Raw genomic sequence first — 71,107 nt, 5'->3', positions numbered from 1 at the left:
AACCCTTGTTCGAGGTATTGATTGAAGAAGTTATTGATAAAAGCTTATGCATACCTATCTTTAAATAATCCCGCCAACCATACTATTATACTAATGCATACATACATAAGTAAATCCCTGCCCTGCCATTGTTGCGATATAACACATTCCTCTGAATTGTCCTGCAGGTGACAGATGAAGCTGGAGAGGTCTAAGCATACATTGTCTCCATTTATTCTGTGCATTGCCTTTCCTTCAATCTCACCCTCTCTAGAAGAGACAGGATCTTCGGAAACTGTGTTTCAAGCTCAGATCAGAGGACAGAGAGTGGCACATTCTTTTGCTAGTCACTTTCAGCTCTTTGGCTGCCTCTAATGCCCTATTCAGAGGGTAGAGAAGGTCATCCAGATCTAGGGTAGGGGTTGCTGGTGGTGGGGCCACGGCACTGGGAGGACGGAGCTCGTTGACTGTATATCCCATCGGAACATAGACGCTGGATGAAGGGCTGTATCTAAGAAAGAACTGTATGTCACTATATAATCACAGAGACCGTTCCAACATTTATCCCATTTAATGGCTGAAGAAACTATAGAAAATATAAATTCTACAAAGTTAGTTGTAATATTTTTAGATGCATCTGTTTTGTCCTTTTGGGGGCTTTCAAAGCTATAAATGCACTCGTATAAAAAGAGGACTCAGTACTTACATCACGGGGGGGCTGTAAGGTATGAGAGGTGTCTGTACGTAGTTAACATGGGGAGGGTGATTTAACACCCAGTGCCCACAAGTGGGGAGCCTTCGGGTCCTATGGCTTCTCCTGTTTGCTTGATGGTTAGACAATCCTATCAGGACAAGAAACAGTCATAAACACAAAGAGACGGAGACACAAAGGGGTCTATTCACTAAAGGTGGGGGGCTTGATATACTTGATATAGTTAAATCAGTGATGTTTCTTCAGGATACTTTTCTTACACATTAAAGTTTGCATTACACAGGGCCAGCTCTGCCCTTTGGGCTGGTCAAACATCATAATGAATATTGAAGGGAGAAGGTGAAAACCACATCTCTCCTGCAAAGTCTCTCTTTAGTGAATAAACCCCAGAGACTCACCGGTTCTGTGGTTATCAGTAGAGTCCTTTCCCTCATTACACAAGGGGCAAGAGGATGGCACCTGGGAGCTTGAGTCCACTTCTGTTCGAGCTCTTGGATGACCTTTAAGAAACTCCAGAACATGAGGGAGCGTGGGAACGGGTAGAAGCAAAATCAGAGAGACAGAAAGACTCAAGGAGGTAGAAGCTTTATACACTGTATTAGGATGTCATCATATCTAGACACATGCCACACTGAAAGGAACTCAGGCAGCACTCTCTGGATATGATTTAGTCAGCGTGGTTAATGTATTTTCTAGAGCAGGTACATACCAGGACTCTGGTTTCTATGTTCTTGACATCTCTCACAGAAAGGGACCGTGACCTGTCTAGTCTGGTGGTTAGAAGGTGTCCCTGGGAACCGATACGAGGTGCCTAAAAGCGAAGACACACAAAGAGATAGAGCAGGGGCGCCCAACACGCGGCCCGCGGGCCAAATGCGGCCGGCGTGACCTCGAGATGCGGCCTGCGTGAGATCGGCAGCCAGGATCACATCATCACAAGCCCTGCCGCTTATTTGTGGGAGGGTCTATTCTCTGCTCCAGTCCTGCCTCCTCTGTGGGGAGAACAAGGGAGGCCGCGCCCCCTGCTGAAGTCTGTGAGCGGCATCGAGAGCTGTAGTAGGTAAGGGGGTGGGGGAGGTTGTTTGAATGAGTATGCCTGTGAGGGAATGAATGTGTGAATGAATGAGTATATGAATGAATGTGTGTGTGTGTGATAGCATGGATGTGTAAGTGCTGGAACCTAGGCATGATGGGACTGTGATTGCTGTTAGCAATCACACTCCTATCATGCTAAGTCAGCCAGTACATGCTGAAACCTGGCTAGCTGCCCCCCTTGTGTATTGATGCTGCCAGCAGTATGGGGTCTGCACTTACAGCCACCCTGTACCAGCATGTACTGGCTGACTTGGCATGATAGGAGTGTGATTGCTAACAGCAATCACAGTCCCATTATGGCTAGGTTCCAGCATTTACTGGCTGCCTGGGTATAAAAACAGTGTGTTTGCTGTTAGCAATCACACTCCTATCATGCCAAGTCAGCCAGTACATGCTGAAACCTGGCTAGCTGCCCCCCTTGTGTATTGATGCTGCCAGCAGTATGGGGTCTGCACTTACAGCCACCCTGTACCAGCATGTACTGGCTGACATGACATGATAGGAGTGTGATTGCTAACAGCAATCTGCTAACAGCAATCACAGTCCCATTATGCCTAGGTTCCAGCATTTACTGGTTGCCTGGGTATGAAAAGAGTGTGTTTGCTGTTAGCAATCACACTCCTATCATGCCAAGTCATATTGTTGATTTTTTTTGTCCAATTGTGGTGTGTTACTTTTAATAAAAGTGTGGTTACACACTAAAATTGGACAAAAATTACTGGTACAATGCCCAGCCAACCAGTACATGCTGGAATCTGGGTACGCCTGAGATTGCTGTTAACAATCATAATATATAGTTTTTTTGTACAATTTTGGTGTGCAACTTACTTTTATTAAAAGTGTGTGGGGGGGTCATTTTCAGTTTTGCCTAAGTGAACCCTGAATTTTCGGTTTTGGTCCAGAATTTTCATTTCGGTGCATCCCTAAAATAAATAGAACTATTTCATTTTAACTTATCCAGAATCCTAAATTTGTAGTCACTAAACTTTCTAGGCCCAGAAATCAGTGAGAGGAAAAGTAAAGGTTTTGTGTCATTTACTTTATTTTAATCTGCATATCTTATTAAAAGCCATATTTTCACACAGTGAAAAATGAGTGCGGCCCGCGCACGTATACAATTCTGATGAAGTGGCCCACTGCAGAAAAAACTTGGACACCCCTGAGATAGAGTGAGCCACGCACCGACGGGGATATCAGCATACTTCCACATCTCAGCAGTTTGCTGTCATTCACTCACCTGTATAATCTCCATAGATGCCTCTTCTTTGTGAGTACTGGTTGGAGCCACTCTCTGGCACCTCGGGAAGTTCTATGTGAAAGGAGAACAAGTCATTTTGATTATAGAAGCAGCTGCAACCAGGACCGAGCACGAGGCTCTTCATTGTGAAGTTACAACAAAGCAAAGAACCAACACACACCCAGCAAAGCAAAATAAATATTTGGGATTGCGTCACACTATATGGCCATATATTGCTTAGGCCTCCACCACGTCTTAACGGCTTATACCACAAAGTGGCATCTTTTCGCTATAAGTCAAAACAATATGAGGCCATAACTATTAGAACATTATTATTAACACAGAACTGTTCACAGCTTGTTTCCATTCTAAAACACCCCACTAATTGTCAATACGTCTGCCTTTTTATGTGAGGAAGACCAAAGCAAGTACATTTTGGTATCTGAACAGGATAAGGAGCATTTGTGAGTCTTACCTGCTCTTGGTTCATTCAGACCAGTTCCTGCACTGGATGAAGAAGAAACCCTGTCCTTGGGAAAATGGGGGACTTTCTCCTCTTGTGGATTCCTATAGTTAATATCAATGAGAATACGGCAAATAAGGTATGCAGAAAGATACAGTATAACTAAAACCAGGAGTGTGACAACCACTCATGAGCTTTACAGACCTGCTACTCCAAGAGGGGTATGAAACACGGGGGAAAGGGGCAGGTATAATACAGAGGGCAGAACTCCAGCTTTCCATTAGAGATTGGTGTACTCATGTTACCGTTCAGAGGCATTACCCTAAATGTGACATTCATTGTCCTGTGTCCTAATTTCGGAAATTAAAATTGTACACGCCAAAAGCTCAGTATTTTAGAAATCAGCCCGTTTGCTAACAAATATAGGGCTTGTGTTACCGTCCATTTAACCGCACAACTTTGTGCCCTTTAAAGTGACTCACAGAAAAGTAGAGGAATGTCGGGGTGCCCCAAGCCTCTCTTGTGCAGGTGGACGGTTTAGGCTGTTCTCTAGGTGCTGTCTCAATTGGATTACTTCTTTCTGCAGGTCTTGAATGGCTTGACTACGACATTGGAGAAGAGAAAGGAAGAAATGGGAGAGGGAGGTCTATTTACTAGAGTTAAAATCAAATCCTAATTTGTAGACGCACACCTTTTTTCTTAAAATGTGCTCATGGAGAACCATTTGTGATGATATGCATTACAATTTAAATATGTTATAATTTTAGGATTACACAGAAAAGGTCTCATTTGGGACTTTTCCTGAAACATTTACTTAGTATATGAAAATGTAAAAAAAAATAATTTGAAAACAATGTACAGGAATGAATATAAACAGTAAGGTAGACAATTAATGAATGAATAGAAATCAAAAAGCTAAGCAGATAGGGAGAAAGTAATAGGAGAACTCAGTGGGAACAAAAAAGATTAGTCTCATCCTAAGAATATATTCTAAAGGTAGATGCTGGGAGAATACAGAACAGAAGCAATATAATCTGAAGAATACATGGGAGAAGAATGAGAAGAAATTGTACAAAGATACTGAATGGGTGATGGAGATTATGATGGAAGGCAAAGAGATTTGGATGGGAAGAGAGTGCAAAAGAAGGGCATATGTAATAAGATACATGCTGTTCTTTACTCACGGCACAGATTTATCATAGACGCTCATGTTCCACCAGTGTTACTTCAACGCTCGAGCGTGGCCGAGCCTCTGCCTACTTATATGCTTATACGCAATCTATTTTATTTATCTAAATATCTAGTAAACCAGTATCTTTAAACCTGTTTATAAAGTAGATCCAGAGGGCTCTATAACAGTTTAAAAAGCTCCTTTCCTTCAGACATAAAGTATATTAAGACACGGCCATGGCAACACCTAGTAACCTGTATTCAAACATACACACAGAGGCAGGGGCGTACCTTGAGTATTTGGCACCCGGGGCGGATCCTGTATGTGGCACCCCCCCCCCCCACCAAAAAAAATAATGTTGGCAAGAATAAATATTTAACTGTATGTCAACTGGAAAAAATAGAAATCTGAAAAAATAAAATATTAACATAAATTCAGTATGTCCCTTATTGATCACTACTCTATTTATTGGGTAATAATAAAAACTATTATTCAGTTGCCGATTTGGTTAATTCTGAGAGCGCGCGTTAAAAAGCTCTTTGGGTCCCACTGGGAGAAAGGAACTACATAAAAACTAGGAGTTATGTTATTTATTTCCAATAAAGGTCTCTCTCTTGTGTTATATGTCAGGTCTGAAGATGGTATCTCTTCTCTAAGAGAGTTGCAAGTTGCATGCAACAATGGTTTTGCATGCAATACCTGCGACAGAATGCTCTCATACAATCTGAGCTTTGGCTCTTTACCATCACTCATAAACTAATAGTGAAATATAAATAGGAAATGTGCAAAAAAATATAGAATTTAGAGACTGATAGAAAAAAAACAGAAATAAAAATGGGTCTTTATACTCTGACTTACTCTCTTGCTGTTCGAGTCTCCAGAATATTTCTCAAATGTCGGGAAGCTTCTCCAACAGGGGAAGGGAGGACCGGGTCAGTAGAGGTGGGCTCATGAATAACGTCCCCGTACATGTCTCTTTCAGAATCTGATTCACCTATTAAGAAATGAAGGATTAGTACAATGTCACAAAGATGCACTCGTTGCCTAAGAACCTCGTTATACCTAGAACATGCACAATGTTAGAGAACTTTGATAGAATGTGTAATTACCCTGTAATTAACATGTAACGTTTGTCAAACCCCTATTGATAAATAATGGCCACTTACTGCTTTGTCCCCTGGTCTCACTCTCAGTCAAACTCTTGGGTCCCAGGGAAGGTGAGCTGGCCTCGGAGGGCCCGGCCCACTGGTTGCTCTGTTGTCTTTTTCCCAACGATGCCTTGTGTGGTCTAGATCTGGGAACAATTTCAGTTCTAGAGTTTCCAACCTCATTCCTGCGAGGAGAGGTTGTGGAGCCTAAAGCTTCTGCCGGTGCTTCCCTAGAAGATCGAGGAAGCAGAAGGAACAAACAGACAGCATTAATGAACAAGTCAAAATAGATAGAACCTGTTGTTGCATCTGGAATATTGTTTGATATATTCACAAGCACAGCTAAGGATATCAAATATTACCTGCTTGGTGGCACCCGGCCTCCTTGTTTGCGTAGTTGTGGGGATCGGCCACTCTCAGACCCCAGGAACCCGCTGTCTGTTTCTGGGGACACAATCCTGTCCTGTAACATTAGGAAAAAAAATAATTAAAACTAACAAATGAGAAGATTGAAGAAGAAGATGATATAGGACGGAGTAGGAATCAAGAAAACAGATAATCAGTATATAAACAACATGGGACCAAGGAAGATTACAAACTGAGACTATGAATAAACTTTTTTTTATATGTTCTATATTTTGTTTTAAATATCTCCTTTTTAATGTTAATTAATTGTAACTAGTAAGTTTTAATTCTATTTTAATTAGATTTTTTTCTGAAGGTGAATTGTATTAGATAAGATTACATACAAAAGGGTCAAAGCAAAAAACGGAAGTGTTGGAAGTCAGAAGGAACTTCGGAGCTTGTGAAGTCAACAGAAAAGATTTACATTGAGGATTATTCCCTGAAAATATCTAAGTGTACAACAGCTTGAAAAAAATGAAATTTATCACATAAGTGAAGTTCACCCCGTGTCTGTATTACCTGCACAGAGGTCCTCTTATTATCCTTGGGCTGTTCTTTCTGAGCTAAGGAGCTGGCACTTTTGCTGGCTAAGCTACTTCTCCGAGAATATGGGCTTCGAGTACTGTCTCCGCTAACGGATAAATCAGCTGCTGGACTCCTTGGGGACCGTTTATTCAACTGGGTCAACGAAGGAGATCTCGTAGAGACATGTGCTGCAGAATCCTTAGAACTTTCTCTTCCGGAATAGAAACAGATAGGTTATAGTTATATGGGCATCATCTATTAAAATACAAAAATACTTAAATGTAAGTGAATGTCTCACGGAACTGCAAGTTGTTTGTTAGCCCCACCATTTCCCCCCTGTTCCATTATCATTTCTCTCTCTTTAAACTTAAACGCCTTTTTTTCTGTAACAATGGGGCTAAAAAAAATAATACAGTCTCAATTTTTAACTGCAATAAGAAAAAGAATATATGTAACATGCCAAATACTTTAAGGGGTTAATCGTGTTCCTTGCTGCACTAGTACCTTTTACTCGCTTTGTCTCTGCCGGCTTCAGGAGGAGGCTGGTGTCTTTCCCGTCCATGAGTCTCTCCATGCTGCCCCCTGTTGGAGGGGACGTGTCTAGGAGTCACCTCTCTGGATGGTCTAGCAACCAGTTGATCGTCCTCAGCCCTGGCAGACTGCTTGCGATTCTTGGGTCCAGCAGACCTTGGGTGTTCTTGTCTTTCGTTGGATGGCTGGTGGACACCAGGTCTCTCAAATTGTGAATAAGCGTTGTGTCCGGCAACCTTTTGATGGCCCTGCAGTCTGACAGAGTGTGGGTGATCCTTGGATCTCATAGCTTGTGGTTGGTCCCTGACTCTTTTTGTTAGAAAACGTTCTTCAGGTTCAGCAAGCTGTGGATGACTCTCGGCATTAGCCGTTTGAGGATAGTGGTTTGGCATGGTGTCCTCCTGACGGTCTTGCGGCCATTCATCCTGTTCTAATCCCAGAGCATCAGGTAGAGTCTTAAAGTTATTGTACCTGCAGAACAAAAAAGGTTACACGACGGAATATTAAAACGCCTATAGATTGATGTACATTCATTCATTGACACACACACACCACAAACACACAACATGCGATGAGGGGAATTATGTGTAAGTTGCACACATTTTTATTTAACTATATGGAGATATAAAAGAATTTTACATCTGAGTTTAATAACCACGGATGGTATTATTTTTTATATCGCACCAAGAATTCTACGCAGGGCTTCTTACAGTCCATATATTCGAGGGGTCTGACAAAACTAGAGCTGACTAAGACAAACTGATACATTAGGTAAAGAGAGCCCGGCTCGCAATCTTACAATCTCAAGGGAATGGGGTTCATTTGCTGGATTGTTGCGACAGGATGTATATTCTATAGACCATATAATATTTATTATAATATGTATTGATAGAAAAGGTGTATCAACATACACAAAATACATACAGGAAACCCAGAACAGATACAAATTTGAATCACACACACTCCAAACGGAATACACAAATACATTATATGACAGATTCTGCTCCACCAAAACATGTTATAACTCACGTGGACAGCAGTGTGTCATACTCCGTCTCCACCCGCATGTGTTTGTGACGCAATGGCTGGGGCAGATCTTCATCCCTTTCTGCCACCACCTTGGTGACGGAGGCCATGTCTGCTCCAGCCTGCCTGGAGTCCTCTGCGGATGGTAAAACCTGTGGAGGGCGGACATGTAATAGTGTGAACGTTACATGGAACACAAAATGGATATTGCCATATTTTTACTGGGAAAGATAAGTCTCAAGAAGCTTGTGTCAGAGTTTTGTGCTCCAAAGTTCACAGAATAAGATGTCACATGAGCTATCAAGACCTAACAAATAATGTTAGAACACTGGACGGAACATTAAATACTGTGGAACTTTATGTATAATAATGCATGAAGGCTTCTGAAAGAGAGTATAGACACGGTGTATAAGTACCCAGAGAATACTACACAAGGAGTACTATAAGAGTGTTGAATGAGGGAAACATTGTATGGATGCACTAAATGTTGCAAAGAATAATATAAACTGGTCTTAGCTTACATCACAGGAGCCCCTGGACGCAAAGACTAAAAAGAAGATCATAGGGCATATGTGGAGGAAGAAAATCATAGGGCATATGCGGAAGAAGAAAATCATAGGGCATATGCGGAAGAAGAAAATCATAGGGCATATGCGGAATGTGGTTAGGGCTTCATAAAATAGGTAACTTTAGTCAAAATAGACAGCACAACGACCGTTATTGAGCAGAATTGCATTGCACTTTGATGGTGCTGTAGGCATAAGACGTATCTGCCTTATGGGGAATCAAAGTTTCAGAAGGAAGCTGTGTCTATGCACACACTGTGTGTATTGGGAACTCATAGTGTTGGAGTAAAGGTGCAAATTGGGGAGGTCCATCACTCACCTCTGGATAAGGTGTGAGAAGTACAGGAATGGGGGCCACAGCTGATGGCAGTGGGGCTGCTTGAAGAGGATCGTTGATAGCTATGTCCTCTTGATCCACATCTAGTTCCGTGGGATGAGCGGGCAGAGTTGAGTGTTGTACTTTGTCTTGTAGCTCATCTAGACGCACTCCCAGTTGGAAAATGGCTCCTTCTAGTACCCTGGTTGCGAAGAATACTTTGATACAATTTGGAAGAGCAGACGTATAGCTTGAACCATGCAAACTACATTAGAGATGGGTAACCTAGCTAGGAATTTAGGAACTGATTGTTTATTAAAATCGTCCCTGGCGCTTTAACGCATGTGGCCACCTCCTGGGTACACATGGGCTACATTCTTGTGCTTTTGCAGCATGGGACAGTAGTACACCGAGCATACGTATACTTATGGGTGCCCTCTACCTGTGGGGATCAAGCTCCTCTGGAAGATGTCCGGCTCCACTGTGCTGCTTCCCCTGACGATACTCCTCTCGTGCTTTTAAATACTGTCTTTCCAATGCGTCAAGAGACCCACGGAGCTCCCACAGAGCCTGAAGCAACAAGGGCAAAAGCCTCATTAGACTAGTGATGTTTGGAACCCATAGGGATTTAAAGAGCCAGACAGTACGTGGAAACACAATGTATTAAGTAGATGGTCTTTGACATATTTATTGCATATTTTGGGGATTTATTGGATCAATAGTTAGGAGTAAATATATAGCTTATACCTGCTGTTGTTCTCCTGGAGTCAATTTTCCATCATGCCACAGCTTCTCAAATTGATCTACCTGCAAAAACAGGAATCCACAGTGAAACATTGGAAAAAGCGCTCTGTCCTATACCATTTGAGTGGGCAGTGAGACCCAAATCCAAATGCACCCCCAGCCACTGGACCGCGTGTATGGCTTTTATACCGATATCAGCTTTGAGAAAGCTAACGAAACAAGAGGGTTTTACAAAATAATTACTCTTAGTTGGGTCCTCTGTACAAAGTACATTTTATTCATGCATTAATACGATACACAGAAAAAAATTAAGAAAAGAATAGTTTGGAAAAAGACAAGCGTCGCCATGACGGCTGCAGTTGTGTAGAGCGGAATTATTTAAAGCTTCTATGCGCTCCCTGGCCCTCCTTAAATGCCGCTGATGTTTTCCTTGGCCTTACACTAGCATGAAACATTCCTTCACCTTAGTGCTAATAATATGTGTGGATAATATCGGGCTGGCAACGCTCCCCGGTGGAATAACATGACATCATTGCTAGTGATCAAGTATAGGGCTTTGGCTGGGACCTACATCGGCTTAATAACAAAAAGGGGTCTTGAATTTTGTTTAACATTATGTGTCACATTTCATAAATGGGCATAAATAACATATAAGGTAACCAAGGCGGATTCACCAATAAATAATAGTGAGTAATTTAACCCATTAATGCCGCTATATGGGGTTAATGTATGCACTGATTTGCGATAGATGTCTCTGGGAAATGTGACAGCTCCATGTTGTAACTGTGACTACGCAATACTCACCTCTTGCTGAAATAAATCTATGTACGAAGTCAGGGTGAAGGTGATGTCCTCGGGTGAGTCAAGACGGGAGGTAGGAGATGTGACGGGTGACGTTAGATCTCGGGGTAATACAGCAGGATTGGAAGGTGCTGGAGATCCTGAAACCCAACCCCGAAGAGTTACTTTATGACAAAATAACTCAACTAATATAACAACGTTTTGGCATTTAAAGGGAAACACACCATATTTGGTATTATTTCAATATATATATACAGTTTTTACATACTACAATATTTGTATTCAATCCTTATCTGATATTCAGGATAGCCTTTTGTCTATCTTGCTGAATGTGATGCTGTCTTTCATGGCATTCTCTTAATAAGCCTTTTAGGGTTATGAGATAATCTAATTATGATGCTTTTTACGTCCTCCCATGTGGATGATAACAGTCCTACCAAAGTTAACTATTTGTTGCTGTAGGTTTTCTATAGTTGGCGGTTTTTAATGTGCCTTCCGGTGTTCTGAAAATCATTACAACCAAAAAGTTTTTTTTTCCAGATCAAATTTTGCAATTGAATTTCAAGTTTAGTAATGTAATGTTTAATTCATCAGTAAAAGATTTAAATTCCACATCGGTGCCTTGCCACGCAATTAGGATGTCATCGATGTACCTAAGCCATGACTTAATGTGATAATGAATGTGTTAATACAATCCTCTCTTCCCAACAGCCCAAGAACAAATTAGCAAAAGACGGGGCATGGCAGGTCGCGTTAGGTTGTAAATAGATTTTTAGTGTTGAACAAGAAGTATTTGTTGAACAGCAGTATAAGCAGCTCTGTATGGGCTTCATTTTTTTAGGAACACTTGCATGCTGCCGACCCTAAATCATGGGGGATGCAGCTATACAGGGATTAAACATTCTACATAGGAGCGTGCGACGGGAACTGCCCTGGGCTTACGGTTGGACATATAGGGGTAGGTTTGTGTTTGGGACGGGGGTCATGAGAGATTCATGGCCACACTCCTTTCTCAGCTTCCCAATCCCCTCTTATGTCTCGTATTGGGGGCACAGGGTGACCGGGAAACCCAGTCTGGCCTTCCCAATCCAGACTTCTACAGACTAAGCGGCTATGAGGGCTCCAAACCAAGTAACTCTGTGGAACTTTAAAGAGGTGTCGCTCGGAGCTCCATGCCCAATTAGGGCAATATTGGGGAGACAGTGGGACCCCGAACTATCCATCAGTACCCAGGGATTGCCGCCACCCCCCCCAAAATCAGTGACTATGTGTTGTGCGGGTATTGCTGGCCATGGTGACCGGTCTGTGGCTGGACAGGGTATTCTTCTTTGGATATCAAATTATACTATAAAACTCTTATAAGGATGTTAATTGATGTCCCCAAAAATGTCTCAATCGGATCAGAGTCTAAGGTGTCATAGTGTTAGAGAGACGACTGTCCCTGAACGAGAAAAGTAATAAACTCGGGAGAAATAAACTGGATTTGCAGAAGATTTGGTACAAACATTCTTATATTTCCCACACTGCCTGGTCATCTGCTTACCTGAGCCCCCTTCATGTTGTTCACTAACTGTGCTGAACGTCGCTGTCTGAGCTTTGGGGATGGTGATCTCCATGGGCTTTGACCCTTGCAGGACTGTCCCCCTCTCCACACTGTGGCTTGGGTTTGGGGGGTCAGAGTACAAGTTTACCTAGGAAAGAAAGAGGATGAGCTATAGGGGCAACGGAGAAAAGTGTCCAAACTTATTAGAGTATTCACGTGCATATATCCTGATGGATTTAAACATCATCCGGGTGTTTTATCTCTTACTTTGGCACCCAGTCTCAGACGGTCAATGGTATTTTCAGCCTCAGCGTACTTAGTGAGGAGCTTGTGGTAATCCTCCTTTAGGACAGAGACGAGGAAAGGCAGATTAATTCATTATCAGAATGAGAAGTAAGAAAAGAAAAAAAGAGCTGTGGATTTATAAAACAGAGGCAAATGTTCTATAACTTGACTAATAAAAAGCCACTCCATTCTAGAATTCACAACTTCGCCATCTTTATGCATACCTGTAGTCTATGGACCAGTTCAGTGGCTTGTTGAGGGGTCTTGAATTCTTGGGGAATGGTACGTGGAACTGCTGCTTCCTTGTTAGATGTCTCTGTGCTGCTCAGCAGGACCTCCCGTACTATCTCTGCAGGAGATTTAAAGACGACGGGAGCAGCTTGTTTCGGATTCTCTAACCGACGCGGCTGAGGAGGGCGATATATCTGATCTTCACGGGGAAGTTTAACTCTGGGTCCAACTTTGGATAAGTCGGGCAGGGGATAATTAAGTTGCCCTCGGCCATACACTGGGGTAGTAGAAGCTTTACTGGTCTTCGTGTTGGTATCATCCGCTTGCCAAGTCCTGGAAGGGGTAGAGGTAGACTCATACTTTGTGCGTTTGGAGGCTATCCTCTTACGGCCTTCCAGAGGAGTGGTGGCGGTCCCTTCCCCACTGTCCGTGTACAAAGATTCTGGGAGAGTTTCATCTTCTATACCAGGGGAAATGGTCAACCCCTCAAGGTGACTTATAAGTTCAGAACCCCACGGTCTTGGCATGGGTTGGGGAGATGGTGAACTAGAAAATGTGTTGGGTTCCTCTTCCTGTAATCCTGAATTTTGTGAGTAGCTTTCTTCCCATTGCTCTTCCCCACCAGATGTTTCGCCATTTCCTTCAAACCTCACTGGGCTTGCATCATAGGGCTGGTCAGAAGGTCCTTGACTCCAGTCTACCTCTTCTTCCTCTTCCCATATTCCCTCGGAGCTGCCTCGATCCTGTTCATCCTCTGTCATGTCCAGTTGTTGGTCTCTGCTAGGAGGACGCCAGTCTAACGGAGGTGGCAAGGACAGCGAAACCCCCGGGTGATCCTCGGAACCTTGACCATCTGATAAATAATACATTAAAATACAACAGTTTACAAAACTAGTGTGAGAAACTGAATCTGGTATAAAGATTGAACTTGATGTTAACAAGGTTATCGGTAACAGTGACTAGGTTCAATATCATATTCATTAAAGAAAGGTTGATTTACCTGTTTCATGTTGCTCAGTGATGATGTCACTATTTCTTGAGTTTTCCATTTCTAGTAAATCATGATTTCTTTCTTCAGACAACTGAGAAAAGCTAAAGTGCTCTTCCCAGCTATGGGTGTCTTCATCTGAATGGGGCTGTGGATAGGAAATGCCTTGCTGGTCTAGTTCCAAAAACAAGTCCTCGTCCAGTCTTGGAAACCTTTGCTCCTGCAGTCCAAAGGGTCCTTGTTCTTCCAGTGCCAGAATCCCTTGTTCATCAAGTCTCAAATCCCCTTGTTCCTCTGTTCTGATGATGCCATTCTCATCCATGTATTTATCAAACTTATCACTCCCGTCCTCACTACCGTCGCTCTGCTTCTGTGTCTTCTGGGTGTCCATGATTAGGGTTCCCCAGACCACCACTCTCTGACATGTCACCTACAGACACGATAGAGTAAAGTAAAAGATCACCTCTTGATAACATACATATTTCCTGCTACCCTGTGGTCTTATCCACCAACTCATCTTCACGGCCTGTCACATTTCCTGCTGGCTTCTTATTCTCTGTCTCTCTCTGTGGGTTAGAAACCTAGCACTTCTCCGAACCTCTCATTCGTGTCGAGCTCACTCACACGTTTTATATTTTATCATCTATTTAACATGGAATTGTAACCATTTCTCTCTCTTGTATAGTTGTCTATAGATTACCTCCCTGCTCCACTGCTCTCTTATGTCCTTTCTCTCTGGGGTTTATACACCACAGCCATGTATAATGTATAGGTAAGTCAATGAGACTTCTTTAAAGCCACCTCGCTGATTGTTCTATGAATGATGGAGGTCCAGCTTAGCCATCCCTGCAAGGAACGCTTTCCAGGGAAAACCCTTAACAATGTATAACGGAGTGAGCGAATAAAGCCCTCTCTCATACTTATATTTGCCCCCTCCATGCACACTCTCTTGCCCATCGCGCCTCTCATACTGTTTTTTCTCCCCTCACTGGCTCAAACATCATTCACCACGTACAGCACATCGCTCTGTCCGCTGTCTCGCAAACATCTGCCCTGTGCGGCTTTTTCAGCTGTCTCTCTGCTTCAAACATCTGTCTCACTCTTCCTCCTGCTCTGTTTCACTTCTCCAAGCACTCTCACAACGCTGTCTCTCCTACCACAGCGTTACTGTGCTGGGTCCTCTCTCTCGGTATCTGTCATACCCCTTTCTTCACCCTCTCTGCGCTCTCGTCTTGCTATGTGATCTCTCATACCTCTGACTTTCTTCCGTACGCACTCTCTTGTTCACTGCCATGTCTGTTAAGGTTCCTGGTTGTCAGCTGACCAAAATAAAAGCTTCTTCTTCTTCTTCCGAGCAACCCCCTCTTCCCCTACTCCACTTCCCCAGCTCACCCCCCAGCCCCCTCCTCACTTCCCTTTAACAAACCATCTTAACCACAAAACTGCGACCAGCGATACAGAAATTATCAACCCAGATCTCAACTTCTAACGTTTCCCAAAAACTTTTCTCCCTCCCCAAAATACGTAATTTATCATTTATAGCAGTTCTTGGCTGCCCCCCCCCCATCATGATGTATATTTAATGAGAGCAACAAATCAAGGCGACTAATGCACAAGTCGCTGGCTAATGAATTTACTCTAATGATGTTAATGGGTTAATTCTTTGCTCGCTCCTTGGGTACTCACAAGGCTAAAGTTTCTGTTCCACTGGGGCTTATGGGGTTAAAAAGTGTGCTTAAAGGAAATGTACACAATAACAGTGATGCACACAAGATAACGAGTCCGTCCTTAATGATGACTCTGTGACCATCAGACAGAGCTGGCTAATTGATATAGGAAGGGGCAGAATACAATGTAACCATTTTTAAAGGGCTAGTAATGGGGGGGCAAATAACACCCCCTTTAAGGTTGTCCCATTAATCACGTTATATTAAGCATGGCAGCCCTTTTGAGAAATGGTAGCCAGGGATATTGAAGTATTGCCAAGCGACATTTTGGTGACCTCCTAAAGTAAAGCACAGAGTACATTATTCTATACGTTATATTCTTTATGGAGGGCATCAACAAGTTGGGGGGCTTTACAGTCATCCTGATTTTTGTGGAAATCCATTTCCTTTAATAAAATGGAATTTTATTAAAGAAGTAACCCAAACCCCTCATATCCATTGTTTAATTATTATTACTTATTTATATAGTGCCAACAGTTTACTCAGCGCTTCTTACAGTCCATACATTCAAAGAATCTGACAAAACTAGAACTGGCCGACCAAGATACATTACATAAAGAGGGTCCGGCTCGTGAATGTACAGACCACCAGTTTAGGGGGGTCTGCACGCTAACATTGCCTGTTAATATATAGTTTATTAGAAGAAGCGAGCACCTGGCTGGCATTTCAGAGAAAGCCCATAAAATCATTAAAGAACTTATTAAAGAATAAACTTAGTTTTTTCCCCAGTCACCTATATGTCACCTGCATGTCACCTATATGTCACCTATATGTCACACCAATCCTCATATCCATCTAGTCCAATTCTTTCATACGAAAAGTCCCCAAATTACACTTTCAAGTCCCAGAAATGATTTAAATGAGTCCCATGCCTGCAATACAGCGCAATAGTATCTGTGCCACGTCAGCATTTTCACAAAAGCTACAGCTAATTGTTATTAAATCATTAATATTATTATTATTAGTCTAACCCTTTCAGCTCCTAAGTGTAATGAGCAAATCATAACGGGGTGTTTAAGGGGTTAAACCGGCAATGGGCGGGGAAAATAAACGGCACGCCCCATTAGAAGATAACTGTTATGTTTTTAAATGTTTTGAAATGTTTCATAACAATGCCGAGCTCTGGAGAAACAAACATTCCGTCCTAATAGTAACAGGCGAGTCTCGTGGGAGCGCGGCGGCGGCGGCAGGGAAAGGGTTAACAGTCCGCGCCGGGTGGACCGGGTTGGGAAACGAGAGAGAAAAAGAGGAAGATCTACAAGGAGCTGGGAGTGCAAGTGGGGCAAAGAACATGGGGGGGGGGGGCAATGGAGGGATGGGGTGAATGGGGGAGGAGGGATTAAGAGGGGCAGCTGGGATAAAGCAACTGAAAGAGAAGTGAGGGGAATGAAAAGCAGGGGAGGAATAAAAGATAGAGGCTGGGGAGGAATAAGAGATAGAGGCTGAGGGAGGAATAAGAGATATAGGCTGGGGAGGAATAAAAGATAGATGCTGGGGAGGAATAAGATATAGAGGATGGGGAGAGGACAGACTGCAGGCGGAAAGTACTGGAGTCGGTGCTGGAGGTGACTACATAGAAAAGGTTTAAGTTGTTTAAACAGAATAAATCGCTGTTACCCCAGAAGTGACAGAAGTGTGCTCCTCTCTGCTCCCAGACCCACAGCTAAGTCTCGGTTGCCAGGAGAGGCTTTATACAAGCCAGAGCTCAGGAGGATTTGTGTGAGTGTCACCATAGCAACCAAGCTACAGCGTGACAGCGCCGAGCACACCAACAGCCACACGGTGAAGCAATACTCCGTGCATACTAACGGACACTCTAAATAGAACACAGCGCCGTGCACACTGTACCAGCCACACAGTGACACTTAACGCCGGGCACACTGTACCAGCCACACAGCACCATGCACACTAACAGCCTTTGTTACACACAGTGCCCCACACAGCACCATGCACACTAACAGCCTTTGTCACACACAGTGCCCCACACAGCACCATGCACACTAACAGCCACTGTCACACACAGTACCCCACACAGCACCATGCACACTAACAGCCACTGTCACAGACACAGTGCCCCACACAGCACCATGTGGGAAATGATGCAATTTATTTAATATGCCATGTAGGAGTGGCCCCCTAGAGGTTTTGACAGTATACCCTAGACTAGTTTAGACCTGACATAAAATCCAGAGCAGTAAGTATGAGTGGGTAGGGTGGGCAGCTGATCCGAGTACAGGGAGGGCCGGGTAGGAGAGGACCTTGGAGTGCATTATATTCCTGCATGCATGCAGCGGAGCCTTAACGGATCCTGACTGAGGACTGAGCCTTACATCATGAAACACAGGCAGACTAATTTGTTTATTATCTGCCATCAAGGCCCGGGGCATCTTTCACCCGGGGGAAAGTGGCGGCTGCTCTGGACCCAGTCATTCCTGGGGGCCCATAGCAGCTGCCCTTTGAGTCTGCAAAAACAACCAGGGTTCTGCATGGGGCCCACACATTACCTCTGTGTTGCTTGCATACTGTGTGAGCAGCCTCTCTTGTACCGCCCCAAGGAAGCAGGAACGTGTTTCGTTATGTGACCCTGGTGCGTCCCTGCTTCTCCTGGGCTGTAAAAGATAAGTGATTTGTGCAGTGTGCGAGCGCCACAGTGAAAGCTCCAGGTAAGGTAAAGCGGTGCAGTTGGGTATCTGAATGAGTGAATGAAGGGGTGAAGGAATGTATAAGTGTGTGATCCCAGAAAACTGGCTGTGGATGGAGGGGAAGGGACGAGGACTGGGGTGCACATGTCCATCACCCAGAGTGGTGACCAAGAGACTTGACTGCAGTCCGGATTAACCCCTTCTCTGCCCTCTGCTCATCCACCCCTAGCATATCTGAGGGGCAGAATGGCTAAGCTACTCCAAATTCTACACGTCAGCATTCCTTTAATATATGCCAGTAATAGTATTCATATATAACAATTTGAAATCCATTCTATAGTCCACCTCTTTAAAAAGCTCTGTTGGATACGAGTTTAGGACCGGCAGACAGATTATAAAGTAGGTTTTGCCCCCTCTTATCACATAACTCACCTCTGCTGTGGGGAAATAATCACAAAAACAATTATAATGATGGGGAAAAAAAACCATAAACTGCGGGTACTTCCGATACCTTTATTTAAGTTCAAAATACTTTGGTTAAAATCTGTATTGGTAAGAAGTTCAATTTCTGGCGGACAGACAATCCATTTGGCAAAGTATGCTTTTGGGTGACAAACCTCTAGTAGCCATGTGTTTTTACCGTTAGGATAAGTAACCCATTCACACCATGTAATAAAATATCCTAATAGGTTGAGAGAAGTCATTTCTAGTGGTGGGCATCCCACTTAATTATTTCCATCCGATGGGTCTGTAGATAAAAATCATGTGTTGGCAGATCTGTTAGATAAGAACTGTTTGCGTCACCGGCCCCCATCAGAGCAGGGATAGTAAAGAACGTGTCCTTTGTATGTGAAGGTGAATTATGGGCGTCCGGTCCCCCTTTCCATGCTAGTTTGGGCAATCAAGGTATGGAACAAGCGAATACCCCCTGTGTGTATGGTGGGCACCCCAAATCCTCATATGGAAGGGTAATCTAGCCCCATGTTCAGAAACATGAGTTAAGCAGCAAGACCCTGCTCCTATACTCTGATCAGAGGCTCGTCTGCATTTGCCTAGAAAAGATGTCCCCAAACTCCATTGCGCAACGCAGGTCCCCTTTGAAGGTAGCTTTTAGCATCCAAATGTATGAATTTGAAACCACTTTTATTTCTGTATAAAACATATATCAAAAAGGACACAATTCCTCTAAAAATACCCAGAGGCAGGCAATACAACATGTATAAGTGGCATAGAATAAAGGCAGACATGGCCACACAGACTGTATATTTCACATGTAAAGTGCTGCTCCCTGCAGTATGTGTGAAGTATAAGCAGATGGGAGTCACTCAGTTACACAGCTCATATACTGCACACACCTTATATGCGCTGGTTAGCAACATGTCAAATGTATGTGTCATGTATGTGGTACAGGTGGGCAATAAAGTGTTAATGCCCCGGGATGTGGCCTCATGACAGGACGTGGTCCCAAGAGCTTAAACCCCGATCGGGTTGTGAACGCGCACACCACACGCTGCCACTTTAAGAAAGCATCACGCGCGAGGTTAGGAGAGTTCACTTCCGGGTTGTAGCTGTCAGATTCCGGAAGTTGTTTCGGCTGCGTTTTAAGCTGCTGTGGGATTTCGGCCGTTTTCTTTTCGCTCCGCAGAGATGAAGAAGTTTTTCCAGGGTATTAAAAGCGATATTAAATTCAAGACTGCGGGACCCGGGCACAAGCTGAGCGAGGACAGGAGGGAGGACCCAACGCAAAGACCCAATGAGCCTCCCAAGCCTCGAAAACCACCGACTGGGGAGGCCCAGATAGCGGCAGCCACCGCCGCAATGGCAAGAATCGAGTCTCAGCAGGTGAAGAGCAAAGTCCTGGCCAAAGACCCCATTAAGGCTCAGGTTAAGAAGGAGCTGGAAGCTGCTCTAGAGAAGGAGGAGGCGAAAAGCCTTAACGGTAGCACTGAGTCAAGAGTAAAGGAACCCACTACTGTATGTAATATTTTGTTCCGGTGCCCGCTGACCGGTGCCCTGCTGAAGAAAGAAGAAAGGGAGAGACATATCGCCGAAGTCCTACAGACCCTCTCAGCCACTGATCCTACCTCTGGGTCCATCATGAAGATTCACACGTTTAACAAAGATCGAGAAAAGGTAAAAGTGGGAGTAGAAACAATAGGGAAATATCTCGATAACATCATTAATCACCCAGAGGAAAAGAAGTATTCCTCGATCAGACTGTCCAATAAGGTGTTCCAGGACAGGATAAGTTGTCTGGAGGGAGCTCTTGAATTCTTTGAGGCGATTGGATTTGAGAGGGAGACACAAGCTGTCCCGGGACAAGAAGCACAGGAAGAGTTCCTGGTACTGAGCAGTACAGCGCTGGAAAGGCTGGATACTCTGCAGAACTATAAAGATGCTCTTCTAACTGCGGAACCGGTAAGGGCAACCCTGGAACGCCAAGCACGGATCTTCACTCCTTCCATCCAGGCTGCGCGTTTCGACCTCCCCGATGACTTCTACAACCTGACGGCCGAGGAGATCAAACGGGAACAAAGGCAGAGGGCCGAGGCGGTGGAGAGAAATGCAGTGTTAAGAACCAAAGCAATGAGAGAGAGAGAGGAACAACGGGAAATGAAGAAATATAATTACACGGTGATAAGAATTCGATTGCCAGATGGATACATCCTGCAGGGCATGTTCTATGCTCGTGAACGTGTGTCTGAGCTGCTTGAGTTTGTTCGCGAACGGCTTCAGAACGACTGGCTCCCATTTGAATTGTTAGTCCCCTGTGGCCAGAAACTAGACACAGAGGAGGCTGCTCTCAATGAGTGTGGATTGGTCCCATCTGCACTGTTGACCTTCCGTTGGGATGTAGCTGTCATGACCGATATCAAGGCTGCGGTGGGGACCGGAGCAGATAATGTGCTGAAGCCAGAGCTGTTAACAACTGCAGAGACCCTCTTCTAGGTATCAAAACCCACCCTCCTCCTTCATGCACAGATCCTGTAACGAAAAGAAGGCGATCCCTACCCTATAGAGAAGAGCGAGCTGTGACATAGACCGAATCTCCAATTCCAGTTCAGAGATCGTTGGATTTTGTACACTACATTATTGATAGTTATCTGTTCTCAGGCCAATGAGGAAACAGAAAAAAGTATCTTTTTTTTTAACATTGTAAGGCTTTGAACACAGAGTGTTTATTCTCAATATACAACTGAAATGGCAAAGTGCTTATTGCCAATTTCCAATGAAAGCTTTTTATAAGCCCCTTTGGAGTGAAGAACCAGGAATCCAAAATTAAAATATTTTGCGACTATTAAACAAACAAAAAAAAAAAACAACCCACTGCTGCTCATGGCCCAAATATATACATATATTTATTTCTATAGAGAATGCTGCCTATCTGACCAATTTGAGACCGTAGTCTTGGCCCACAGAGCTTTGTTGGTTATACAGTTGTTTTATTTTTTTTACATTTTATTTAGCTACATTTATCAGTTCAGAAATTCCTGCGGCAGATGAGTTCAGTACCAATGCCTATTACTTCTTAAATGTGCTGTTCCACCTACTCTGCTGAAGTAACACTAATGTTTCTAAAATCAGCCCTAGAAACATTCTAGTAATGCCCAGACCATTTCCAAGAATAGTTATTTATGTAAAATTCTACATCATGTGTTTTTTTTGCCAGGCACTCTCGATTACCATGTGATACATAAACAGGCAATAAGAACTGTCGTGTTGTCAACATCTGACAATAACAGAGTGCTTTGTCTGAGATTCCTGGCGGCTTTTATGCCTCAGCTGGGACGGGCAGCATCCTCTAAACATACAATCGCTATAAAGAAAGAGATTTTTATTTTTGAACATTATTATCTCTTGACACTGCGGGAATATGTAGATAGATGATCTCCCGCTTGGAGGCATGGCAGCTTCCCCTGAAATACCTCCGTGGAGCCCAAGTAAATATAGTCTGGAAGAATATTTTATTATTAAACATGCTACTGTCACTTTATAATATATATTTAAATAGATAACCTAAATATTATTCAGAAAAATCTCATCTCTCTTGTAGAAGTCACCATGAAGTATGTGATGTGCGTGTTGGAGGCTCTACAAAGTAGTCTGTTAATTACAACACAGATAGCACAATAGCAACTCGGATTTCAGAGGTCGTGTTAGCGGTTGGATCTGTTATTATAGTTGGATAGCGGTAATGGGTTAAATGAAGTTCTGCGTCAGCTCTGTTAAGCAGAATACTTTTTTATCTAAACCTGATTTACAACTTAAAAGTACAAATCAAAATTGGCTGTAGACAAGTTGCTATTCGAGTTGATGATTTTTTACGCAGCACAGCTTTTTATATAAACCCCCCTGGTGATATCAATCTATGACGTGTTTTCCCCAAACCAGGAGTTTGCATGAAAATTTCAGCCCCCCCATATCCTTATACACTGCCATTTAAACACCGGGGGACGCCTGCAGCTTGATGTTCCCTGAAGGATGTTTGTGTTCTGCATGTTTATTTGAACTATTGACCAACTAATGGTTTTCAGAAAGTACAGCTCACATCCATTGATAATCATACAACGTTGAATGCGTCGAATATCACATTATTATTTATTGATAGGCCAAGTGATTGGCTCTATGTTTATTAATAACAGCCAAAGTGATTGGCTAGGGCCGCTCTGGTTAATTTCATTAGCGGCCTGGACGAAAACTGAAGTTGAAGAATACTGGAGTCGATTACTACGGTTAATACTAGATTTGTTAAGGGTTATTTGCCATTTGAACCGACTCCACAGAATTTAAACTACTGGCGGCGAAAGGGATTTTTCCACTTCAGTGAAACCGAGCAGGCGATAAACGTCTCTCTTACCAGTGACGTTTCCGTCATCTTCAGTATATACTGATAATATATACATAACTTGATTGTGTGCGCTGTATATATCTCTTAAATTCCAAGTGATGGTTATAGACGCTTTAAGCTTCGTACAACCAATGAGAGATGGAATTCCCTGTTTCTTGTCTCCTATTGGCTGTGCAGTGCTCACATTCAGCGAATTGGCATCAACCTACTGATACACATTTGCCAAAAACAAACACAGAACCATTCTTTACAGACCCTGATTGTGAAGACCCCCCTATTTTTTTAAAGGCAGCTTTATGTGGCTAGTAACATTTTCCACATTTGTATTCATGCCACGGTGTTTCATAGCAACAAGGTGTATGTTTTGTTTTACTGCTTTTACGTTTAATATACAATTTATAATGTATGAAGCTATTAGTTTCATATATATCCTTATACAGTATATATATATATAATTTATAATGTTATGATCCTGTTAGTTTCAAATAAACACTGACTTCTACATTTGAAGAACTTGATATTTACCCTGTCTTTTTTTTCCAATCCATATCTTTCAGCATTTTGCTCTAACATCCTGATCCATAAGGGAGGAGGTATGAAAATAACAATAAGTAAGATGGTTTGTAGTTAGGCTTTGGTTGGGTGTCAGTCCCAAGAGGGCCAGGATTGTTAAGGAAAGACATGATAGCCTGCCTTTGTGCCCAGCATTGCTCAAGATGGAATCGGGGAGAGGGGGCTGTTCTTCTAAAGTATGCTCACTATCCTTTGTGACTGAATATAAAATTATTAGGTTATCAACGAGCGAAACAAAGTATCTGTTACATATAAAAAGATGTCTGCTAGATAAATCTGCTTCATGGAGCCTATGAATCCACAATGTATAAAATGGAATGGGCCAATAACTGTATTTTAAAGCATACATAAAGGTATGTAAAAAACAGTGCATGTTGGTGAAAGTGACGGGTTCAGCAAGAAGGATCTCCCAGCAGGAGCAACAATTTTGGGAGGGCATTGATGGGCCAAATGAACTGACTGACTACGGAGTCAACCCGTTTGGGGTTTCCTCCTGTGTCAGTCCAATTTGGAGGGGGGAGAATTGTGACGGAACCCTCCATCACTGGGACCACTGGAGAGGCCTAACTGCCAGCCTCCTCCCTATTGAATATGGGCCCTGGGTTTGTAAAGGCTTCTGTGGCTACCCCAGCTGTATCATCTCCTCACTGGCTGAGGGGATTATCTCCAGCAGACAGCCAGGATCTGCCACCAGGGAGTGACCACCATTCTGTCAGTGTAATGTTGTATAAATCAGTCTCCCCCCCCCCCCCCCCCCCCCATTGTATTGTTAATCCCGTTACTGCCCCTGTTGTCTCTGGGAGGCAGATTAAGGCACCGGTTTGTGTCCCAATATCTTGTTTTATGTTAATGTGTGTTTTGCTGGCAGAGCCGGCCCAAGGCAAAATGCCGCCTTGGGCGAATTTTAAAATGCCGCCCCCCCCTTATCTACCCTTCCTCTCCCTGCGTCCCTGCTGCCCCACCCCCCATTATCTACCCTTCCTCGCCCCCCCCTTGTACTTACCTTTCAGCAGTCCTGCGGCGAGTCTCCCTGTTCGGTCTCGGTGCCAGCTTGTAATGCTGAGCGCCGGAAATCTTCCGGCACTCAGCATTACAAGCCGGCACCGAGACTGAACAGGAAGACTCGCCGCAGAGGAGAGAGAGAGGGGCGCCGAGCGGGTACTGACAGCTTGGTAAGCGAAAACCACTCGGCGCCCCTTTCTCTCTCTTTCGCTTTAAAAAAAAAAAAAAGGGCTTGGGGCGGCAAAGTGCCGCCCCTTCAAAAGTGCCGCCTGGAGCGGTTGCCCCACTCGGCTCCATTGTCGGGCCGGCCCTGTTTGCTGGATATATCCAGCTCTGTGTGTGAGAAATAAATCAGTCTTCGTTTGGTTTTACCCTACACTGAGTCTCGGCTAGTGACTGGGGAACCGGGGGAAAGTGTGGTGTCCCAGGCTAAGGGAGCACAAGACAGCGGAGGTAGTCGGTCGGACTAGCCAGCTCCGTGACACCTAGCCTTCTGTTTGTGATGTGTTTTATTTCCCGGAAATCTAGGGCAGTATATTATGAGCATATTGAATGAGAAGAAAGGGATGATGATGTGGCTTCCAGGTATTTTAAACCATTGTCGACAAAGATATAGTTTCATATCGTCTTTGTAGCAGACAGGGCTGACAATATACCACCTCTGGCATATGTAAACACGTACGGCTTACCGGGATATGACCGAGCGGCAGACATCTGTATACTGTACCAACGTGTCGTATTCCAGCGGAGGTGACGTATGGAGCAGCAGACCCCAGATACAGATATACGCTCTCCAGCAAATATACAAGATCCACCTTTGATTTATATGAGGTTTATTGAAAAATTAAAGTGACAAGCTCTGTAATTACATAGATTTTACACAAATGTTCCCAGCGTGGGCTGCACATCACGCACACACTGTAGCCGGATGGATGGGGTGGGGGGAAAGGACACTTTACTCCCTGCAAAGAATCGGACAGACACAGAGCAGTAGTACGGTGACGGGACCAGCAGCTCTCTCCGTCCTCCTATATCGTATCTTATGTCTGAGCAGCTTTTCCTCTGCTCTCATGTCTAGTGTCTATCTACTCTGATTTATCACTTGGGACTCCTCTCGTTGATGGTGTTATCTCTGTCTAGTCTGTACTGTTAATGGCCTGTAGTTTCTTCCTGTGGATAGCTTTTACCACTTTTGGTTTGAATCTCTTGCTACCTATTCTCCGCGATGTCCCTTATCACTTATTGATGCTAGCCTCTCTAACCCCCCAGCTCTGCGTTGATATCACACTCTCTGTGGATGCGAAAGCCATACGCTGTAATGGCAGGACCACTTACGCAGCAAGAGCACACAGATGGCAGCTACGCAGTATGCACAGTAGCATATAGTACATGTTTCTCGTGGCACGGAGCCCTGGTTGGGTCATACTCTGATCAGAACATCCCAAGGGCCTACTATAGAGACACGTTAAACTCTGTGACCAGAAAGTCCATGTGGTCCTTCTCTTTGGTCTTGAAGGCTTCGGCGATGATCCTGGCTGCTTCTCGGTGTTCCTTACCCTGCAGGGAGATCCCGTTCACTTCTAGAATAACTTGGCCCACCTTAAGCTTGTTGCAGTTGTGTGCAGAGCCTCCTCGCTGCGTGGGGCACACCAACAGGACAGGGATCCACGACAAAGACAAAACAGATTCAATAGATTACATATTATCAAGGAAAATATATTCCATAATAAAATTAGGCTTTAATATTTTAAAAAAAAAATCCTGGCAAAGCCATCAATGGCTATACGGGTGGACAGGCTCAGAATTACTGGGGCCAAATGTTCCAAGTACTGTGAAGAAACCTAACCATGACTGTGTGTCATACCTGTATAATCACAATACGTAGGTCATACCTGTATAGTCACAATACGTGGCAGTGGTTGGCGTGTCTTGGCTCCCCCTTCAATGGCTATGCCCAGGGTAGGTGCAGTTTTCATGACACGTATTAGGGTTGCAGTTGGCTCCAGCAAACCTGGCTGCAAGAGGTAAAATGTATTAGCTCCCATCAGTTCCATGGCTGTTAGGCACGCTGGACAACGTCTCCAACATTGCTGGATACGTGTGCCACATAGTCCTGACAAAATCGGGAAGCATGTCCGGCACCTGTATCCAACACATGGTGGCTGGTCCTGGTTCCCATTATCCACCTGGGAACCATAACTTCACAATATCTGTCCACCAGAACCCCCTGACAGTGCGCACCTTGGAATACATCTCCTGTAGGTCGCTGATGGATCTTTGTGACAGTGCTCATGGGAGAACTTCCCTCAAAATGGACTGCTGAGGTACTTGATGACATTGAACATGAAGTCTATATAAAAATAACATAGGAAATTCTGATTCTACCCCTGGAGTGATGACTCCCTTACTAACCACATCCCACCCACTGAGTCAGTTAAGCCTCCGTGGGATCAAACGATGGATGGAAAGACCTCTGGTCGGAAGCGTATTTAGCTTTTGTGATGACTTGGCCCAGCAAAGTGCAATCACCTCCTTTACTTTACTGTCCATTCACAACTGACACTGGACAAGTAGGCTGTTAGGAGAAATTGTCCCGAATAGGTCTCCCTCTGCTTACCGGTTTAGCCATCGCCTCCGAGCCTTTGGATTTCTGGGGCTGAGGGCTGCTGTCTTTGCTGCCCCCTCCAACTTCTCCTGCGTCCACTCCGCTGTCCTCACTGAGTGTCTGCCCACTGTCTGAGAGCTGAGAGAGGGAGGCTGGGGGGGAGAGTGGCAGGACGGCTGAACACAGGAGAGACATGTCACAGAAGGGATGCACACACAAAGAAGTACACACAAGGGAACCAATAATGGCACAAGCAATGCACACACCAGCACCAAAAACAGCATGTTTAAAGGGAAAGTTCGCGGAAAAGTGTTTGCTTTGGCCATAAGATACAGCACTGTATAAATTAAGGTCCTTTATCTACAGACCTGGAGGCTTTCATGATATTTTGGAAGACCGAACTGATTCTTTATGGCAATGCTAATAAAGTCCTCTATAGACTCTCAACAGTGGGATTCCCCAGCATGGTGATTAAGACCGAGCCATTCTGTTGTTTTCCACAGTCAATAAAATACACATGCCTATGGCTGTTATACTGCTGTCGGAAAACAAATTATACAAAACCAAGAACTGTTTTCATAGCAAAACAGCACAATATCGTTTGGAAAACTTCTATTTAATCTGATACTAGTAATAAAAAAAATGGTGGGAATTCCCCTTTAAACTGCGCTCCGACAGAGGTGTACTGCAGGTCTGGGTCTGCTCTAAAGAAAAAAGCTCTTTACTGGATAGCATCACCCCATTTCACCCTTAGGGAGGGTGCCTGAACCAATCAACAATAATCAGCATGGGAGAGATAACAATGGGGAGGAATAATCACACAGATCCTGAAATCAGTCAATTTAGATACCTTTCCAGATAGTATTCATATACTTTTTTTGGGGGGGGGGTTAATAGGTGTATTGCTTTTTTAAACTTTAAACTGAGTATTAATATTTTAGTCTATGACAATTTAAAAAGATGGTTCCTTTTGCCATGATCTGCATTCAATAGCTTTGCCACAAGAGGGAGCTATTTCCCAAGAGTACATCTTCAGTATAGCATAGCGTGCCGCAGGATTAATATTCCATTTAAATGAAATCCCATAAAATCAGTGTTCCATGAACTCAATAATAATATTCTAGTTCTGTAATGGCATTATTATTCAAGTCAGATATGCGATGTATCAAGGGCAGTTAAGATTTGGCGTCACGGTATTCTTCTACAGACCAGACCCTTCTTTTTGTGGTAGACTAAAAAAAACAGTGTTTGACTGCAATTCACCCCAAACCTATTCACAGACGGAGGTAAATGATGTATATTATGCATATGTATATTATACATGTATATTATACAGATTGATTGAACTTGTGAGCTGGACAGGATCATAGGCCCCCCTGCCCCTGTGTGGTACTCAAACACGAAATCTAAATGATGACACCATCATTTGGCATGGGGTGCCCGAGTTTTCATCAGCATGGAATAAAAAAATTGCTTGTGGCTTCTCTCTTTAGCACCCCCTCATCAGGGGCAGTTGTGTTGTGACCACTTTTGAGAAGTCTACTGAAAATAAAGAACCTCTTTTTTTGAATGATGTGTGAATTGTGTCTCAATTCACTAACATACCAGATGATTTCTCCCTAACATACCAGATGAGGTTACTCACCTCGTGTTTGGGGTACAGCTCGGATTTCATTCACATCGGGTTCACTATTGGGGCGATGAACCTCAACCATCACGAAATGTTGACTGTTCTGCGTGTCTGCGGCAGTACCGTGAGATGGCATGGGAGGCTGAGTGGGGCTCTCGGGTGTCACTTTTAGCTGCGAAGGGGACTGCACCCTAGGGAACGGTGTGAGCGGCACCTGCGTGACCAGAGCCAGCTGTGGAGCAGGTGTTTTAGGAGTTTTGGGGGAGATGGAGGCATAAATTGTTTTGTTTGAGTTTTGGGTTTGAGGGGAAGCGGAAGGTGTAGTAACAGATGGCATAGGTGGGCTGGGATTGGAGGGCACAGTGAAGAAAAGCCCTGAATGAGATGACCCAGAGGAGGGACGCTCTGCTCGCTCTCCACCTTGCTTCCGCATTGAAGGTGGCTGACGTTCAGTGGTTGGAGGTGGAACTGGTTGGAATGTTGGTGGTTCTTCTAGAAGTGAACCAACATCATCCTGTAAACAAAAATGCTTATGATTAACACCCAAGGCAGCACCACGGCAGTCTTTGCCATTGAAGATGAGCACCTAGCTCATAAGGTCCTCCAAAGCAGTATTGCGGTTGTGATGCCACTCAAATATACAGTTTGAAAATATGCATATGAAACATTATATTCTACTAATATTGTCAGGTCATATGTCAAAGTAGTAAAATAGTTGAGTATATGTGGCTAAAAGTGTTTTAGTCAGTAACAGCAGTCCACCATGAAACATGTCAGCTACAGTATATTGACAGACAGATGTCAGTCTGGACAAGGAGAGACCGACACCAGGGCTGGACTTGCCAGTGGGGCAAACCACCTTTTTGGATGGTGGTCATTGAAGGAAGGAGCCTAAATCATTGCTTCCCTTGGCCACAAAGAGCCTTGGGACCAGAGTCACAAGTCTTCCCTTGTGCCGCACATTCAGACACAACTCTTCTTTGTATAAAATTGTCATGCCATAAAATTACTCTATAGGTCGAGGGCCGATCTCCTTACGGGAAGAATTATTCATAATTAGCATGTAGACCTATTTGGACTACTCACCAGGGAGATATCAGGCAGAGTCGTCTGAGTGAGGCTCCCAGAGTCTACACTCCCTTCAGGGTCCTTTCCATTCTACGTGAAGCACAAGGGAATGAGAATCATACAGATATTTAACCAAATATCAGAACATAACACTCTGAGACTTCGCCCAAACTCTCCGCCATGCTCTGCACTGCAAGGAAATTAATTTTCCACAACACAGGCTGAGTTAAGTAAAGTTATAGAGTCAAAGATATTCAAATGGGATTTTTCACCGTCTACAAGATGAGAAAGCTGTCATTTCCAATATGAGGCATCTTTATCCACTTGGGGAAATATATGACACCAAAGGATATGTATTATTGAGCTCTTGTATTTCTATCAGGGGTTGTTCCACCTCAGTGCACTTAATCAGAGCTGATTCGACTTTACTGATCCTGTAAATTTGGAGCTGTGCGAAGAATAAACTGCCTAGGTTATCGCCCAACATTGCCGAAGGGATCGACAAGTACAGTGGTAGGTGTTAGCCCCACATTAGTAGAACATTACGATCACCATGAATATCTTCTGGTGGAACATGTGCTGCTGAAAATACTAAGTAGTGGCAGCCAGGGGACCTGGGATAGGAACACCTCAGGTTCTTCATGATGTAAATTAGACTTTAAGCAGTTTGGTTCGCAGCAATGAACCAAATTTATAGTTGTAAAGCTGGAGATCTCCACTCAACCCAACAACTCATTGATCTCTTACTACAGTCTAAGGTGCTGAAGGACCAACTGATATTACTTGTGGATATTAGTTGAAGATTGTGCAGACTAAAATAAATAACATATATGGTATATATATATCAAAGCTTTTATATGTAAAGGTGCGATAAGGGAAAGATAAAGGACTTAGGTACAAGAATTTGGGGTTTTTTTAACACCTGGCCAAGTTTGGATACTAAACTCATTTGATAAGATAATTATTATTAAAAGAAACAACTGAAAGATAATTACACTGATTGAAACCCAAAAAGCCCAAGCTAATGGTGGGCAACACAAGACATTTAACTTGACAAACAATATAGAGGGTGGGCTAAACAGAGCTAAGGGTATGGCAGATTCTATCATATAAGAATGCAACTCTATGTCAAGGCCAACCAGTATGGACCATACCACTTCTACATGTCTTTACAAGTCATTAACTACTAAGCCATGTGCACACCTCAACATAGGAAGAGAGGTAAACCGTTGAGAGATCTTTCCAGTTCTTATCGTATTGTGTCTGAACCATGTAATAAATAAACAGCGACATTACACAGTGCAGTATATCAAGTATCTTGGGAAATGAGACGCCTCTCTACCACCTGTAATCTCCACACCATGAATACACTGATTCTGATTCAGATGATTTATTACATACAAGCACGCAGAGTAAATATCTTAAAACAGTTTAATGAATGCAAAGACATTTTGCCAGAATTATGGTAATATATGTGGGCAGTTGTTTGTCTTACATAGAAATGTCATTGTAATGCCAGAAGCTTAGAGAAAACAAGATGGAGGGGGGGGTAGTGACAATAAAATAGAGAGGGTATTGAAGGCACTGTGTGAAGGGGGATCCCTAAAACAAAGGCCTTGAATACGTGATGGTGTCAATAAAAATGGCGTGAGGGGAAATGTCAGAAAACATATCGAGAGAATTATGGGCTGGCCCAATGATGAGATGGTTAATGGGCAAGAGGACCAGCGAGGTGGTGGAGAAGTGACATAGTAAATAGCTGGATGACCAGAAGAGAAACTTAATGGATCAGAAACAGACATGGGTTTATAGAGTGGCCCAAAGGTGAGAAAAAATTTTTTTGGTTATTGACTAAGTATTAAAAAGGGTCAACTCAACCATAGGAGACCCCGGTACATGGACATCCGCAGAAGTAAGCAAAAGGAGGCACTTACACTGCCTGTTGCTCCCCTGCCTCACCCCCATGATAGGGCTAATATTTTTCCACCCCTGGAGACTCATGAATCACGTGTTTGCCTGAATCTGACCCCTGCCACGTTCAATCAGGACAGAACTAGTAAAAATCAAGGGAGCTCTAGAGAGTTTCTTGGAGAATAGTGAATGATAATGCGGCTTTGCCTATGGCCATGGTGAAATGGGGAAAGATTAATGAGAGCAGTAAAAAGGAGAACAGAGACAGGAGACGCAAAAGCCTGTGCGAGAGAGGGGGTGTCAGGAACAGGGGGCAGAAAGGGAAAATGTAAGAAAGCAAAAGAAAGCAAATTCAGCAGAAAACAAAAATATCAGGTGGGGGTTCAGACTGGAGCACAAACTGTACTGACCTCCATAACATCCAGCAGCCAGAGGAGACGTTCCTGAAACACAGAGACAGGGGGACACACAGAGATAGCTCGATTAATACAGGTATACACACTGACTGGCATACAGAGACAGCTCGATTAATACAGGTATACACACTGACTGACATACAGAGACAGCTCGATTAAAACAGGTATACACACTGACTGGCATACAGAGACAGCTCGATTAATACAGACATACCCACTTACTCATAAAACAGTGATTCTCAATGACTGACATAGACAGGCATAATAATACCAGTATATTCACTTACTCACACACAGAGACAGCTTGATTAACCCAGGCATACCCATAGACTGAAACACAAAGTCAGCCAAATCTAGAAATACTAAAAGTGTTACACACAGATAAATGGATTGGCACATACAGACATGCACGGTGTCAAAAAAGGTAGCTTAATTGATAGTGCCACCCATAGGGTTTTGCACACAACAGCCCGCTTAATAGATCCACTCAAAGGTTTGGAGACAGAATACATAGTTAGAAACTAGACTTGTGCGTTTTCGTTGTTTAGCCCGAATACCGGACATACGAACATGACGCCGGCAAAACGTATATGAAGACGAAGACACACAACAATTGGTTGATGTTAGAGGAGGCCCCTGCTGGAGACCAATAAAGTCGTTCTCATGGCCCTTTAACTCCTGACAGCGAACCTATGGATTTCCGCTCCCGTTAACCCCTGCGATGCTGCATAGATAACATGAGCGGAAATCCGTAGGTTCGCTGTCAGGAGTTAAAGGCCTTTAAGTCTTGGAGCAGGGAGACATGCCAAGTTCCCTATCAGGAGTCAAAGGGTTGTGCAAGCGACTATATTGGTCGGCTGCAGGGGCCTCCTCTGGCATCAACCAATTGGTTGATGCCAGAGGAGGCCTCTGCAAGTGACCAATAGACTCACTCGAATGGCACTCTATTGGTCGTTCGTATGGACCTTTAACTCCTGGAGCAGGAAGACCAATGGTCTCCCCAGGCCAAGTTCCGCATCAGGAGTTTGTGGGTACAATAATTGACATATTTTCAAACAGTGTACACTATGATATTATGTTTTCTTTCTTACGTGTTGTTGATCAAACAACACCATAAGAAGACTTCCATTTGAATTTTAACCAGTTCAATATTTTTTAACTGGTACCTATTGCACTTTAAGCAGTAAGAGTACATTGATATTTTGTATTGTATTTAGCTTTTCCACGTGTGTGTTTTGGGGAATTACACACCAATCTTTGCTGGACTTTACACTATTTCTATAAATGTTTGACTATATACCTATTATAGTAACAGGCAGGGCTGGACAAATCACTGAAGTCAGGTAGCCATGGCTTCTGAACCTGTTCTTGTCCTTACAGTAAATTGTCCACCTGGCCCCTAATCTGTACTTGATTGTGACAGTTCGGGTTACACGCTGGGATCATTTTATAAGTAATCAGTAATTTACCTGAATCACTGTGAAATACTATGAGTAAATGAATGGGACATTAAAATAGACATGATGTATTTTAATTATAGTTAATTTAAAGTATAGATTTTAAAGCATCCTGGAGGTAGCGTGAATGCTGAAGCAATCACGTGTCGAGACAGATTCTGTATGTTATATGTAATACCCTTACCCTGGCAGTTTGTTGGCTTTCTGTGGATGAAATGCTTGGACTCTGAGATAGGACAGAGATTGCGTCTGCCGAAAGCTGTCTGGATTTCATTGACTCAATCTCCTTCTTCAACGCCATATTGTCAAACAGAGCCAGATCCTGCGGGGAGATCTGGGGTCGGATCTCAGACAAGAGGGAGAACTACGGGAGATGAACGTTGGAGTAAGCACAAATATACGTGCAAACAAAGCTGGCTCCTGACATGGACAACATAAGCAGGAAAACAAGCAAAGCGTGACTGGTGCCATTATAGCTTCCAAAAAAAAATATACCTCTATGTTCGATCTACAACTCCTGTAATGCTCGTACCCACAAAACATTCCGAGCTCATAGAAAAGAGGGACATAAGTGAGGGAAAGAGGAACAGAGAATCCAGAAGATGTACTGTGTCTTCTGGAGGAGGACACTTGGGGGGTATGCGGTAAAGCTACTTATGTGATTACTGCATTACATTTTACAGGTAAATATTATCAGGATCATTCAATTGAACAGCACCCTGTCCTGCTCTTGTATCCACGTGATATAAGCCATCCGGGATAAGATTTAATCTAAACCTACTAAGCATATGGCTAGGGTGCCATGTCTTTTGGAGCACTGCAGGAATAAGAAATGGTGGATCCAAATGCTCTCCCAGACCAACCTCACTCCATAGTCATTTCTATTACTCTCATGTTTTTTTGTTACTGTCCAACTCGTTTTACGCCTGTCTTTTCATGCTCCTACAATGTGTTTTGATTGACTGATTGAGTTACGTGGCCTTCACACGTAGAAGATCCCGGGGCGTTTGTACTTCTTCGTAAAACAATTACCCTGAACGTGTCTAAAAACCTTAATTCCATCCACTAACTAAGTTCTCCCCCCCACCACTTATATCATTTTCTCTTTGTTTGGTCTCCAGCTGTTCAAACGTTAGAAGATTATCGGAAAATGCCTGTACCTCATTTAAAAGGTCACCTCAGCATTTTGGAGGAAGAAAAAGGTCTCTCCAGCTTGAAACCATGGCAGATAATTTCGAGATAAGTAAGAATTCATAAGCACGCCTTTAATTTTAACTTTGATAAAATATTAACATACTCTGAAAACAGTCAGAGCTAATAAATTATTAGTGGATGACTATGGAATGAGACTGATTAGAGAACCAGACAGTTCTGGGGACATCCCTTTCTATATAACTTTTTTGATTACAAAGAACCATCTATAATCTTAAAATATTGTGGTTGGCACTGATGGGCTATATTCATTGACTGTGTTCTTTTGGTGGTGGGTGCCGTGCAGAAGTCTTGGTGCGATAAGTCAAGATGTGGCCATCATCTGCTATTAAGGCAATGCATAAGATCACTTAATGATCTCAATATGTATAGACAAGGTGGCAGTCCTAGAGTGCCAGAAAAGTATGGATAATAGATAAAGAGATTAAAAAGACATAATAAAATTATTAATATCAGATATGCTGCTTACAAACCACGGGGGCCCAGACGGGCAACCACTGTTACGGGTAAAGTTGTTCTTCATGTTATCCTGTCTTTCTTTCTCTAAGGCCAATGGAAAAGTAGTCTACCTATCCAACACCTCATTCTATACAATCCCACCTAAAGCCTTTTCTTTGATTTATTCCATACCTGCCCCCTCTGAAATTACCTTGGCTTGAGTGTTGAGCAGCTCAAACATAGCCATGATCAGGGCTTGCACCGGGATATGTCTCTCTTTGTACTGCTGGAGGTAGTAGTACATGGTGCTTCTCTCTGGCTCGGTCAAGAGCATCCGTGCCCTCTCCTCCAAAACAACCAAGTTCTGGTTTCCCAGACTGCTCAGAGTAACCTGTGATCCAGTCAGGCCACGATAAAACACTGGCTGTAGGAGATACAAACAAGAATAGAGTTTCCAAAACTGCATTCCCTGCTGCCATAGACACAGATCTTTTAGCAAGCCTTGTCACCCATCATAAACCCAAGTCAGCAAAGCACTCCACTGGATGGCACTTCTCTTGTAATCAACCTTACCTTTGCCTGGGTCTCAGAGTGGTTCCACGGAGCCCTGTGCAGAGACAACAAACATAACACGTTAAACTAAAGCGGTGCATCATTTAGTGGACAGCCGAATGTGAAGAACTTGGACAATTCAAATACATTGTCACTATGAAGCATCGCTCCCACAATCGATACTTGTGTCTATACTAAGGGACACAGTGCTGTACTAAAAAAAATCTATAACCAGTACAAAGGTTATATGCTACTTTCCTTTGTCCTTGCATTAACCCTAAAACTAACCACTTGATTGCCTGTGCTGCTGTCCACACTCCATTTTTCACTACTTGTAAGTGTGATCACCAGTCATTGTATGCTTAAGGAAATCTGGAATGGAAACCCAGCTCTGTCTATGCTTGTAGAACAGCTATGTAATTATTGTGGCTGCATCTGTGAGAACAGACAGACACCTATAACTATAATTTCTGTACAGTCTAAATGCTAGCCAGAAGCTAACACAATACTCTGTTAACCGAGCAATTCATTAGAAGCACCAGAAAATGTATACGAGTTACCCGGTTGTAGAAGGTGGGTCTCCATTTCCAGTGTAGGAACTGGTGAGCCACTGAGTCTCATCCACAATAGTCCGCGCATGGGGGACACGACCAACATCCTTGACGGTCATCATAAGGTGTCGTGCAGAACGAAGAATTTGTACGGCTTCATCGTGTGGGATAGAGAGGAAGCTGAGACCATTTACGTCTAGAATCTGATCTCCCACCTGAGACAGAAAGACAAAGTGAGTTAGAATACCAGAAGAGACCAAGAGAAGGAGAGAGGTGAATAGAGTTTAAAGCAAAAATAGAAAGGCAAGAACGGACAAAGAATAAGAAAGAACTGAAATAATAGGACTACAATAGTTCTGGTTATCAGTTGACTTTTTAGCTGTTTGACGATCTAAATGAACAGATTTGCAGTTGGTCAACAGTATGAGAGCCACAAGGTTTCAACCAAGGTGACATGTAGACCAATGAGAACATGCAGGGCATGCCAAGAAAACATAGTAAAGGGAAATTATGAACAAAATGATACAAAGGTTTTTTAAACATTTTTGCAACAGTTTATGGGGAGTTTCTTGGCAATGAAGGGGGTTATATGGATCTATCTGGAGGATGTCACCTTTAGTCCAGCACTTTCAGCTTCCGAGCCTTGGTCCACTCCAGTGATATAAATCCCAAGGGAATACTCGGCGCCTCCTCGTATCAGTAACCCAAGTGAGCTCCCCTCTCTCAACACCAAGTTCACCTGACGGAAAAGTCGGATATTTAATCACGTGAAAGGTGGGGTACACATGGAGGTGGGGGTACACCACAGTATGTGTATAGTTGTGAAGGCTGGAGGGGAATAGTGTGCATGCAGTGAGGGTATTTTGAATGTTTTAATTTCACAAATACAAAGAGAATGTAGTTATGGCATGTATATAGTATGTATATAGTATGTATATAGCATGTAGAGCCAAGCCAGTATGTACCCGGTGAAGTCGCAATGCATGCAGTGAAAGTTTAGTGATGGTGCAGTGTTACCCCACACCTTCTTCTCATCTCCATCCTGCAGCAGCTGTAAATTACTCCTCTTCTCTTTGTCCTGGCCCACCATCGATGGGCTGTGAAGGTGCGTGGGACCTCCTGGTGGGGAGACACTACGGCCTTGCGAGTCAACCCAGGTGTATATATGACTGGACACATGTCCACTAGGTACTCGGCCGGATGAGAGAACAGACAGAACCAACTTCTGAAAGCCCCGCAGTGCCTAGGGGAGTCACAAAGAAACCATAACATAAAAAACATGTAGAAAAAAAGAAAATGCAATAAAAATGGATGCTATGTGGTCTTCTGGAGAAGTGTTCCTCAAGGTCAGTCACTTTTCATTTGCAAACGTATTAGCTTTTCATGATCTCTTCCCCTGCCTGGTGTGTGTGTTTAAGAGCAGTGGGCTGACATTCAAGGACATTGAGTCTACTGGGAACGGTATTCACTATACAATGGCTGTACTCTGCAGGCTCTAGTTCTCTGTATAACCTTTCACCACCCACACATCTCAGTCTGCATTCACATACACCGTACTCTCTGCCTCCTCCTTTCTATACCCTGCATTTCTTTTGAGATCTATAAATGATTTGATCTCTCTACAACGAAAAGCTATCATTTAGTTTGCGAGATGCTGGCAGTACGATGTTCAGCTAACACCTCCTTGCACATACCTTTCAAGTGTCCCTGTTTATGAGAGATAGTCCCTCTTTGGGACCCAATTGTCTCTGTGCCTCTTTCCTCTCTAATGTCCCTCTTTTTTTTTTAAAGCTCAGAATGTTTACTGGATATTAATGTATCAGAGTGTTCTACAGCTTTAAATGTCACAACAGTATGTAGAAAATACATTTATAAAAGTACAGGGCGCATATTCCAATATTACGTGAAAAAATGTATATAAATGCCTTAATCAATCACATAAATAAATAGCTCTCCATAAATTAAGAAATCACATAAAATGTCTCCGTAATATCCTGCCCCTAGCCGCACAATTTATTTACACAATATAACATATAAACACTTCCTGCATCTTGCAGTTAAAAAAGAGAAGTAAAGGATGCATATTCCAATATTATGTCTACCACACAGTTGCCAACTGTCCCATTTTCCCCCAGGATTTAGGAGCTTGTCCTGGTACTTTCAGTGTCCCAGGACATGTTCTGAGAAATCAGCAGTTGCGAATGCTGGGGGCAGGGCCAGCTAGGAAGATCATGGATCCCCCATTAGGCACGAGTTCTGTTTCTTTGGACTTCTACTTAAGCGCTCCCGAACACTCTTGTTGTTCTTCTGTCTTCTTTGTCTTCTTTCTTTGGCTGTTTCTGCATGAAACAGGCCTCCCGATTCAGAAAAGGGCGGTGTTTCCGAGGAGACCCAAAAAGAGAGAGCGTGTGCGAAAAAGTGAGCAAGAGTGAGAGAGTGTGAAAAGGTAAGTGAGAGTGTGAGAGTGAGTGAAAGTATTACTTGCTAGTAAGAGTGAGAGCGATTGAGAGAGTGAGAGTCTTAGAGAGTGAAAAAGCAACAAAATGAAAATGAAAATGATGATGGGAGTTATCCTGTACCACTGAATATCTGGCTTAGTAGTGGAGGGAGTTATGTTGTACCGCTGTCAATGTCTAGCTCAGTAGTGATTGGAGTAATGCCTTATCACCCTCAATGTAGTGATTGAAGTTATGCTGTATCACTGTCAATATCTCGCTCAGTATATAGTGATACGAGTCATGCTATACCACTGTGAATGTCTGGCTCAGTATATAGTGACTGGAGTTATGCTGTACCATCATCAATGTCTGGCTCAGTATATAGTGAATTTATGCTCACTGTGAGGTGCACTGTATCATATCTATGTCTGGCTAGCTGTATACTAATGAGGGTGATGCTATTACACCTGTACATGCATAATGGGGGTTAATGTACACAACCTCTAGAGTGCCAAAGGTTACTTTACTGTCCCATTGTCCCTAACGCCCCATTAAGCTCATGCAAAACAACTTGCCCAGGGTTCAGCTACCACAAAATTTGAATAAATTTGAGTTTGGGGAAATGTGTTATAATATTATTTTTTAAAGCTCTGCAGTTCTAATATCATTAATGTCCTTGTTATTTCTTTATATACTTTCCTCAAAATAAACACTGTAAAAATATAGTGGTTGGGGGGTACAATTTTCTATTCTCACCTCTGACGAAAAAGGACATAGCTATGGCTCTGTCCCTCACACTCGGCGCCTTCTTTAAAATTGGAGTGTGAATGTCACGGACACATTCAGTATAATGCTTATTGGGGGCAAATATGTCACTGACAACCAGTTTGGGCACAAGAATGGCACTAAAAAAGGCTGTTTGGGCACAAAGATGGTGGCAACAAGTTGTTTCGGCACCAAGATGGTGCTGAAAAACAGTGACAAGCTGTTTGGGCACAAATATTGCACTGTATAGGGTCTAGTGATATATTTTAGAAATGATGTTAATATTTTAGACTTCTATTTATTTCTATGCCAGATTCCCAAGGAAGCAGCCAGTGGACTGTATTAAAAAATCTACATAAACATCTCATTATAATGCATGCAGACATGGCATATTACCTTAATACATAATTACTATTCAAATGGACAGCCTCATACACTCCACGCTGCTTGCACTAAGCAGCAGTAGTTATACTTATACTGGCAGCAGGCGGACATCTCTCCAAGTAAACACCCTTCATATGGATGGATTTGATAAGACACCCCGTGCCTGGCATCCATCATGATACACATCAAAAATGTAAGCATCACCTGGGCAATTAATGGGCTGCCTTAACAGTAAAAAAACCCCACAATTTATTATGAAAAATTAATTTATAGTCAATACTATAGAATATTAGGGTGCCATTTTTTGTCGCTCTATGGGGCTCTGGGTTTTTTAAAGGGACACCCTCTGTTAAAGTACTCTGCGATGGCAGCTCTTTCCACACATCTGCACGGGGGTCTGAAGAGACCCCCGCATGCCTTGTTTATCCAAGCCAGCCCTGGAGCTGACTGGAGGTGTAGCATGTGCAGGGACATGTTTATGGTCAAATGCATCTCCTGCAGGACATTTGATTGGTTGGTAGGGAAAAGGACCAATGTATATGGGGGGGGGGAATTAAAAAATTTAAAGGGACCACGCAGCCATCCTATGCATTAAAATGCCTTTTTCTTAGGCCAACTCAGAAAAGAAAAGTCTCCTCTTCAGATGGCCAACTATATACGAGGCATAGAAAACAAAATGGCACCCCCATCCCCGCAGTTCTATTACTTTACATGCTACCGGCGTGACATTCTACATGCAAAAAAAACAAACCATAGGAAAGATGCTTTGTGCAGAACGTGTAACCGCTACTGATATTGGCAGTTACCGCCATTCTTTAATCACGGACATACCCAACACCTGCTGTTTAATGCTACTGATTTGCCTTAATTGTTAACGTTGTAGCATTTTACTGCTGTATTACAGCCAATCTGCTTGCTCAGAGGGAATTTCATTACATAATGTTTAGGAACGTGGTCCAAATGAGACGTATCTTAGAAGAGTTAATGACAGACACGAGGAGGTGAATATACAAAATGTGGTTTCTCTGCCTTCTCCTAATGGCTGCTTCTTTCTGTTGAGCGTAGAGCCTTAAATAAAAGAATGGTTCAAGGTTTGATTGGCCCAAATGCATTGATCGCAGCTGTGTCAGCCCCCTAAAAATTTAGAACCAAGATTGGATTTTTTGGTTTGTGTTAGATCGAATATACTAGATGCAACAATCGTTTTGGGGAGTAGCCCACCATTAGACTATTTCTGTACATTTGGACAAGTGTTATTCATTACATCAGTAAGATATTAGCTAATTTCAAAGAAATTATCTTTGCTACAAGGGTACTAACCTCAGCCTATCATTATAGGGTGGCCATCAAGAGATTTGTCAATTATTTTTTATGGCGTAACCCATGGACCAAGGAAGCTGCCCCTTTTGCCCCGAGGGCTGACTTCTGTGTTCCTGTACGGAACTGGTACAGAAACGCAATTGATTCCGGTTCCGTGTAGCTTTGTATGTAGAAGCTAATTTAACATATTTTTAACAATGTTTTTGTATGAATGTCTTGTAGCCTAATAACAGCTTACAAGAAAATATCAGACCAGGGAAATGCATTAGGAGGACTCTACAAATTCACTTGTTAAGCCCAATAAAGTGGAGTCTCTATAGGAATAAAGACGACGGCTTCCTGGACATTGTCTGCACCCTTCGTATTCCATTTCTTTCCTTGCAACTTACCTCCCAAGTGTCCTTCTTTAGGTAAGACAGTCCCTCTTCCTCTCTATTGACCCTTTTCCTATGAGCCCATAATCATACCTGGGAACGTTCTGGCTACGGCTACGTACTCTTGCGGGATGCGCGTAGGAGGTCCCACTAACCTCAGAGGGCGTTCCTGCTGACATGGTGGGCGGTCCCACTGATGTCAGTGGGCGGTTCCACTGATGTCACAGGACACACACAATTGATGGAGGGGAAGTAGCCGGGGAGTGGGGCTCCCGCGACCTTGAGATTCCCTGTAGTGACCCAGAGAAGCGGACAATCAACTGCAGTTTGGATTATAAATCTGTGTAAATAAAATATATTCTTCTCTTTTTAAGTGTTTTACTGAGTTACATAAATAGCTATCAGTAGCTCATATTAAAAAAAAAAAAGATCACTAAAGCCTCTAACCTCCCGTCTAACCACATCAATTAAAACAAATGCATCACTTTTTGCCCAATTTAAATCCTAGGAGATGTTTTTATCATCAGCCTGATTCCATTCCATATAATTAACAACCTTTTCTGTCCTTCGCACTATTCATCAATCTGTAATTATTCATTTGTTGGTAGCTGTCATCTCCTAAACCCAATATATTTTTCTAAACTTTTAGCCCTTTTGTTTACTCGGATATTAAATGATAAGCCACAAAAGCCTCTTCATGCCACCTTATTCTAAAATCTCAGGAAAAAATATGACAGTGATGCAGAGTTCATCCATTCTAAATCCTTCCAGTCCACCTGAGTCCGATAGACAATCAAAACATTTATTAACAGTGAAACACTGCGCTCTCCTTGTCTGTTCTCGAGACTATGGCCACCTTCCACATCCCAGTTTCTCTGCTAACTCGACTTTAAACAGGGCAGATTACACGCAGGCTTAGAAGCAATGGACAGAGCCCATTCCTATGTAATGAAAACGGATACAGCACTTTTAGCCCAAGAGAAGAGTATTTAGTCAAAGTTGATACCTTTTATCGGGTCACTGTACAAAAGAAGGCCACATAAGGAATGATCTACCTGAAGAAGAGGAGGAAGATACTTTTGAGGTCCTAAACCTTATGAGAACATCTTGTTCTACCTTGGCCTAACAAGCGGCATCATCTCTGACTAAAGACTCTATTGACGTTATTTACAAACATTCCTGGTATCAAAATTCCCCCTAAAATGTTTTGTTTGGAGGGAAGGAGCTAGTCAACAAAACATGGCAGCCATGGAGACATGACAGGAGATAGGCAGAGGCTTTCATTTAGTCAGTCTCCCCGCTTCATGTGGTGACCCACCATGCAAATGGCAAATCCAGGTGTGGTAAAAGTTTTTGGGTTTTTTTCTTGATCTCGGACTAACACTAGCCACAGGGCACATTAGGTCCCCATTAGGTCACAGAACATGGAACCATAAATGGATTTGTCTGCGTTAGTTAATATGGCCAGTTTCAGTCCCTCTCTGGCCTTCCTTGACCTAATATATTTACTTTTTTTGAAATGTGAATGTCTGTATTGATACCCCCAAAAGTCCTTCTTTAGGTATCACAGTCCCTCTCTGGACAAAAATCCCTCAATGTTCTCCCCTTTTCTAGGATCTCAGAATGTTCTCCGGGTATGAGTGTTTCAGTGTTCAACAGTCTTAAAAATCATAATGATCTGTATAAATACCGTGGAAAATGTATAAATAAAATTTTTTAAGTAAATCACATCATTATTTTTCTACGTGCCCTATTCGGTTATATCCAACCATAATCAATACCACAAAACCTCTTTTATTAAAGCAGTGTAAAATCATTTTAACTCAAACCCGAAGGCCAGTTTTTTTAATTTCGACACGAGCTAGAACACCATTCATTGTTCCTTATTCACCCTCTGTTGAAATGCCAGCTAGCTTTTTCCTTCCAATATTCATCTATCTCTTTTGATAAAAACCTCTCTTCATCACACGCTTGTCTAAGTTTTAGGTCCATTCTTTTTCACTCTATAAATCTATTTACATTTTTGGCTTCAAGTCTTATTACTGCGCAACTCCACTTCAATGTTTGTGTTCATTACCGGTTGATGGAACCCACTTTAAATCAGCTGGTTACACATGAGGCATACATTTCTCCTTTATATAAAGTCTCTACATCCAGCTGGTGCCATGGCCATCTTAGTCCTAGTGTCATGGCCCATATGTTCTCTGAATTTTCCCCCACTCTGTCCGAAACACAACTATCTAACCTGAAATATTACGTATCCGATGGCCAGGGCAGCCTTTAGCCTGGTTTTGCATAGTTATAAATATGGTCAGCATGCTGTATTCCATCAATAATTAAGCTCTTTTGTATTACTTTGTAGGGGTTTGAGCTTGTATGCCCAACAAGCCGCATAGTCATTAATATTTATCCCAGAGGAGCAGATCATTCCTATTCTGTTGTCCTATACAGTCGTCGGTTTTGCCAGCAAGGCTCTGCAAACACCTAGCCACATCTATTTGCATACAGTCTCAATTCACCTCATCAGGAAACTCTATTTTATCAATAGTGTTTCTGGTACATTGAACAAGAACCACAGGGAATGTCCATCAGAAGATCAAGGACCACTTTCCTCCCACATAAGCTTTCAGATGCACTCTTCAAATTCATCAGCACACTCTCCTGGCAAATTGGGGCAGTCGTCAGCCTTCACATCAGTTGCTAAAGGTCAGAAAATCCAGCTGACAAGAAGATTCGGAGAGTCATTGGTATGTAACAGATCCAGCAGACGCTTTGCAGGTGCTTGTAGAAAGATTTCCCTGGTGGCTTGGATAAGTGCAAGGACGGAATGGCCTTCCCGGAGAAGTGTTGATAACTCAGCTCTATCATTCTCTCTGCTCCAGAGCACCCCACAGTAATTTGTTGCTAAAATCCATACCAGTATAATTCAGCTTCTTTATTGTTTCTATCATTGTAATATTAGTTTCTAGGCAGCTAACCCCAAAAAATGGTTTACACGGAAGACTGGAGACGATTAACACTTACAGAAGTTAGATTTGAAAAAAAGCAAAAGCGTCCTGGCTTAAAGTGCACCTTTCCTTCAATTCAGCCCAACTCGTTCAGTATTATACCTGCCCAGGGTGACCATGTTGGCCATGATTATCGGGACACATTTCATTTTCACACACAGCTGACCCACACATGTGTCCTTTGTAGTATGGGGATATATAAACGCATGGAAGGCAATCAGTTACAAAGTTTAACATCTCAAACTGAGGAGGGCAAGTGTTCAGCAGTATGTAATACGGTAATTATATGTGTTCTGGAAAACGTGGCAAAGTTTATTTATGGCCAATAATGACCCTATAGACAAGGGTCCACTTACGCAAAAGAAAATGCCTTGGGGTCTTTATGACATCTTTACTTGTCTAGCATCAGAGGCTCATGCGCCTGAGCTGTAATTTACCGGGACTGACCTAGGGTCTCTGTGTAAAATGCTGGTTCGCAGAGGCTCTGGATTAATGTCTCCAAGTTGGCCACATCCCACCCAGGTCCTGCCCAATTCTGCCTACTTTTCTGAAGGTTACCTGGTCCTGGCTCTGCACCCATCCACAGCTAGTACTGCCCCTTATCATAACCACAACTCCTTCCTGCCCCAGTTACACTTACATCCAAGTATGTTAGAACTCGCTTAGAAAATCTAAACACTCAGGATAGACAGAAACATATCTCCCAACAGTACAGGGTGGCTGCCCCACAGTTCCACTTTTGCAGGCAGTGGAGCGCATGGTCCAGTTGGGGAGATCTTCTAATCTTCTCTACTGCCCTGGGAGGTGAAAAGGCAGTGGAAGTCTGTGCTTCTTTGCAGCTCCCATTCAGCCTTCTCGCCACGCTGACCTCCCTGTCCCATGGAGGTGAAACAGCTTGCACAGAAAGGCGAGCCGTTGGCCATACGTCCCACCCCACCTCTTACCACATCCTTCAACTCAGATGTCACCTGGACTGCTAGATGTTATGACAGCTGTCCTGGACATAGGACAAGACGAGGAACCAAATAAGGATGTCTTTAGAGCAGGACAAATCGGAAGACTAGATGGGGCGAATGGTTCTTATAACACAGTAGGATTCCAATTCAGTCTTTACTGAGGTCCCTTTGGAACTGAAGGGTAATTTTCATGAATTGTGCCTGAGCCAATATCAGAGCTGCAAAACGAAATGAATCTAAATAACTTAAAGCAGAATATTTAATAAAGATAATAACACAAGTAGTGGATGCTTTTTCAGCGCTTGATTCAATTACAGTTTTATCTCAAATGTGAAATCCCCGTTACAAAACCAGATATCCTGCTCTAATATTATCCAATTAATTTGCAATGTAAATTGCATTCCCAAGAGCCTTATATTTCCACTAAGAAGAAATCCAGATAGGAGGAATTCCTCAGCGGCCTTGTGGTAAAATCTGTGGTTTCGGACTTGGCTTGTAACTATACCTGCATGCACGTCAACACAACAGTATGTGATTACACATGCATCAGGTCTTCTTGCTAGACATGGATGCCCAGAAGACTTCCAAGGCTCACAATGTGCACAGATGTTTACATTGTGGAGGAGAATAAGACCCCAGGGAACAATTTTCATGGTATATCAAGAAAATTAATTAGCAGGATTTGTAGATCCAGTAGATGAAAGAGTCAAAGCAGATAGATCTAATTCCTCACTTATACGGGTTTTGATAAAATAAAACAAATATCCTGCTGTCAGGATCTGAGGGAGATAAAAATAAAAGTATTTGGTGTTATAGCGATGTCATACTCAAGAGAACAAAGACAATATCTTGTATGGATAAGAGAAAAAGCACTTAAGAAGAACTTGATGGCCATCCGCTGCGTTAATAGATATAGGAGCAATATTCCATCTTAGTATGCTAGTTTTGCATTAGCTATAAGAGTTATTGCCTGCTGTCTTCTGAATGTATGGGCAGGAGCAATGGTCTAGTGTTCCTGTGCGCTTACTCGCATTCTCAGTGTATTTATCCACAGGAACTAGCTTCATCCCTGAACCTAGTAGCACCCACGCTGATGGATAGTGGTATGGTCCAAACCCCATCATATGTCCTGGAAGAACAGATCGACTTTTAATCCAGCTAAACTCCTTTTGTGTGCTCACATCTCTTCTAGTAATGATTTTTTTGTTCATTGAAGTCAAGATACATAAGATAGTGTGAACTTTCATGACCTGCAAAGATAACCGATCCCATATATTGCTGTTTTGTACCTAAATAACTAACCTGGGGCGAATAATAGAACCAACAGTGGCCTGTTTTGTCTTCAGAAAGAAAGAAACCACAGCTACTTAAGTAATGTAAACTATGTTTAGATGGGGCAAAAACACGGAGTGTTCCTGGGCATGCAGATAACCAACAGTCTGTTTTGTATCTTCGCAATTATTGCTTTTCCAAGCAATTTTATTTTCCAGGAGACGTTTTAAAGATAACAGTTGGCTTGGGGGTAAAACCATACTAAATAATTTGGCGTGCATGGAAAATGTGCTGCTATATATTAAAGTTCTTATTATCTGTGATACTAATATTTTATCAGTGGCTACAGCAGTTCTGCTAAATCCTCATTTTTTCCCTATTGCACAGCAGTCTGGAAATAGAAACCTTAATCAATCTAAACTACAGAAATTCTTATTTCTGTCCCCAAAAAACACACTTTAAATTCAGTGCAATATCTTCTGATTCCTTTGAATACCTTTTAAGATATTTTTCTCAACCATCAACATTAGAACAATATATATATTTGTGTAATGATGATCAAGACTGGTCCCAAATAACTGGAAGCCAAGTTTCATCTCTGAATTAACGTCCCCGAGCAGCATTTTGACCCCCATCAAATCTAAATGAAGGATATAGTCAATGAATATATGAAAAATACGAGTGATCAAATAGGTGCAGATCCAGAGCCTGGGCTCAGGAGCGGTACTCATACTAACACACACCCAGACACTCACACACGCATACCCAGATACACACGTACAGACACTCACATTAACACAACTAGACATTCAATACTAACACACAGTAACAGATGCACACCCAGCCACCCACACTAACATGCCCAAACACTCATACTAACACACATCCAAACACTAACACAACCAGACATTCACACTAACACAACCAGACACCTTAATACACACACTCACATTAACATAACCAAACACTCAAGACTAACTCATATGCACACACACACCCCCAGACACACACACTAACACACTATGACAATAACTCAAACACACAACTCACTTACCCTGTCTTTCTCTTGCCTTCTACGCTCACTGCCAGGCTACTCCTGCCTTGGTCACGCAACGCAATGTTACATGACCATGCTCAACCCCTTCTCCTTCTTGAAATTACTGACAAAAAGCGGTAAGTCCGTGACAATTTTCCTATTGTCCCCCTCTGGATCCACCCATGAATAGGTGGTGTTTTGATGTTAGCGGGTGGATCTATTATTAGGAAGAACCACTTATCTCTCATAGCACTCCAAAATGAGTAGACCCTACTGGTCAAATAAACATAGAATTAGGCCTTGGTTTGTGTCAAATATAATCTTCAATTGAACCTCTGACCAAACTAGCTTTTGACCCAAATAGGATACCTAGAATGTTTAGCAGGGACAGACTGTCCTTCCTCCCTTGATGTCCCCTGAGCCCAGAATGTTTGTTGGGTATGAGAGTATCACAGTGTTCTACAGCCCTAAAAGTCACGGTAATAGGTTTATTAAACTAAATTGTGTAAGTAAAAGCATTACTCCTCATATAAATGGTTGATGCCAGAGGAGGCCCAATAGAGTCGCTCACACGGCCCTTTAACCCCAGACGTAGATAAGGTAGGCTAGATGGGGAAGGGACCAGGCAGATTAGTAAACGGAGACGAACATGAAGATTCTTCGTGTTGTGTGTCTTCGTCTTCGTATACGTTTTGCCGCCACCATGTTCGTGTTTTAATGTTCGCCCAAATACGAATACACAAGTCTAATTATTACGGCTTCTCCTCTTACCTTCAAAATATTTACCAGTTAAGATGTGATGGTCGATACAGAGAGAAGAAACGCACACAGCGGAGCAAAACACTGACAGCTATAGATAAGTTTGATATTTTGCTAAATACCACTTTCCGCATGGGTGCCTTAGTGGAGACAGAGCCTTCCGTGTCCTCATCCAGTACATCTTTCAGATAATTAAAATGCAGAAGATCGAGTACATATTTCATTACATGAGAACCGGTTATTTTAAGAATCTGTAACCTTTCTTCTGACATACACTAAATTTGTTGGGCTTTAGCTTAATTTAAAACGTAGAAGCCTACAGAGCGAGCGTATTAATAGAAATATGGATATTTTGCCTTTGTGTCTTCGGACTTTACTTATTCAGGCTTTATATATTACTTTTTAATCACCGAGTTAATGCATCGAGAGCTGGACTTTCCATTAGCAAGAAAAAAGGCTGAAGAGGGTTTAAAAGATTGGGAAGACCAGGCCATCAGTCTTCCATGCAAAAAGTTAACATTTAAATTAATTTCACAAAAGCTGTGGAATGTACTTTATTTAGGAATTCATCTCAAAAAGTATTTGTTCTTGGCTACCTGCCATAAGAAAATAGCCCCTGAGGGAGAGGGGGCAGATATGTCATTGAAGGATTTGGGGACGTTAGGGTGTTTAAGTAATGATAGACTTGGAGAAGTAACTAGTTAATTTGCCTGGTGTGCCTGACGGACAGTCTGGGTCTGGATATAACTCAATTTTTCCCCTTAGTAAATCTCATTTTTTATGTAATAAATATGAAACATCTCTTAATCCAGACTCGTCTGCCGTCTCTGGGTTTCACAGTTTGATGGGCACTTAGTGGGATGCTGCAGAATGATTACCCCCATGGCAAGATCACCAGAACAGACTGTGCTCCCAGTTTGCCATTTTGTTTCGCCTCTGGTTTGATTACAGATAAATTAGTTTCTAGGAGGTGTGACGGAACACCTCAGCTCCATCTTGGGTTCCGGATCAATAAGGCGTAGCGCCGGTGATTCTTTATTACAGCTCTGATTTGCAATTTTCACAAAAGCCTTGAAAAAAAACACAGAGAGAACAGAGGAAAAGCAGTACAATGAAGTACCACCCAAGTGTCCGTCTTTAGGAAATATTGTACCTTTTGGGCCCACAACCTCTCTTTCTGTCCACTCTTCCTCTCCTAATGTTCATCTTTTCTACAACAACCCATCTAGCCTACCCAGATATTCCTGAAGTAACAACCTCAAACCATTTGGTCTTTGGTGTTAGGGCTGCACTGGGAAAGAAAAGCAGCCCTGGCACTTTAAGGCCAGTGGCCATTAAATGATGTATGCACAACCACTGGTATATGCTGCTATACCTTTATGTTCTTACACCCATACAGGGTGTAAGAACAGCCACAACCTGCCATGTGAGCAACAGAAAAGGTAAACAACTCATGCCATCTGGCAAAACGCCGCTGGCATTTTCCCAGTTTGCCAGATCGCCTGCTTGGTGTTATCCCATACATATCCCATATGCTATCCCACACATACACAATATATATAAAAAACTAATTATGCACATTGATACATGAAACTGGGTCTAATACATGTCTTACTCAGTTGCATAAACAATGCCATTTTATACTCCATTAAGGTGGCGTGTTTCTGGACCATTAATCTACCAATATTTGCCCAACTAAACAACCTAATTATACAGCAACTCAAACCACATTTAACAAGCAGCATGTTCTCTACTCCAATGAAACAGATTCAGAATACCCATGAAAAGGACTCAATCAGGGAACAAAATCTGCCTCAAGTCCTTGTTACTCCTCTAGTGGCAATAAGTGGAACTGCAAGTAAAACACAAACAAAAAACATTATGCTGATGGTATTGGCCCATAACCTTCAACTTGCCCCATGGCAACAGTTCATGTCTGCTGCCTACTGAATGCTTAACTATAGTCTCAGCTCATCCCTCATAATTTCATTGCATAAGATTTGACTTCATATATATATATATATATATATATATTTATATGTATATTGCACTTAAAATCATTCCTATCTATTTAGTAACACAAATAATAGAGCACAGAATCTAAAAAAATCTTTTCATCAAAGCTTATTAAAAAAGTTAGTAATCACTGCCTATTATACATTGCAACAGAGTTAAGTGCAGCAAATATAAGCATTAGTAGGAATCCAGGAGGAATATAAATGTGCTTTAAAATGTGTCTGGAAGCCAATAGAGACAAATTCTATTAAGTGAATGACTAACTCAATTAGCAGAGGTAACCTTAGTTTTCTGATGTCTTTCTGCCTTCCGGCTTATTAACAGGTTTTTCTTCATGCATGAAGGACCTTTTATTTTCTCAGTCAGAGACCAAAAAAAGCCACTAAAGTGAGCAATGAAGAGGAGGACTTGCTGGTGTGCAGCCAGTGCTCAGACTACACCTAGGATTCATTTGTTAGTTAGTTCGATCTATGAGCGTTGGACTGGTGTTTGGTCATGCCCATTGCCTGCCCAGGTCCTATCCCATTAACTGGGATCATCTCTACACTTCCATGTAGCCAGTCTTACTCCCTGATCTCAGCTACACCACCAGGATAGGGTGAAGTGCCAGACAACCAACCCTGGGAAGTCAACATATATAGACCTATTTGTTTGTTCATCAGGGGCCACCCAGATGGACATCCTATAATGGCCGTATTCGTAGCCCAACAAATAAAACCCATCACTTTATATCCATAGTGTCCAACCTTTCCAGCATATTTACCACCGATGCCCTACTCACTGGAAGTCTCCACTCCTTGGTCCAGCAAAGGGTTGGATTTACAGTCTCAGTCCATTGTTACAATGTAAACCAACTAAGTTTCATTGGTCACCAAAGTAGACCACAGACGTCTTCTCTGTAAGTTGTGATTGCACCGATACCATGATACCACCATCAAACAACAGCTGATCTCAGACCAAGGAACACAATACACAGTACTCAATATCAAAGCCGGTCATACACAAGCATTCTACCAGGCAATGTCATTTAAATATGCTAGTTCCACATGAACTTACCTCTAACATGTTAATCTTTATCCGATATATCATTTTATTAAGTTTCTATCACAACAAGCTACCAGACGCTGCTTTTGTGTCACATGACAAATGCTCCAGGCAAAAATTATGAAAGATTTCAAAATGTTACTTGATTAAATAATTATTTCTGCTAAAACTCTGGGCATTCAATAGTATTAGGAATGATTCTATTTTTAGGATATTTCTAAAGTTGCACTAGGTTATAAAAGTGTTACATCCAGCGCAGTAAGTTGGACAGAACCTTTAAATCTAACGTTTTCATTTATAATTGCCCAAAATACCCAAATCCTTAAATACTGACAGCATTCCTGTAGAATTCATTAGAAGTCCTGCATCAAATGGCTCAATGCTTGACTGCTCACACAGCTTCCTTGGCTAGCCACAAAACACATTGACTTCTTCACTCGCTGACCCCACTTCTCTATCTTGTCAATAAAGCATGACTGCGTGACCAACTTAACACCAAACAAGAATTGGGAATGTAGCATTACAAAATCTGTTCTATAATGTGAAATCAAGTCATTAACACAAAAGCAGTAAAAAATGTACCGTGAATTATACATTGCTCAATGTAACAAGCCTATTAGGACAAAATATAATTTACTTAAATCAATATAGGAACACAGTACTGAATTAAAACACATCTAGATTTTATGATTTTGGGAAAGCTCCAAAAAAAAAAGAAAAATGTGTAACGACGGTGGAATAAGAATGTAGAATTGTTATTATATTTCACCAAGAAACTTGGAGACTTGGTACTGGATATGCCTCAGGTTCTGGGCAGAGGACCCAGAGGTACCTCTCCCACCAGTATATGCAACTGTGCTGACGGTCTTCTAGAGTGTCCCTATTTACAGGGGATAGTCCCTCTATGGGACCCAAATCCACTTGTCTCATAGCTACCAACATTGCAAATGCCCTAAGAGGGATACTTTTGGTTTAGGGTGTGATTAGCGGTGTAAGGGCTATACTATGACCTTGTGACCTATACATGGCTAATTATTTAATTTAGTAAGGAATTTGGGAAATGTTTCTTTTTATCTACATAATTTAATTTACAAATACAATTCCTGTTGTTTCTAGATGCAGTATTGTGACAATTAAAACACTCATACCCATCACACACTGTGAATTACTAGAAAGCTGAGATGCCAGGGAAAGAAAGGGGGACCAGGGATTTTGGGGTTCAAAAGCAGGACTGTCCCTCCTAAAGAAGAACATGTATGAGGTATGCTGTCCCGTTTCTTAGTGCCATTCAATTCCAAAGTGCTGTAGAATAGGCAAACAGTACATAACTATTCTGTACAGAAACAAAAGGTGAGGATGACCCCACTCAAGCAAGCTAATGATCAAGAACTGCCCTACAAGCATACCTGGGAACTCTCTGGGTTTGACCCTAGTCCCCAAGTGAAGCCTTCCTTCCCCTGGGTCCGTTTCTTCATTCTATGAGCACAGCCTACACAAAGCCAATTCCTTAGAAGAGGGGTATCTCTGGGTAGTCTACCCTGGGAAGTTCCAAGGTATGTCTTTAAATCATCAAAATGTGTGTCTAAACAGTAAAAAATTGGTTCATAAATAAAATATTCAATAGGCTAAAACGTTATATAACAAGTCTTCGTATAGACCTGCTTCCTAGCCACAGCCCATTTGGACTTTGAGGGACATGGAGCCATGCGTTTATTGGAGATGGTGCCCAACTTTAAAGATTCTCCATGATATTATAACAAGTTCAGCGCTCTACACCTGAGATGTACCATTACAATGCTAATTAGGAGCAGAACTGACAATCATAGCATTGCTTTAAATATAGGACAAAAGGCCATCTGCATTGAGGACATATCTGCTGAATACAAGACTATAGGCTATAAAAAAAAAGAAAAAAAGCACAGATGGTTATCCTATTCCTGTACTTCAAGGTCCATCTGGTAGCAAGTCAGCAGATTTTAGCAGCACAATGGTACTAAAAAGACAATGGCAAACTTTAAAGAAAAAAAAAACAAGGAACTTTCCACAATAGGTGTGTCTTACAGTGCAAGGAATAAGTAATGCATATTTTCTCATTGTTAAATAAATGATTTCGTACTTTTTCCAATAGTTCTTGCAGCCTATAAGTACCTCTTATACGCTTCTACTTCCTGTGTCATGGAGAGCTGGCACGGTGGAGAAAATTTCCAACAGAAGCAATACACAACAAAGCATAAAGGGGTATCATCGAAAGTAGCCTTGTTGTCATAGCAACCAATTGAATGCCCCCCAGAGAGGACCATTCCATTGGTTGCTATTAGACTTGTGCATTCAGAATTGCAAATGTAACAACATTTGCATATTTTGTTCATTCATAGGAATCTCCGAAAATGAGGCAAGACTCCTCTTTTGAAACAGCAAATAAAAACCTCATAAATTTATGGGCTCTTTCACTCACACTCTCATCCACTTTCTCTCACACTCCCATCCACTTTCTCTCACACTCTCATCCACTTTCTCTCACACTCTCATCCACTTTCTCTCACACTCCCATCCACTTTCTCTCACACTCTTATCCACTTTCTCTCACACTCTCATCCACTCTCTCTCACGCTCTCTGAACGTCTCTTCGAGGAAGGATTGGAGAATTGGAGGAAGTTCACAGGAGGCTATATTCGGGTAAAATGGTGGCGCTTCCGAGAACACCCTCTCCCTCCATCCTCGAATCGAGAGAAGAGGACGACCTCCAGAAGCTCTGCCATTTTTGGTGGAAATTCAGCGGGAGTGTGAGAAAGTGAGTGAATATATGAGAGCGTTAGTGAATGTGGGCGCGTCGGACAACAAATGTAATTTCCAATTTCCAAATTGAAAAAGCCCCCGGTTTTCCTCTGGAACGAATGGGCAGCAAACGGAATTTGGTTAAATGGGTCTTAAACAAACCAAAACAATTCCCAGAATCATTTTTGGCCTAGTTGCACATGTCTAATTGCTATGGTGAAATCACCACTCTTCAAACTTTGTACAAGAGTCAATTTTATACATAATGCCCCTCTTAAGGCACCTCTATTGTTTTTCTATAGCTTCTTCTGCCCAGGATAGCAGGAGCATCAGGATTCCCAGCTCTCTATAATTTAGGATGTAGAAGAACGGAAATGGTTTTATTGCTCACCACTTGACCCCACTTTAAATTTGTAGACCATTTAATTGATACAAGTACCACTACCATGAAATGGAAATTTTCAATGTTATATGAAGTTGGTGAATTCCAAGTGAAACAAGGTTTGGATGGATTAGATGGATTTGATCTATGAGCTAGCATGACGCACCATGGTGTGAGATGCGGTGGCTTGGCCACCGAAAGAGAATTAAGTCACTGGTTTAAGATCCCATCATTCACATGGCATCTCATACGTATTACCAGTCATAGTCTTATCCATTGACTGGAAACATTCCTTTCCAGGTACCATCTTTACCGGAGAAGCCCTATACCCCCTGAAAGCTGCACATTTCCCTGTGCGGTAATGCTGAACTCTTAGGCTTCTTAATATCAATAAAATAATATAAAATATAAGAATTTCATACTGTATTGACATATAGAAGAAGCCAAACACAATACCATAGTATCCAACCATCGATTATGCTACACTCCATCTCAATTATACATCGTATTTAATTATATTGATATTTGGCCTCCTAGTCAAAGTCTTCTTTCTTTTATTTTGGGAGATGAGGGGTTCCAAACAATGGTCCGGAGACAATCCTGAGTTCAGCAATCCATCACATGGTTAAATGGACACTAACATAATATTTAATACGCCATTCAACGTTAAGCACCACCTAATTTAGTGTAAATCAATACAAATGTAAGATTTTATAAAACTGTAAATGCTCGATCTTTTCATTCTTTGCAAATTGCTTGTCTTTAAATCTCTTTATCTGTTTCGGGCTGCTAAGAGAATCAATTCAAATTTAATCTGTCTACACTGCAATAAAGACAGAAAGCACGGGTCTAAGGAGCAACACGCATCATGCATGCGAGCCGCCCATCGACCGAGAGTGTAAAAGCACAGAGGAATCAAAAATGAGATCAAGTTTTTAGCAGACTAGAAGTAAATACGGGTCAAGTTATTGGTTACGGTAGAAAAGAGGAATATATTAAAAATGAAAATGGATAAATCTTAAAGTAAGGTCCAATCATAGGTCACTTGCTACACTATGAATGGTCCTAGACCCACTCAGGCCCAATGGTGATAAGTGCTTTCCATCATCACCCCCTTTTTCAGAAAATGAAGGGAGAGAGAGAGAAGAAGGAGAGGGAGAGGGAAGAGAGGGAGAAGGAAAGTAAGGATCAAGAGAAGGAGTTGGAGAAGAGAGACAAGTAGCGAAAGTAGAGAGAGAAATGTGGAAGGAAGAGATGGAGAGGAGGAAGGGAGGGAGATAAAGATGAGAGAGAAGGAGGGGAGGGAGAAGCAGTAGACAAAAGAGATGAAGAGAATGAGATGGAGAGGGGGAGAAAGAGAAGAATTTGATGAAAAGTAAAGAGAGAGTGAGAAGGGGAGGAAGAGAGATAAAGAGGGAGAGGGAGGTAGAAGGGGGTAGAGAGAACAAAAAGAAAGGTAGGCAGAGAAAGAAGGAGGGGGAGAGGGAAAAGGGACAGGGAGAGCAAGAAGATGATGGAAGAGAAGCAGCTGAGCAAGAGAGAAGGAGAGAGGTAGAAAAAAGGGTGGGGAGAGAAGATGAGGCATGAAAGATGAAAGGGGGTGAGAAAGAAAGAGGGGAGAAGTGAAATATTTTTGGCTACATGTTTAGTTATTCTATACTGTGCTACTAAACATTTATGCACATGATTTTTATAACAGCATTGCTGTAAGGTGATTTCATGCATGAAGGATCTTAAGGAACAGGTGTCATTTCTTTACATTACTGATCTATAGTTAAAAAAATGAAATCCCCCTGCCTCCTTGTTCTATGCAGAGTATGGGGCTGGTCCCTTCCTTTTGCTCAGCCTGGCACTCTGAGAATACAGAATACATGACTCCTGTGCATACACTCACAACACTGTGCACAGTTAACTCTTCCTTTAACACAGGTGTGACTAGCAGAGCGTCTCGGAACAGGGTTTACTCTTTGTGTAATTGAGCAAGGTGCTTCGAATGAGAATCATGGATTTTATTTGTAATTTAAAATTTAAATTTAATTTATAAACACCTTTTCGGTGGTTTCTATACACATTATTGTGATGTCTAGGGCTGTAGAACACTGTAGATAAACTCATACCCGGCAAACATTCTGAGCTCCTAGGAAAGAGGGATCAAGGGTTTTGGGTTCCAAGCAGGGACTGTTCCTTTTAAACAAGAACACTTGGTAGATACAGTCCAGTGAGTTTCTCTCTCTAGCTACAAAATGTAGAGGAGTGTCTCGTAACACAACGAGCATCTCTCTTTCTCTCTAGAAGGATGCTCTCTCAGATATCTCTCTGTGTGGCATGTTTATCCGCTGATGGCCGTGTGCTACAGGAACCTTTCTGCGTCTCTCTCTGTTGAAGATTCCCAGCTACTTCTGGACGTTCTCAGTCTGATTCTAGATAAAGCTGCAAAGAGCGGCTCGCCGTGTTCCACTCATTAATAAATTCATAGCCGGCATATATTTTCCAATGATCCCTGGCATCTTATGTTCCTTCAGACCCAATATTTCACAGGGATTAATGACCAACCCCCACGCGCACCGACAAACAGTCTGCTCCACGCTCTGGATTAATCAGATGAGCAATCGTGACCAATTATTGTGACAGGGACCCTTCTCTGGATCTTGCTTGGCCCTGATCCTATTAAAGACATAATACGTGCGAAATAACAAGCGTGTGCGAGACCCGGTAAACAGAGACTTATGTGGGAAGGATAGAATACAAAACGCACAGCTACACTAACCGGTTCCCATGGTACAGGCTTTTCCTGAATAAAAAGCAAAAGAAACCAATGGAAAAAAACCTTGGAACCTCATACAAGGCAAATTCAATGTATACTGCACTTTAAAAGCTGTTCCTCCGAGGACTTTACTTGATATATATAGCACCAGCATATTCAGCAGCGCTGTGCAATGGGTAAACAAGTAGTGCATCACATAACAACTTGGACTTAAAAAACAAAAGACAAGGAGGGCCCTGCTCAAAGGAGCTTACAATCTACATGTTAAACGTGCATGTCCCTCCTAAAGCAGTGGTGTAACTGTAGGGCGCCAGGCCGACCCCTGCGACCACTTGTTCCGGCCTCCTCATGGCGCTTCAAAATTGTTCAGAAAGGGCATTTCCGACATGGAACAGGACGGTCCAGGGGGGAAGGGCTCTTTCTGAACAATTTTGAACTGCCATGGAGAGAAAGGAAAGCATGACCCAATGTGTAAGCAGCAGACTGCAGGAGAAGTAAGGAGGTGTTGGCAGGCAGGAGGGGTATATATGTTTGTATGTGTGTGAGCATGAATGTGTATGTAAAAGTGTGTGTAAGCATGGATGACTATGTACAAGTGTGTATGTGAGCATGGATGTCCATGCGTACATGTATGTGAGCATGGATGTTTATGTAAAAGTGTATGTGAGCATAGATGTCTATGTTTATGTGTTTGTGAGCATAGATGTGGATGTGTAAGTGTTTGTGTGTGAGCATCTATGTGTAAGTGGATGGAGTGTGTGTTAGAATGAGTGAGTACGTGTGTGTAGTATGAGTAAGTGTGTGTGTTAGCATGTGTACATTTATGTAAGTCTGTTTTATGTGTGCCAGAGTGAATGTTGGGGGGGGGGGCAAGGGGCAATGATGGCAAAGACAAGCTGTTCGGGGGCCAAAGATGGTACAGATAAGCTATTTGGGGGAACTGACAAGCTGGAGCAAAAATGGCACAGACAGGCTGTTTGGGGGCACTGATAAGCTGCTTGGGGGCAAAAGAGGCACTCCGGGGCCCTGTGATTTCTAGTTACACCTCTGTCCTAAAGTGGTGTTGAACAAGTCTGTGGAAATCTAGGCTTATGCCCACCAGTAAAATAGTGTAGCGATAGCGGCAAATCTTACCAATACTGGGGATATGTTTTTAATGAACATCAGATCTACCACCAGTATCTAGAAGGAATATGTTTAAAAGGTCTGCTTTTCCTAGCACTGTTAATAACCCCAGCGCTGTATACAGTAATAACCCCAGCGCTGTATACAGCAATTACCCCCATCACTGTATACAGTAACAACCCCCAGCGCTGTATACAGTAATGTCGGTCGGCATTGACAAATACCTGGTCTGATCTCATTTTGTTCAATAAACTGCCTTATCTGTAGACTTGGAGGCCGCCATTGTTGTCAGTTGTGATATTTTCTCACACTGAGCTATCCGGCTTATACAATGAAACCCTTTCCTCCTCGGACTTTCGTTAGTGAGAATGTCTGGGTGGGTGATTAAGGCTAAGCCATTCTATTATTTACCACAGGCAGCATGAGAATGAGTGTTTGGCTAGCTTTTTGAATAGAATGGCTAATAAGCAGCTGCCTGAAAACATTATATTATGTAAAAACTGTTTTTAAAAAAAATATTTAAAAAAATATTTTTATCTGATACCAGTAGAAGTTCCCCTTAAATCTTACCACTGCTACTAGTTCAAGATGGCTTTGGTCAAGGGCTGAACCCTTTTCAGTGATATATCCTTGGTCTTGTGTTCAGATATATTCAGTATATTCGTGCCTGTGTCATGCATGTTTAAATTCTCTCATTTTATTAACCTCTACCACTTAAGCTGGAAGGCTGTTCTACATATCTACCAGCCTCTTAATGAACTAACACTTCCTTAAATCACATCTAAGCCCCAGACTCTTGAGTTTAAGACTATGACATCTTATCCTGTAGGCTCCTCAAAAGACAATCGTAGGAACTAGTTTAAAAATGAGTGTATATTACAGCGTTTTTAATCACCAAACAAAATTGGGCAATAACACCAACAGATAATATTTTGATTAGAATTCTAAAATATGCTACTAAGTAACAACATACTTCTGGTCTCCAAAAGGAAAAAATGCTACCCATCAAAAATCTCAATGCTCACTCGTTACTTTATTCCAAAATAAGGCTGGCCCTTTAAGTTCTTAAACACATCTAGCATTATGTCAACATGTCTTAACACAGGAAGGTCAAATGAATCCATTAAATATGTCACGGCCATTGGGTTACGTCTTCTCCCTGATTATTGGGGGTAATACCAGTTTTCCCTAAGCCTGGATCTTTAGGAACCAAAAATTTCCCTGCTGATTATTATTTTATAAAAGACCTTAAGATACTGGATACGGGATTTAGATTGCGGTGCAGAAGCTGACTTCATCATATGATCCGTTCTTAATTCTGATTTTGTGGCAGTGGGTGTGTATATCTATTGTATGTTTTATCAACATTTATCAACAGGTAGTCTTTATGGGGGTTTAGGACTATGCTTAGGACCATAAATGTTCTTTGAAGACAAGATGACATGCAATCGATAAAATATTGATCTGAATAGATTGGAAGTTGTCATGAAAGACCAAACACTCCTTACTGGAATCCTGCTGTCAGACAGAGGAGGATGAGAACCAGAGATTGTAGACTGTCACTTACCTTCACTGCTTCTGCGTGGCTCACTTTGTCAAGAGATCTGCCATTAGCTTTCAGAATCTGGTCCCCAACTTTTAATCCTTCCTCTTCTGCTAGTGAGCCAGGTTCTACCAGTGACACGTAGATGCCAATCCCATGTTCAATGCCGCCACGGATGCTGAACCCCAGACCCTCTTGGTTCCGGTTCCTTTTCAATATGACTTGGCGGACTTCAGGTGTGGAGGTCCCCGGGGGGGAGTTGCTAAAACCTGCATGTGCCCCAGCATACGGAACCCCAGGGGTTAGAATGGCTCCAAGTGTCTGCGTACTAAGCGCAGGCGCTACCCCAGGCATTGGTGCGCTGGAGGAAGGAGCTGTCCCTGGTGCTGGAACTCTCAAGGCAGAAGCTGTCTCTGGTACTGAAATAGTGAAGGCAGGAGATGTTCCTGTTAGTGGGATACTGTTGGATGGGGTTGTTCCTGGAACTGGGTTGCTGAATGAAGGACCTGTCCCATATACTGGTGTGCTGAACCCTGACACCCCGTCAGATAGAACGGAACTATAACCAGATTGCCCCGTTGGCAAATCCTTTATATAGAGGCCTTCGGAGGTATACTGGTCGAATAGTAGTTGGTCAGAGCGTGGGATAACAAGGCGCAGCATGGGGAATAGCTGTCTCTGATCCTGAGGCCGCAATATGAGGCGTAGGGTCCTCACCAGATCATATACGTTTCGGCGAGAGTGGTAGAGTCTCAGACAATGGAGAAGCTGCTCCCGTTCCTGGTCACTGAGCAGTCGGGTCAGGGCACCATGCAGCCGCCGAACATTTGAGGACAATACACGCCCCACATCTCCTGAGCTGATTGAACCAGAAGAGGAAGAATGGATGGAGCCTCCAGGAAAATGAAGGATGGAGCCACCTTGAGACTGGTGGATGGTTCCCCCCGGTGAGGGGCGAAGAGCTCCTGGTTCAGAATTCATTGCCCAAAGGCTGGAGGAGACGTCAGAGTATGTTGTTTTCGGCCACTTTGAAGGGTTGAATCTGTATCATGAGGCACTTCTGCATACCAGACTTCAATGGGGTTATCTTCACTGCCCAACCTAAAGACAAAACAAACGCCGCTCAGTCTCGAGCTTTCTACTGTTCGTGATGACCATCTGAAGACACTCTGTGTTTTTCCGTCTATGGCCCCTGCCACTTTCTAAGATGCTAAGCTGTCACTTTGCCACTTAACGCTTAAGAGCTCTGTTCCCCGACGCGCTCTGTTTTCCCAGTTCTCTCTGAGCTCCTGCCGTTAGCGTATCTGTATTGATCTCAGTATTTTAAGTGTCTCCTGCTGCTTTATTATGTGTCCTCCCCCTCCCAGTCTTTTTTCAATTTCTCAAGGTGATCCTCTGGGTCTCGTGTGCTATCTGCAACGTATGAGTTCCCCGCACATAAACATAATGCAGATACATCTATTCTTCCTTCCCGTATCCGTCCATACTGTTTTACGGTCTCTCTGACTCCTTATAACTAGAAGTCTCTGCACGGTATTCCCTCCTGGTCTATGTACATGGATCCGTTACCCGTCACTCTCTGACAGTCTATGCACAGTTTCTGCATCTCTACCTCACGTTACACTTTAACAGGTGGCATTCAGTACCTCTTTCAAACTGGCGGCAGATGTCCTTCTCCTGATGTCTATTCGGACTCTCATATGTCTCCGACAGTCTTTTCTACCTTCATCTCCACCTTTGTGTCAGACAGCTGTCTCTCCATCTGCGTCTTGCAATAGTAGATTCCCTCTTTTCTCTTGGTTCGAGTGATCTTTAGCCGGGATAAACATTTAGCTTCGTAGACATATCTCTTCGGTGATCGCTGCTCTACCTCGTTGAAGAAGTATGCTCACTCTTCTCTGCCTCCTCCTGTCCAGACGCAGGTCTCTGAAGTCAGCCTCGCTCCCATTTATGTCCATACACTTCTGGACCCTTCGGGTGTCTCTTGCCTCTCTCAACTGGAGACCCTGTCACTCATACTGATCTGAGAGATGTGTCTCTTAGACAGAAGCCCTCACTTTCTCTCATTCTCTCTGCATTCCTTCTCCAGTCTTCATCAGAGTCGTGTCTGCCTCTCTCACAGCTCAACCAGATGTCTCTAGTGACCCTGTCACAGGTGTCTCTCTGTGTATTTCTTGGTCTCTCCCGGATCTGACGTTTCCCAGTAATGTCTCCGTTGCTAAGAGACAGAGAAGACAACACTAATATGCATGGTGCTTAACCCAGCACAGCCGCTCGACTTGACAATTACACGAAGCAGCAAGGAGCTTAACCTCCTGTTATTTTGCAGTGATCTGCCCCTGTAGTATACACAGTGCTTAGCCTTATACAGATTGCTGTGTGTCAACATTACACTAGGCGTGATACATACGTTGCAGCATGAACGTGTCACATATACTAGAGGGGTATCGGCAGTATAAATATTCTTGCATGTTTCGGAGGCATGTTGTATGTTAACATTTCACCGGCTGCATACACATTGATAAATAACATTACACAGGTATACACAGTGCCCAACCTTATGCAGGTGTCAGAGCCAGAACTGCTGTTTATACATACATGTCTATCAATGTATGTTATCGGTACATGCGCGGTACAGAGCTGTAAACCTGTACGAGAATGAGCACTGTGTATTGTAATGTCTGTACGCTTGCATACTGCTGTACACTGTGTATACCGCAGGAGTCTAGTTAATAATAAGCAGTCACATTTTAATGTAATTGTTTGAATTATCAGTTCGGCACACTAGGCACATGCCTAAAGGCCCGCACACTTTGGGGGCTCCTGGTGCTTTCAATAATAATTTGGCTTCCACGCTGCCACCGGCAGTATAGCAGATGGGCTGTGTTGGCTACTGTAAAAGGAAGGTGGGGGCTCAGAGGGGTCACTTAATATGACCTCGTTGTACTGCCACATACCTCCCAAAAGTCCCAGGGTAGCTGTCTCACTTTTGTGGGGTGAGGGAAGAATGGGCCTATTGGGAAAATCCTCTGGAAGCCTTAACATCAATGGAGATCTGTGCTGGAGAGCTCTCAATGAAGCTGCAGCTCCCACATGACCACCTTGTAATTCTCTGAATCTGCCCACTTGTCCAACCCCACCCCACCTCTGGTCACACCACCCAACACGGGTGTTCCGATTTGGACCCCTAAAATGTTGAGGGGCATGCTACCGAGGCAGCTCCTGCCCATGGGGGAGCAAAGGAACCACAGTCCACAGCACTGGGCATAGTAATGGACAAGCAGGACAGTGAGTGGTCCCAGGCACATGGAAAAAACCCAGGTATACTCAGGAGGACCAAAATCCAGGAAGAGTCTGATCCAATAAATGAAGTTTTTGATTTTCACGTAAACTCCCGTTTCATTTGTTGGCCCTCGGATCCCTCCAGCTAAGCTCACATTGGTTATACTTCATGGAACCATTCATCTTGACACTGATTTTTTAATGGGATGTTTACTTTTGCCTTCCAGTCTTGCAATATCTTATTTTTTAATTAGAGTGAAAATGCATGGAGTTGAAGCTGCATTATTTATGATTAAAATACACCTGGAAAGAACTCTTAACTGGATAATTACGTATGGAAATAAGCATATTGAGATGGCAGTTAGGAATATATATGGCATCATTTGATGTCACTTTACCAGCGGGCTGCCATCTTTATCGCTATTCGTTCTCATTCTTTATTTCCTCTGGGAAACGTCTTCATTTATAGCAGGTGTAAACACAGACAGTTGGAACAGCTGGAAACTGATGTTCCATAAAACAAGTCTGACTTTGATTTATAATTTAAGGAACTACCCAGGGACTTCCCCTTGGATTTAACTAGAAGAAGACCCACCAACCTTAATACAATGTGGAGCATTGGGTTGCAAATGGCAAGTGTGGCTTTGACAAAACTCATCAGGAAAGGGTTGGCAAGTCACGTAAATGGGTGTGAAGTGCCCCACAATTAGAAGCTATGGGATCCAGTAAACCCAGTGAGTTCCTACATATGTTCACTAGCCTAGTTCCCAGTGGTACACATACCCCCAAAGTGTCTAGTCTTTTAAGACAGACAGTCCACCAACTACCCAAATCGCCCAGTCCCTTTTTATCCCTGATGTCCCTCTTTTGGAGCTTAGGATGTCGTTGAGGAATTATTGTTCTATAACCCTTAACATCGCATAGAAATTAAATTGTATAAATAAAACACATTCTTCTTCTTTTAAATCTCCCACTTAGTTGCATAAATAGCTAATCAGCAGATCATAAATGCACGTGAAAAGTCTTTTTTTTATAGGTTTTATAAAACCTATAAAACCCACATAGCTACTGTCGCATTTCTACGCTCATGAAAAAAAATGAGACGTCCCATTGAAAGAATTCTTTTATACTCAGGTTATTCTTAATTCTGTTTCCTATTGGTAACTGTATTTAACTCTTTGTGTTTTGTGAAAATGCAGCATTTAGTAGCAAAGCAGGAACAGCGAGCCGGTCCAGAGTTACCCGAAACATTCCTGATTACACAGAACAAAAGAATTTCATGAAACTGTACTGTCTTCCCTGTTTTTACACCGACACTGGTTAGGGCTAGCAAAATACCACTATAAAATCTAACATTTCATTTAGTAAAGTACAGGCCATTGGATTTAGTGACCTGATCTGAGCAAATCCACAGCGCGGAAGCACTTAATTAATCCCAGCGATACACTTCATTGATTACAACCTACAGTGCAGCATCTCAATCAAGTTGGCACCTGATGGGGAAAGACGAGACTTGGACAACGTCCTTTTATTATCCGTCTCATGAAATGTTAGGATAACGCATTAATTGCACTGTATTTAGTTGGTTCATTTACAGTATATATATATATATATATATATATATACATATATATATATATATATATATATATATATGCGTATATATATATTGTCTTGGTTGTTGGCTGAAGTTGACTGATCCATTATATATTTCATTTACTAAAACCTAGAACCATCATTTTGTATTTCAACAATAGTTAGATCTCACGGTTGCCAATCTTCTGCCTTTTTTGTGTGTTTACAATATGGGATAAATTAACTGAATTCGTCATCCAGGAAGCCTTAGGCACATTTTTTCTTTAACGGACACAATGTAGCCTCTTGGGCGACGACTGAGGCTCCTGTTGCACCAAGCTTATGCTGGCCGGTTAAAAAGGGAGATCACCGATCTCCCCAACCGGCCCACCAACACTATGGAGGACTGAGAAGAGTCTGATCAGATACCAAAAACATTGTGCATGCCCGTTAATAAATAATAACAAAATGATGTCATCATCACCAGTGTCAAACGGTCTACTTGTGCATTAAGAGGATTCTGTAGGCCACCTACACCATTTGGGGGTTTACATTAATGTGTCTCCTTATTTTTAGAGGCTAGAATGGACCTTGGAACATCTACTGCATCATGATATAGTAGCTATTAAACAATTCCTCCAGGACTGTTTAGTAGCAGGACTGTCAGAGGATTAACGCACCGTTACCCCCGAGGCTGCATGGGCGTAAAAGCTCGCATATTTATTTTGTTTAATATGTTACCTTTTCCCAGCACGTCTACCTCTGAGTCTTCCTAGAAGAACTCAGCAGAGCAGGAATTTTATTTAATTAAAAAGTCTGGGGACAATTGCTGAAAAAAGTCGGTTAACGACAAAATGAGACGAGAAGCAGCTCTGCAGAACAGAGTTAATTGTACCCCGGAAATTCATTTCCTTCATCGTTCTAAAAACTTAAAGCGATGGCTGCAGCTGCACCTGTCACCGTCCCCGATGGAGACATTATTTTATCAGAGACGACGAGATCTCCAAAAGTCATTAACATCAGCAGAAAAGGTCAGGGGTAATTTTTATGGGCAAATTCAGTGCTTCGTTGCAAATAGCTGCTCCAGGACAGGCTCGGCCGGCTTATGATCCTTTCACATTTACCAAGACCACAGTCTCATGATACCCCAGCCACAATTAAAGTGACACCCTTCCCTGACGCAGCCACATTCGTCTTTAGTTTCTCCCGTCCAATGTTGCATTTGTTCGTTCATTATTCGGACGAAACGGTAGAATTCAGCATGAAATCACAATCAAGTCTAGTGAGGATGGCTCTCCAAGTTTGCTGTTGGCTTCCCCGGAATAATCTATACTATTTCAAAATATTCTAGATTCTTTTACTTTTGGTAAAAATAGAACTATGGTGGTTATTAGCAGTTTAGGGGTGACTAATATATATAATCAATATATACAGTATATCTATATATATATATTAATTTGTTATCCTTTTAGCAATATAATTTCTAATTAGTTGATTCATTACTTTTCTCATCTTTAATGAAATCTCAGAATTTCAATAATCCCAATTCTATGTTCCAAAGCATGTTTTGGAAACATTGGCTATAATCCTAACAATATCAATAACCAATTTCCATTTCAAATAGCTTGTTATTTTACATGGCAGAATCACCGCAGGAGATTATGGATAAAAACACGCTTTCTTTTCAGCCTTTTAACACATCAAAAAACACTCTGTAAGGATCATCGCTGTCTGTGCTGATTATCTGTAAAAGGTTTTGAAGGCTTCAGTCTCTTACTACAGCTGTAGTGACTGCGCACGATGGGATTTGTAATTTTACAATAGATAGAGTACACAGAATTATATATTCCTGATACTTTCCAATGTAGCCGTTTCCCCCGAAAAATTAAGCTTTATAAGTGGTGCTTGATGTGTATTCAGGAATACAAGCTCCCACCTGCTGGGATAATGCATTATAAAATGATGTATATTATTCTGTACCGACTTTAATGCTTTAATGGCAAAGCCTATACATGTACGGGCTCAAAATGCATTGTTTTCAATGGGTTTAGGGACCGCCCATTGTCCTTAGGGGTTAAAACATCTTGGAACCTGTTCAGATATATGCTGTATACAAATGGTAATGATTCTTCTGCAACTGTTTTGTAAAAGTTAAAAGAACGGCTAGAATCTATTCCTGCATGCAGGATAACTTGGTGACGGTTATTCTTTTTAATGAGAAAAAATAGCATGTACTGTTCTTTCAATCGCTGCTTTTTTTCAGTGATTTATACCCATTCCCAACCCAGAAGTATTTTTCTCACCTATATTTTAAGAAAAAAAACAGCATTAAACATTCATAATGTTACATGCTGTCAGACCAGTGCGTTTTTTTAAAATTTATTTTCTAGGCAAAAAACACACTTAGAGCTAGTCTGAAATTAGCAATACATTTGATAATATTCCGTCCTATTACATTCTCGCTCTTATAGATCTCTGAATCCCTCTGTCGGGGTAAATCTCTCCCTTGGATCCTTCGCTCTAAGCACTTAGCACCACACTTGGGGTTACGGGCTCCTTCATTCTGGAAAACACAAAGAAAGTGAGGTGGGTTGTGGGAGATGGGTCTCTGTTTTTTTTTTAAATTCCTCTGTATTTATTAAAAATAATTACATTTTTTTGTTAAAAAAAGACACAAACATTTTATCAGTAGATTCTTCCTGTTAGAGTTATTTTTCCATGGGCAGATAGAGCTACTTTTTCTAAAACAAACAAAAAAACTATAATGAATTGGAAAGGAGAGAAAATAGAGAATATTAATAAAAAAAGTATCATAATACTATGGACAATGTAAATAACTACTGGCCATTTATTCAGAAAACAGAGAAAGTATTTCCCATGTAAACCGATGCTGGTGCCATTTACAGAGAGGGCTGTAAAGCTCAGGCGTTCACTGCCTTGCATGGCGGTGATTGTCAATGGCATTGAGGCCTTTATGAGTGGATAGAATCCTTTTTTCCAACATCCGGAAAAAATTAACCGGAAATCCCAATACCGGCCATAGCTGTTGGTCGCTGAGGGCAAAGCCACGATAAGGGGTGGGGCCTCCACCTTTTAACCATCTCTCTTCTTTCTCGCTATGGCTCCCTTCTCACAATCTCTCACCTTTTTACCCATTGCGCTTCTTTTTCCTTATCTCCTCTTCTCTCTATCCCTCCCCTTTCTATCACCTCATTATCTCTCCCTATATCATACTCTTTAGCTCTCCATTTTCATACTATCTTTCCCCTTCTCCCCATCTCTTAACTTTCTAAAGTCATGTTGTGTCTCTGTGTCTCTGACAGTCCCTTTTTCGGGCCCAAAAAGCCTCAGTCACTATTCCTCTCCTGTTGCCATCTTCTCGTAGCGCCAGGGGCGTAACTAGAAACCTCAGGGCCCCGGTGCGAGAATCTGTTAAGGGCCCCCCCACCCCCAACCCATCTATCCCTTTCTCACTATCTCCCCTCTCCCTCCCTACCCTCCCTTCTCACGATCTACCCTGTCCCTCCCTACCCCCCCTTCTCACGATCTACTCTCTCCCTCCCTACCCCCCCTTCTCACGATCTACCCTCTCCCTCCCTACCCCCCTTCTCACGATCTACCTTTTCCCTCCCTACCCCCCTTCTCACGATCTACCCTCTCCCTCCCTACCCCCCCTTCTCACGATCTACCCTCTTCCTCCCTACCCCCCCCTTCTCACGATCTACCCACTCCCTCCCTACCCCCCTTTGTAGGTCACTTACCGTCAACTCCTGTGTTGGGAGTGTGAGGCGTTTGTCTCTGGTGCCGGCACTTCACTGCTGAGCGCCGGCATATGACGTCATATGCCGGTGCTTAGCGTGAAGCGCCGGCACCCGAGACAAACGCCTCACGCTCCCAACACTGCACTCTGGACAGCGCTGAGGCAGGCGGCGGCAGCAGCAGCGGCGGGGAGCAGAGGAGTCCTGGATTTCTGTCAGTCAGGGGGGCCCAAGAGTTGCCGAGCGGTGGTTTTCAGCAACCGCTCGGCACCCCTTGGGCCCCCCTGACTGGCAGAACTCCAGGGCCCGGTCGCAGTCGCGACCCCTGCGACCCCGGTAGTTCCGCCACTGCTCCAAATGCTCACCTCTGTATCTGTTCTTCCATTTCAATCTCTAAAAATGACAGAGAATGAAGACACATTTATACGTTTTTCATTCCAATCAATCTGTTCTCCTGATATTTGTTACTCTTTTATTAGATACACAAAAAAAATACGGCAAATAAATCTGTTCCACTACAAAATCTTTTCTTTGATAATATATAGTGTTCAGTCTGTTTGTTCTTAGCTTTTGATAAAAAGTCTTCTTAATGAGAGGCAATGTGTTGTATGATGTGTTTAAGAAATGTTTCTTTTTAGTGACTTTGGTTCCTTAGTTAATTTCCTGTTCACTAAGCAGGTTGCTCAGAGTGCATCAGATTGCACTGTGATCAAGCTGAATGGCAGCCAAAATCTGGTGATACAGCATAACTCTTATAACTATATACTGAGCCAGACACTGATGGTGGTACAGCATAACGCCTATAACTATATACTGAGCGAGACATTAACAGTCCTACTATTATAATGTGGTCCATACCTTTATTCCCATTTTTAACGTCTTATTTCTCAGGATTTAGCAGAGCTTATCATACAGGTACCAAAGAAATAATTTTATATAAATGGTAAGGTCCCTCTATTCGTAATGAATAATTGAGGGTATAATAAAATAAAGGGACTTGAGAATTGTAAACCAAACTCTGTTTATTGAGTATATATATAATACAAACAATAATTAATTTGAATCCAAAAGTGTATCTATAAAGCAGAGTTCATAAGTATAACGCTTGCCAATTGTCAGGGTCCATCCAGGCTGCCTTGCCTCAGTTCCCATGTTTTGCTGTGGTCCACTCCTGGATTTCCGTATGCTGTCCTGAACCTCTGATTCCTTGAATCCAGTCTGCTCTTTGCTTCAGCTCCTGTTTCCTTTATAAGGTGTGTCCCACCCGTTTGTTCTGTTTTTCTCAGTCTGTAGTCTAAAGGTTTGTCCTTCTCGGTTCTGTGTTTGGATTCAATGTTTAGTTTATCAGCACTTTCATATGCAGGGCTTAGCGTTAGGACCCACCGTTATTGGAGTACTTTGGCGTAGTGGTGGGCTAAGCATACGATGGCCATATGATGTGACGGAATCTCCAATTGTTATCTCATAGTCCTAGGCTAGTTCCTGTATTCATGTTTGTCTGTCTCTTATGTACCTTTGCCCTCCTTCCCTGAATCATCTGAGGATTTTGGTTCCTCTCTCCTCTCCCCATGTCCCAGTTAAGTAGTCCTATCCTTGCTTAAAGGGGAAGCGTCCGAGGATTCTGGCCCCTCACTCCTTCCCCTGTGTTCCTTGCCTTGTTCCCTGTCCTTTGTTGTGCCCTGTATCATGTATGTCTTGTATGGTTATGTTCCTTTCTCGGTCTCCCTGTTCCTTGCTCTGTCCTCCTTGCTCTGTCCTTGCTTGCTACGTTTCTGTTGATACTCTGCTTAGCTTCCATTCTCCCAGCCTGCAGCATCCTGACATGATTCTAGTGCTATGTCTCATGCCTGCTCCAGGGTTCCTGCAGGATATCTCCAAGTTTAGTTCGGATTTCCACATCCAGCCAAGTTTAGTTCTGCTGTGTTCTGGACTACATCTGCTGCTATGTCAGGGCGCTGGTATGTGGCTGCACAACCCTAGGTGCTCAACACCCAGGTGAGTGCGGTCGCCCTGCACCAGGCCCTGTCCAACTCCACTCCTGCGCAATACCTCCTGAACTCCATCTTTGGGCGCCCTGGGTCATTACAGTTGCCTTATGGACCCAGTTTCCTGACACCAATAGAGATAATAAT

General features: G+C 42.6%; 1 protein-coding gene and 1 pseudogene across 1 annotated transcript; one reads left to right on the top strand and one right to left on the bottom strand.

Annotated features, from left to right (window-relative positions):
• Positions 1–19,782: 19,782 nt before the first annotated feature.
• LOC149284907 (UBX domain-containing protein 6 pseudogene) lies at positions 19,783–21,084 on the top strand (annotated as a pseudogene).
• A 4,927-nt stretch (positions 21,085–26,011) lies between these two features.
• Positions 26,012–61,341, bottom strand: LOC149284906 (whirlin-like). Its single transcript, XM_089496050.1, has 14 exons — positions 60,927–61,341; positions 60,385–60,629; positions 37,424–37,642; positions 37,013–37,138; positions 36,409–36,614; positions 35,870–35,903; positions 35,508–35,720; positions 33,831–34,010; positions 32,184–32,216; positions 29,881–29,952; positions 28,810–29,026; positions 27,177–27,316; positions 26,452–26,574; positions 26,012–26,194 (listed from the first exon to the last, which is right to left on the bottom strand). Exons 1-14 carry the CDS (start codon positions 61,339–61,341, stop codon positions 26,012–26,014), a joined length of 2,406 nt encoding a protein of 801 aa, XP_089352176.1.
• Between the last annotated feature and the right edge of the window lie 9,766 nt (positions 61,342–71,107).

Source organism: Sceloporus occidentalis, unplaced genomic scaffold, assembly GCF_023333645.1.
Source record: "Sceloporus occidentalis isolate IW3139 unplaced genomic scaffold, rSceOcc1.0.p SCAF_87, whole genome shotgun sequence".
NCBI classification, from domain to species: Eukaryota; Metazoa; Chordata; class Lepidosauria; order Squamata; family Phrynosomatidae; genus Sceloporus; species Sceloporus occidentalis.
Note: the sequence above shows the minus strand (reverse complement) of the source record. Positions and strands in the feature narration are given on the sequence as shown.

Coding starts and splice junctions, on each gene's coding strand:
- LOC149284906 (XM_089496050.1), bottom strand. CDS start 61,341: ATGAATTCTGAACCAGGAGCTCTTCGCCCCTCACCGGGGGGAACCATC. Junction 37,643..60,384: donor GCCACGCAGAAGCAGTGAAG/GTAAGTGACAGT, acceptor TGACTCCCCTAG/GCACTGCGGGGCTTTCAGAA. Junction 36,615..37,012: donor CTGAAAGTGCTGGACTAAAG/GTGACATCCTCC, acceptor TTTCTGTCTCAG/GTGGGAGATCAGATTCTAGA.